General features: G+C 38.8%; 1 protein-coding gene across 1 annotated transcript; it reads right to left on the minus strand.

The window, feature by feature from the left end:
• Window positions 1-37,749: 37,749 nt before the first annotated feature.
• On the minus strand, window positions 37,750-41,784 carry LOC104214838 (protein PIN-LIKES 3-like). The gene is made up of 10 exons (XM_009764559.2): window positions 41,511-41,784; window positions 41,133-41,212; window positions 40,896-41,020; window positions 40,647-40,768; window positions 39,842-40,069; window positions 39,430-39,522; window positions 39,247-39,347; window positions 39,097-39,149; window positions 38,411-38,596; window positions 37,750-37,972 (listed from the first exon to the last, which is right to left on the minus strand). Exons 1-10 carry the CDS (start codon window positions 41,643-41,645, stop codon window positions 37,848-37,850), a joined length of 1,248 nt encoding a protein of 415 aa, XP_009762861.1. The 5' UTR covers window positions 41,646-41,784; the 3' UTR covers window positions 37,750-37,847.
• Between the last annotated feature and the right edge of the window lie 30,305 nt (window positions 41,785-72,089).

Here is a 72,089-nt window from a genome sequence, read left to right on the forward strand (position 1 = left end):
TATATACCCCCGGGTTTGCTTTTCTCTTGTGATGGATATTTTTCTCCTTCTCATCACGGGTTCCTGCGGGGCATCGAAGCCTCCCAAGATCAAGTGGATGACGTGTTGTGGCTCATGTACTTCATTTTTCTTGGCTGCCTCTCTTTCTCGGAACTGATTTTTGGCTCGGTCGCTAAGTAATTCCCGGAGGTGACCTTTGTTAATTCGTCTAGCTACCTCTTCTCGGAGTTGGTGGCAATCCTCGATCCTGTGGCCGTGCGTGTTCTGAAACTCACACACTAAGTTATGATTCCTTTGTGAAAGATCTGATTGTACAGGCCTGGGCCACCTGGCGTCTCTGATTTTACTGATGGCGAACACTATATACGATATATCGATGTTGAAGTTGTATTTTGATAAGTGAGGTGCCCGCATTGGCCATGTGTTCCTATCAAATCTGGCTCTATTGATGAGCCCCCAGGGATTCTATCCTCGATCTGTCCTTCGGTCAATACGAGGTGGGTTGCGCCTCGGGGCGTTCTTTATATCTTCGATGTATGGTTGATATCTTTCTTTGTTCGCCTTTGGCTCCTTCGCCAAGAGCCTGCTTGGGTATACCTAGCCCGAGAGGGCTTCCAACTGGTTATCTTCAACCCTGAATTTTCACTAGTATCGGTTGTGGACGTCCGACCAGGTCACAGCTAGATATTCAACTAGATTCTCTTTCAACTTTTTCGAAGCCATCGAGCTTCGTTCATTCAGACCTTGAGTAAAAGCCTGCACTGCCTAGTCTCCAGAGACCGGTGATAGTTCCATTCGTTCTGTCTGAAAAAAGGATACGAATTCTTGCAGCATCTCGTTCTCCCTTTGGTTGATCTTGAAGACGTCGGATTTCTTCATTACTACTTTGATGGCGCAGGCATGTGCTTTTATGAAGGAGTCTGCCAGCATGGCAAATGAATCAATGAAGTTAGGATCTAGGTTGTGATACCACATCATGGCCCCCTTCGAGAGTGTTTTCCCAAACTTTTTCAGCAAGACAAACTCGATCTTGTCGTCCTTTATGTCATTAATCTTTACTGCATAGGTGTAGGCGGTGATATGCTCGTTGGGATCTGAGGTCGCATTGTACTTTAGGAGTTCGGGCATTCTAAACTTCTTTGGAATAGATTTCGGGGCCGCTTCCTCTGGGAACGGACTTTGTATGAACTTCTTCGAATCCACGCCTTTCAAGATAGGGGGCGCCCGAAATTTGATAGACCTTGGAGTTGTAGGCCTTGACCTTCTTATCGTTGGCTTCTATCATTTTCTCGCCCAACTAAATCCTCCTAGTGAGGTCCTCGAGCATTTTTACGATGGCAGGGTCGGCTAATCGACACGTTATTGCTCAGTCTTTTCGGTACCTGTTCGGCTGGGGGAGCTGTCCCCGGTGCTACCGTGTTTGGAGTTTTCTGGTGACTTTGCAGCTGAGCGATAGCTAACTGTTGTGCCTGCAACAATAAAAAATAACATGAAGGATAACCTCGCGCTCTTCCTTAGTTGGGGTTTTTTGAGCTTCTTGTGGATCCCCTTAGCGCACGCTCCTGTCAGTTGTGAGCTTATATCGATGCGTTAGGCGTCGCGTGAGACCGCGTCCATAAGGATTGGTTCTGACACATTACCAGGGTTTTGTGGTAGCACACCAACACCCTTAACATCCACACCATTCTCTATGTGGTCCTCGAGATTGTTGTTTTCGCCTTCATTCACTGAGTTAGACATATTCACCTGAAATCGAAGATCTTGGACAAGAAAAAGTGTGAAAGATAACTTGTGTTATAGGACAAAACCAGCAAGAAAATAATCACTATTATTTTTAGCCCCTTCTGTTTACCATGAAAATGGCAATAACAATCAAATTTGTTGATGGGACTCTAAAAATACGTGATCTATTTTTATGCTAGTTTGTTAAGCAGTTGATACTATGTATATAAGACTTAGAGACGAAATAAGAGTAAAGGAAGAAGTGATAAGCAAACCGATGGGTCAATTATCGGGGCCTCGAGCCTTCCAATTCAGGGCCTCGGGGTCAATTCTGGAGCTCGACTGGGAGCTATCGAAGGTAATAGAGATATGGCTAATAGTTATATTAAAATCAATGAAGGCTCTTTATGGTCAATGATAAGTAATAAATGATTAACAAATACGATGATAATAAATGAAAGCAACAATATCGAGAGAATGTGTTAGAGAGCAAATAGAATGTTCTTGTATATTTCGTGTGGAGTAATTGTAGCAACAATTTTTACAAAGTGGCAAGAATCCCCTTTATATAGGAGGGGAATCCCAACATAGTACAACAAGCATTAATTACAAGGATACGAAGATATGACAACTAGATGACACCCTGATTCGGGTCTTAGAGTAGCTCTCTAGGCTCTGTTAGTCCTAGCCAAGTGCCTTGGGGAACTCCCCATTCTTACTGTGGCCGAGGCCAACGTTGTCCTGAGGTCGGGCCTCGACGAACCTCGAGGGAGGAGACTCGATCATAACCTTATAGCCTCGAGACTTTGAGATGGTCTTTTGAGGTGCCTCGATGTCGAGAAATCGGGCTCCCCGATTTCACCATATACAGTATTTTCTGAGAACCATGAACATACTATATAATAATAGGACATGTGGGGAATCAAGAACATAGGCACCCCTAGTACTTTTATGAATAGAGTCATTTATGAAAGTTGCTTGTTTGCTCGTTTCATTGAATCGTATGGATCATGCCAAAAGGAAATAAGAGATAGCCTTAATATACCTCAAGTCATTAGTGCAACTCAACAACAAGCTTACGACAACTATCGCGCCAACCCTATAATAAAGAAATACATGTACAACTTATATGGTGCTAGTATATCACGTATCTCAAATGATAACTCGATTCAAATATAAAACAGACAGCATTTCAGCTGATTTTACTGATCCCTCAAGCCTACTATAGGTGAGAGAACAACAGAATACAACCAGCAACTCAAAACAACCTAACTACAATTCGGGATCTTTAATACAACAAAAGCTAAAACATACCATAACATACCAATCAACAAGTTATTAATTAGATTAAAATTGCAACGACGAGTGATCATACCACTACCCTACCACATGTGGCATTTCTCCATGCCCTTTTAATCCTCCCAAACTCCATAAATCAGCATCACAATAGGCCAACACAAGTAGACTAACAAATAGTCCACTAAAAGTGAAATAAATCGAACTCACGTCTTTCGATCACCGTCGCGTAAGTTCTAATTATTAGGAAACTAATTTTTCAACCTTCTTACAAGGCCCCGGAAAGCTTCACTATGTAAATTAAGGTTTTGTGGTATTAAGGTAGGCTAATACGTTGTATTTTCGAAGTTTTGGGTTGAACAATGCATTAGGGAGTTGAAATGTTTCGTCGAGGCTAAGCCAGACTAGACTAGGCTAAAGCTAGGATGGACCTGGCTTTAAGCTGGCGAGGCCTGGATAAAACCAGGCAAGACCAGGCTTTAAGCTGGCGATGCCAGGCCTGTAGCCTGGTCCAGAATCTTGGACTATCCATTCTTCTATCCTTATAACACGGCCCAACTTCATTAAATACATGCAATGGGTCATATTTGAGCAAAAATATGATGTTATAGAGTGAGAGATGGAGCCCTAGAGTGAGAAAGTGATCTACATTAAATTATTCTTCAATTCTTACACAAATCTTTGAAGATTAACAAGGAAAACACATTGGATCTTCATCCTTGAGGTAAGATTCTACACCCTAACCCTTAGTTTTAAATTTTAGCTAAAGATGGATAATTATCAAGAATGTTTGTGGGTATTGGAGTTGTTATCTAGCTTGCATGTGTAATCAACGGGTGTAGGAACATTGTTGAGCTAAAAATATTTAAGGATGGGTTGAAGGTTGATGAAATTCTCTATAAAATAACCTTAAAGACTTAATGCACACCTAGTGTTTGATGGAATGCTCAAACGAGCAAAGACTATGAATATTTTCCTAATTTGTGTTCAATTTTGTTATATCTCGAAATAGATTGGGATTGTTAGGATTTCCGAAACGCTGTAGTAACTTAAGGGAAAGCTCAACCAGGTATGTGGGCTAAACTTTATCTCTCGGAATTGAATTCCATAATGTTTCTGTAGGTTTAAGTATGATTGATCCAACCCCCTAATTTCTACATTCTTGGTTATCCCCTATAAACTCATAAACTTGACTATGCCAAACGAGCCTTATATTGAACGATAGATGATTAAAGTATGGGTTGTTTATTAAGAATGGTATGGCTTTGAGTTGTATTTTAAATGAAAACTGGTATACAAACTAGGTGAGTAAAACTCAATATGCTTAATACTCCTAATTGCCCGTATGTGTACTAAATGTCTTGACTGATTGTGTCTAGTTGATGATAAACTATAAAAATGTTTGAAAATGAACTAAATGAACTGGGGAAATAGAGTGTGGATAACGTCTATAACTGTGCCTAGTGAGGCCTATGAAATGAGAAAATATATGAAACAGATTACAAAATGAGCCTCGACAAAACTACTTTAAGAATGACTTCAAAAGGTGGAATTTGCCTAAAAGTTATATTGAGGTATGTGTGGCTAAACCCCCCTTCTTCTTAGAATCAAACCCCTGGCATCTGTGAAATTGGTGTAAGTCCCTAAATTGATCTTGCTAGAATCATTTGTCCTATTGTGTTGTGTTGATAGATTCATGTTTAATGATTGCCTAATTGCTTATCACATCTGATCTTCCTATGTGAGTATTTTTGACAGTGTAGAATATGTGTGAGGAAGGTTAGGAACTCATGTCAAGAAATTGAATAATGGTTTTTGTGCCAATTTATATGTGAAGTCTCTGTATGTTTAGAATTACAGAGCTTTTCCCTTGCGTGTAAACATGCCTTACATGATAGGCCTTGTTGTTGCTATGAAAATGTTGTTGAACGTGTAAAAAGGTAACTTGAATTGTGAAATGCTGCCAAAGGTCAAGAACGATGTGATATATGAGGTTACACGTGCCATGTAATGAAAGATTGAAAGGAAATATGAATTAAGATGAACAATTGAAAGGATGATGTCTCAAGTGACATGGCCTAGCCGATCGGGCCGTGATCGGAGACCATTCCACACACTTGGTAGTAATTGTGTTGAATTGATTGATTAAAAATATGGAGATGGATGATGTCTCAAATGAGACAACCTAGCCAATCGGGTCGTGATCAGACTCCGTGTAAGAAAGCGGTGGTATTGTGGATGATATTGAAATGCGAATTGAGATTATAAAAAATGTCTCCAGTGAGATGACCTAGTCGATGGGGTCGTTATAGGACTCTGTGCCAAGAGTACGGTGGAATTATGAAATAGTGGTATTGTGGATAGTAGCATCATGAACTGCGGTATTATCGGTACTAAATATCTCCCAACTAAAAATATGTATTACTTTCGTATGTTGAAAATTGTTATGTTTCAATTGGGCATTTGGATATTATTGATTGTGACTTGTTGTTTCTATGGCTTTCCTTTTTTTGTATGGTTATTCTATTTTGAAAGATGATTTTTAGCTTTACATACGAGTACTGTTCGACAGTACTAATATCCCTTTTACCGGGGGCGCTGCATCTTTAATGGATGTAGATGGTTCCACAATAGGCGGCAGTGACCAGTGCTAGTGGTACGCTCCTTTAAGCTAACTTGGTGATACCCACTTCATTTCGGGCTCCTGTGTCATTTGGTTATTGTGTACTCTGCATTTTGAGGTATAGCTAGAGCCTTGTTACCGGCATTTCCATGTTACTCTTCAATTATACTTAGAGGCTCTGTAGGTAGGTTGTGAGTGGTTTTTGATATTGGAAATTAAATTAGAAATACTGGTATTAGGCAAATATGTTTTCGTCATATCTATAAAAATTGTCATATTTTGGATATTATGGTTGAAACGGCTAATGAAAACAAAATGGAAGTTGTTAATGAAATATTTACAAAGTATGATTAATGGAGTTCATCTCCTCTTTATTCATGAATTAGTTTGGGTAGAATGAAACCTTATAGGCTTTCTCAGTTGGGTTTACTCGGTTGAGCACCGGTCGCGCTCTTCAGTTTTTGGGGCATGATAAACTTGGTATTAGAGCCTAAGGGTTTAGAGTGTCCTAGGATGTATCAAAGTCGTGTCTAGTAGAGTCCTTCTTATCGATGTGTTGTAGACCACATCTTTAATTAGGAGGCTACTTGGACATTTAGGAATTTCACCCTTCTTTGATACTCCAGATCGTACGGTAGGGCTCAAGATAGGGAGCTAATTTCCTTGCTATGTCTTATTATTAAGATGAGTAATCTTGATACCATAATCCACGAGTCTGAAGCAGTAAGGAGGGATTGACTCCACCATTTAATCTGAGGGAGAGTGCCCAAGGGTTTATTCGGAGAATGTATCGAGCCATGGAGGGATTGGTAGAACTTGTTGCTAAGGGAAGTACCCTTGCTCTTATTAATGTCATTGCACCACCAGATCATGTGGTATGTCAGTAGGGTACCAATGTATGTTACAAATATGGAGTCAGAGGGCATCAGTTAAGGCACTGCCCTGCTAATCTAAAGTTACCAAGTAAGTGCCTCTTAGTACATCATTCTGAACACCACATACTTTTCCTTATTATATATATGTATACCTGTATTGGGAGCCTATATAGATATGGTCTTAACAAGAATCTGAATCACAAAACATTGCAAGTATTCACTTTCAGAACGATACACATTATTCATGAATCCACTCTATCACAAATCCTCTTATTTACAACCTCTTATGGGATTGAGCTCTATAATTATGTCCTTAAATTGAGTTATAACTCTAGGATTAATACTTCCCATATGCTTTCCTAAATTCTCAACAAGGGACTATACCTGATAAATTTCTTATAGAATCTTTTTGTTTTAATGGACAACCTGTGTTCACTTGTGCCTATGCATGAACCATAGTAATGTTTACCTATGTGGTATCAAGTTCCATGTAAAGCATCCCAATGTTTTGATGCTTCTCGAGTCAATCTTTCTCTCACTAGGTGTATAGGTCTTCTATGGTTTAAACAGTCATTCTACTCTCTTGTGAGTATCATCGTGAAACCTTCTCACTATCTAGTAACATAAGACCATATCTTAACACCTATCATGTGAGTGCATATCGATCGAAATGGTCACCGTGTGCATAAAGTCTCTCTGAAAATTGATATCATCACATCTTCATCATAGAAAGATCTTGTGCCGCCATCTTAGTATAACTTTCAAGTCCCCTCGGGACATCCCATAGTGAGTAGCTCACTTTTCTCCTAGTATTATGGTTGCCCATGACATGTTTTTGTATTGCAGTTTGGGAGTTAATATAGCAGAAGCATGTCCATCTCGTGTCAAATGTTTACATTCTCTTTATACCTCCACAACATGTGTTCATTGTGTTCCTTAATTAGTGAATTCATTGTGCTAGTTTCCCAACACTTGTTCGATAACCATGAGAGAATGTTAGTTTCTCTTCTAGCGTCACTATAACACTTCCTTTCTCATAAGGACCCTTTATAGGCTCTTCGTATAAACCTAATGCACCTTTAGGGGTTATCACGGCACAATGCCTACTTCTCATGTTCTCCTGTCTTTTAGTAGCATCTGGGTACTTCTCAAGTTTGAATCCATGGAGAACTCATTATGAACATCTGCAAACCTTCTGTGATTATCTTATACTGTCTCATTGGGTTCCGTTGTCTTTACACACTCGACTTCTAGAATCATGGACTATTTACTTGTCATGTGTGTGGAGTTTTGCTATCTTTGGCATTCCACCTCCATGTGTGGATAGGAGTTTTATTTGTCTTTCTCCTAGGAGCATCATTAGAACCACTCTAACCAATACATGATTTCATCCCAATATCAAGATGTCCTAGCTATGTGGTTTCACTCGTGAAAGGTTGAGATTAGATGCTTTCAGATTTTTGCACATATCATAAGCATAGTGATTTGGAAGACAATTTGTCATATCTTTAGTTCTCTCATATAGGATCAATTATCGAGAAGGGTTAAGTTATTTGAATTATGATAATCTCATTAGTGTTCAACTTCTGTTTCATCCTCATGGGCTTGTGACATAGATTCCTTGTGCCAGTTAATGTTAAGAGTGTAATTCAACTTCATGTATTTCTTTTGAAATATCTCTCACGTCCATGTTGCAAGAATCTTACCATTTGGAACTAAACTGACTTTCCTTACACTCAAGGGGCAACCGGTGTAATATACTTGACCACTTCTCCTTAGATCTTACTATTGTCGGGCAAGGCATATATGGAAAGGAACAATTGTTACTATCCCTTGCATAACTGCTCGCCTCCCAAGAATAACTGATGCTAGCGTCTTTATCCTCCCGATCATGCCTCTTATGTACCTCATGTAAAGAAAGACCCACTCTCTTTTGATCTCAAGGTCACATACACGGTTCCCATATTATCAATGCATTCTAGTTACCTCTATGCCTCATATTTCTAATAATTGATGTAGTCAGAATGATTAACCCTATCAGCATTATTAGTAGTAGTTTTCATGTCCCTCAGCATATAACCTTAGGAAGTACTCTGCTCGGCGCATTAATGAATTCCTGAATAATTTCAGCCCAATCTTGAACTCCATTATTCCTTATTGCATTAAATCTATTGGGTATTGAAGGTTCAAACATGTCAAAGAGGAAGCATCACCATGTGATCACATATATTCGATAGGTAATTTTATGGTCAGTTTATGATAGCATATCTTAGACTAATTGTTAAAGGTCATCAAAGGTTTAGTGTGGGTGTTTGCGTAGAGAATTAGAGTTTAGGGGGGGTAAACGGGTATTTTCAATATTTTCTCCCTGAATATGTTACGTGAATTGATAATGAAGGTGGAATAAGTGTAGTTCACCTTAGACCGTGTTATGAGTACTATGTTTCCCCATCGTTATTCTCTATGTAATCTGTGTTTTCATATGTCTATGTTTAAGAATGTAGTTGGGAATCCCTGGTGCATCATTTCGGTGGAAATTACTGAAGGTGAAGTTAATGGATAGTTGACCTATAAGGGGTATCTATTTGTCATCCTTGTTAGATAAGTCTAGGAGTTGTGATTGTTCTGTTAATGTGTTATGGAGAAGTCTGTAAGTAGAAGGGGCCACCTTGAGGTCGAGAGTGTTGTGTAAAGAAAATATTTTCGCGTGATCGTACAGCAATTGGTTTTGATTTTAAAGGTAACTTCTAGGTGATATGATTTAAAAATGTGTAGTTCATGTAAAATGTCCAGGTATCATTATGATAATGTAATGCTTGAAATGCTAAGATTAGTGTTATTGATATATACAGTGTGGTATTGTTAGGATGGTTTTGGTGATTATCTGGCAGGTGGATATTCACAATTACAAAGAAGATGCTGCCAAAATTTCTAAAAAATTGGGAGTTCGTCAAAATTTAGAGATTTGAGGTATGTGAGAAAAGGGATATATTATGTTAAGTGTTTGGGGCAGACTCTACTTCTCATACGAGGATGAATGATCCTAAGCGGGGGAGAATGTAAGGCACCGAAAAACTTCACTATGTAAATTAAGGTTTTGTGGTGTCAAGGTAGGCTAATACATTGTATTTTCGGAGTTTTAGGTTGAACAATGCATTAGGGAGTTCAAATTTTTCGTCGAGGCTAGACCAGGCTGGACCAAGCTTTAAGTTGGCGAGGCATAGATAAAGCCAGGCTAGACCAGGCTTTAAGCTGGCGACACCAGGCCTGTAGCCCGGTCCAGAATCTTGGACTATCCATTCTTCTATCCTTATAACCCGACCCAACTTTATTAAATACACGCAATGGGTCATTTTTTAGCAAAGATCTGATGTTATAGAGTGAGAGAGGTAGCCCTAGAGTGAGAAAGTGATCTCCATTAAATCATTCTTCAATTCTTACACAAATTTTTAAATATTAACAAGGAAAACACACTACATCTTCATCCTTGAGGTAAGATTCTACACCCTAACCCATAATTTCAAATTTTAGCTAAAGATGGGTAATTATCAAGAAAGTTTGTGGGTATTGGAGTTGTTATCTTGCTTGCATGTGTAATCAACGAGTGTAGGAACATTGTTTAGCTAAAAATGTTTAAGGATGGGTTGAAGGTTGATGAAATCCTCTATAAAAGGACTTTAAGGACTTAATGCACACCTAGTGTTTGATGGAAAGCTCAAACGAGCTAAGACTATGAATATCTTCCTTATTTGTGCTCAATTTTGTTATATTTCGAAATAGATTGGAATTGCTAGGATTTTCGGAATGTTTTAGTAACTTAAGGGAAAGCTCAACCAAGTATGTGGGCTAAACTTTATCTCTTGGAATTGAATTCTATAATGATTCCGTAAGTTTAAGTATGATCGGTTCAAACCCCTAACTTCTACATTTCGGGTTATCCCTTATAAATTCATAAACTTGACTATGCCGAACAAACCTTATATTGAACGATAAATGATTAAAGTATGGGTTGCTTATTAAGAATGGTATGGCTTTGAGTTGTATTTTAAATGAAAACTGGTTTACCAACTAGGTGAGTAAAACTCAATATGCTTAATACTCCTAATTGCTCATATGTGTACTAAATGTCTTGATTGATTGTGTCTAGTTGATGATAAACTATAAAGATGTTTGAAAATGAACTAAATGAACTGGGGAAATAGAGTGTGGATAACGTCTATAATTGTGCCTAGTGAGGCCTATAAAATGAGAAAATATATGAAACATATTACGAAACGAGCCTCGACTCAACTGCTTTACGAATGACTACAAAAAGTGGAATTTGCCTAAAAGCTATATTGAGGTATGTGCGGCTAAACCCCCTTCATCTTAGAATCGAACCCCTGGCATCCGTGAAATTGGTGTAAGACCCTAAATTGATCATGCTAGAATTGTTTGCCCTATTGTGTTGTGTCGATAGACTCATGTTCAATGATTGTCTAACTACATATCATGTCTGATCTTCCTATGTGAGTATGTTTGACAGTGTAGAATATGTGTGAGGAAGGTTAAGAACTCATGTCAAGAAATTGAATAATGGTTTTGTGCCAATTCATGTGTGAAGTCTATGTATGTTTAGAATTCCCGAGCTTTTCCCTTACGTGTGAACATGCCTTATATGATAGGCCTTATTGTTGATATGATAATGTTGTTGAACGTATAAAAAGGGAACTTGAATTGTGAAAGGCGGCCAAAGGCCAAGAACGGTGTGATATATGAGGTTTCACGTGCCATGTAATGAATGATTGAAAGGAAATATGAATTGAGATGAACGATTGAAAGGATGATGTCTCAAGTGAGATGGCCTAGCCGATCAGGCCGTGATCGGACGCCATGCCTCACAAATGGTGGTAATTGTGCTGAATTTATTGATTGAAGCTATGGAGATGGATGATGTATCAAATGAGACAACCTAGCCGATCGGGTTGTGATCGGACTCTGAGCAAGAAAGCAGTGGTATTGTGGATGATATTGAAACGATAATTGAGATTATAAAGAATGTCTCTAGTGAGATGGCCTAGCCGATTGGGTCGTGATCAAACTCCGTGCCAAGAGTACGGTGGCATTATGAATAGTGGCATTGTCGAACAATGGTATTGTGGATAATGGCATCGTGAACTATGGTATTATCGGTACTAAATATCTCCCAACTAAAAATATGTATTACTTTCATATGTTGAAAATTGTTATGTTTCAATTGGGCATTTGGATATTATTGATTGTGACTTATTGTTTCTATGGCTTTCCTTTTCTTGTATGGTTATTTTATTTTGAAAGATGATTTTTAGCTTTACATACTAGTACTATTCGACAGTACTAACGTCCCTTTTACCGAGGGAGATGCATCTTTAATGGATGCAGTTGGTTCCACAGTAGGAGGCAGTGATCAATGATAGTGGTACGCTCTTTTCAGCTAACTTGGTGATCCCCACTTCATTTCGGGCTCCTGTGTCATTTGGTTATTGTGTACTCTGCATTTTGAGGTATAGCCAGAGCCTTGTTGCCGGCATTTTCATGTTACTCTTCAATTGTACTTAGAGGCTCCGTAGGCAGGTTGTGGGTGGTATTTGATATTGGAAATTAAATTAAAAATATCGGTATTTTCCAAATATATTTTCATCATATCGATAAAAGTTGTCATATTTTGGATATTATGGTTGAAATGGCTAATGGAAACAAAATGGAAGTTGTTAATGAAATATTTACAAAGTATGATTAATAGAGTTCATCTTCTCTTTATTCATGAATTACTTTGGGTAGAATGAAATCTTACAGGTTTGCTCAGTCGGGTTTACTCGGTTGAGCGCCGGTCGCGCTCCTCGATTTTTGGGGTGTGACACTTCCTTGATATTTAAAATCTTAAATACAGAAAATAGGTGTTTTCTTAACCATAAAGTACCTTCCAAAAACTACAAAGAAAAAGAGAGGCGGTATAATGATATGAACGTCGTCGGGATCATTCTAATGTTATCGCCTCTTGATTTCGTGAAAGGGATGTTGATCTTGCTTGGAATTGTTTGGACCAGTTCTTGGAGAGCTTGACAGTGTTTTTGTGCAAGTATTCTCTGTATGTCACACCTCCTTTTCTACCTCCTGGAAAAGGGGCATATAAAGGAGTTTTTCCAATTAAAGGACAACCGAAACGGGATTTATTTTAAGAAATTCAGATTCGCCACTTGGGAGATTTATGGTATCCCAAGTCACCGGTTGAATCCCGAATCGAGGAAAATATGACTATGTTTAACAGTTCGCGAACCAGAAATCCGAGTAAGGAATTCTGTTAACCTAGGAGAAGGTGTTAGGCATTCCCGAGTTCCGTGGTTCTAGCACAGTCGCTCAACTGTTACAATTTGGCTTAATTATCTAATTTTAAAACACTTTTAGACCTATGTGCATTTTAGCTTTTGAAAACCGCTTTTACTTATTTAAAGAATTAATTCAAAGTTATTTAAAACATATTGCAAGCCTCGCTACATGAAATGCACCTGTGGTTCACGACACGCTCTATTTAACCTTGTTGGAAATTAGAACAGGGTCACATGAAATGCACCCCCGGATTTTAGCATGTTTACTTATTAATGTTCAAAATTATGGTAGGGTCACATAAATGCACACCCAAGCCCCTTTAATCTAATTTGACGTAGTTCAGTTGATGAATAACAACCCAATATCTATATTGTGACAACATCGTGTTCAGTTATAACCAATTCGAGTAAACATACGAGCAAATAACTAAGCGGGCAAATTAGAAATTACAACGAAACTGTGACTATCCAGCTAGAGGCAAAGAGCAATCTGTGTTGCTTGCTACAAAGAAAATCGAGAAGCAGAACAAGCCTTCACGCTTGCTAAACGAGTCTGCAATGAATAAAGGATTCCACCACATGGCCAAGGCCATTTCCAACAGGTTGCAAACAACTATTTGTGATGCCATGTAATAGAAAATTTTCAAACAAACATGTAACTAGACTCAAAAGAGTAGAGTTTCAAAATAATCCAAACGTCCAAATGATAATATGTGATAATTACTAACATCATAGTTACAAATACAATGCAACTTCAAAACAATAGTAATCAAGTTATGATAGCCAGGCCACAACTGAATGTTGTTCAAAACCATAAATAAGAATCTGGGCATAGCTCCCGTTTCATTCAAACATCAAATCCATATCATCTGAACACTAAATTAAGATTAATCAGGTTGACAGAAGAAATGAATTAAGAAATATGAACCTAAACTTTCGACGAAACACAGCTTCACACACAAGCACTGTTTCGACGCTCGAATAACAGACACGGACTCGAACCAAATGTAGCAGCACCGGAACCTCGCCGGAAATTCAAAACAGATGGAATCTCGGACAGTGTATCAACTAACACCTCGACGGAACTGAACAGATTCACTCAACATGGATTTGGGTAGCATCTTCGAGCTGACTTTCGCACTGATTTGAGTTAATTTCAGGGAGTTTTGGAGCTAGGTTTACTGCTGGGTTTGAACCCGGTTCGCCAGATTCTATGGCAAGTCGTTTGTGACGTGAAGCTTCACCAGAAATGGCAGCTTCACGATGAACGGAGGTCCAGCGACGATGGTGAGCTGGGTGAGGTTGCTTGGTTTTGTTTGTCGCGTCTGGAACTCGTTGATTCAACGAGCAGGTCGTTGGTGTTTTCTCTGGCGTGCATGGGTCGTGTATGGCTGCTCAAGGTGCTGGTCGTTGGACAGAACAGCATCGCCGGCAGCGTAGGGTCGTTTGTATAGGAACAGCGACACGCAGGAGGGGTCGAGGGGTCGTGAAGAAGAAGACACAGGGGGGTGGATCTCGTGGGTGTCAGTGGAGTTGATCCCTAGTGTCTCTAGGTTTTTGCTTTTTTCAGCCTTTTTTCCTTCTTTTTTTTGGGCAATCCGCTAGGCAAGTGCCTAGGGCTAGTTTTTTATTAATAAAAAAGAAAAAAAAATACAACAATTAGGAAAAATACAAATAAGGGGGACAATAGCACTGGTATTATTTCCCATATGTCTTGGCTATATAATCACTCCTCTGCGCCTCCCACTTCCTTATGATGACAGCCTCATGTAGAGGATTCATGGTGTAGCTGTCGGAACGTCTCACGAGGGCATATAATCTCATAGCAGTGTGGACATTTTTTCCAAAGGCATAGGTCTAAGGCAACACAAACCGGGCTAAACCTTACCTTACTAATCCTATTGAGGCAAAGAAAAGGCCTCACCTACTAGCAAGCATGTAAAAAGAAAGAACTGGAAAGGACCAAATATTCAATGATCATCACATAGTTTATAACATACTCTGTGATGATATTACAAATGAGAATACTAACATAATGGTAGAATAAAATGATGAAGGAATTAAAATGTTGTCCCTTCTTGTCCGAACTTGTAATTTCTTCAATTTGTAACTCTTTTTTATCACAATCCCAATTCTTCAAGATGTATTCAAAATTCATGATTTCTTTTTTGAAAGATTGGACTTTGTAGATGTAGTTGGGGCGGCCTTCTTTTGTTTGGAAACTCTCATTGGAAGTCGCCTAACATTTAAAAATCACCAACCTTGTCGTCCCAACTATTTTTCCTTGTATGAGTCTTCTTGCCTTTGCCGCTATGCATAGGTGATAAATCTCCTTTTCTTGTGGCCTCTGCTTTGCATTGTTGTATCATTGCATCTTCCTCTCCTTCTTCAAAAATTTCTCTCCCCACATTCACAGATTGTGGAGCATTTTGGACGATGTCTATTGTCACCAATGCAGATTGTCCCTTTGTATTTGTCACCATTGCCTTGCTTTGATGTTGTTCAGTTTTTTGCAGCTTATTCCTGCTCTTACTCACATGACCAGTGCTATAGGCAGTTGGATTTATAGGAGTTAACGAAGTAGAACTCACCATTGCATCCAAAAGCTTTCTCTCCTCCTCTGAAATAACTGGGACAGTTGTAACGATTTGATTCTGTCCAGATTGCACTACTGTGACTTCTCGATCACCTTTAGTACTAGCTGCTGGACTAACCTTCGTTGTAGGAGTTGTTGCATGTGTACTGGTTATCACACCTTGGAGCTGCTCAGTTTTTGGTGGTACTATTGTATTTCGATCACCTGTAGGATTATTATTTGAGGAGTTGGGATCAATTTGCTACTGCTGCACAGTAACTGTAGGTGCTCCTGTTGCTGCATTTTGCATACCAGAATTTGAGTAACTTCTGGGAGCAAAAGTAGGAGCATTGAGGTTCAGATTACTCTTGGCACTTGCTGCTCGTACTTGTCCAAGTTTTTTCATAGCCATTATATCAATCTCTTCCCCTACACTATCCCGATCAACCTCCTTATCAGCCTCTTCTGAAGAATAACCAGCGAAACCATCGCCCCAATCCTCTTCATCGTCATCCTCATGTTGCTCTTGCCAAAGCTTGGATTTGATAGCCATCAACCTCAGATTTGACTGTATCACCTCGTTATTATTCCCCATTGACAACATGAGATGCCCAGATTCACCTTCAAACTCCCCAGAAGATTCCACTGATTGCGAGGGGATTTCAAAAACTGAGGTGTTTAGAGTGACAAATGGTTGTTTAACAATATTGGGGTTCATCATCATTGCATTTTGTGTATCTTTGATGATTTGTTCGACTTGAGGATTGGATAAAAATAGTGTGGGTGCATTAGAACTGTTTGCCTCAGCCTTTTGTGCATCAGCAGGAATAATGTCTTTCGACACACTTAGTTGACCACCTGTGTTATTGTGAAATTGTTGTTGATTGCTACTTCCTGAAGCTTGTGGTTGGCCATTTTTTGGAGTTCTGTTCATCATTGTTGATTTAGCAGCATCAGGTACTTGACTAGCCTTATCCACAAGTCGAGCAACTATGTTATTTGCCTTTGTCAGCGGATTTACATTCCATGTAGAGCTTGTTTTTCCATCTACTGATTGTGTCTCATCATCCCTCTGTTGGTCCTTATTTATAGTCTTATTCATATCATGTTCACCCTCATTGACCAAAGCATCAAAAGAGTTTGATACTCCAATTACTTGTGATGGTACAATCTAATTTTGAAAAGCAGCTTGCTTCTTGCTAGGTGATGTATTAACCATTGTCCAGTTGTTTCTCTTAGTAGCTACTTTGCTTGGAGTTGTATCAGATTTCCTTGGTTCACCAGGTGCCTCAGTAGGTTGTTTCTCCTTTATATCTGTTATCTTCTCCTTCTCAACTACACATTGATGTACATTACCTTCTCCAATTCTTTCCTTTTGCACACCTTGAAATTTACATATTTGTGCAGAAGAGACTTCAAGTTGCCCTGCTCTTTTACCATTTGGATCAATAGTCGCTCGATCAGCTGTATGAGTCAAACTAGAAGCCTTTTTCCATTCCCCAGTATTGGGTAGCAAAACTCCAGCTGAATTGTCCATTTTGTCAAACGTTGCTACTGTACCATTTGCCCACTCCAAACTATCACCAATTACAACAGGAGCTTTGAAACCTCCTGCATTATTTTCTATCCTCCCATGAGAGGTACTGGGCACTCCTCTATCAGATAAATTAGCAGAGTTCTGGACAACTGCTGCTTGTGTAACCTGTAGGGCATTACCAGTAGAACCTCGAACAGCAGCATGCTTTTTATCCTTCCCAAGTTGCAACGCTGCACCATCTCGATCCTCATTAGCCTATTTATGTTCCATAGCTGAACTTTCAGGTCGATCAATGAGAGTTGCAACAGTAGAAACATGTATCTCATCATAGGCCTGCCCCACAAGATTAATCGCTAAAGCTGGACCCTTATCATTCACTGCTCGATCAATGTTCAAGTTACCAGTTCGATTTTCCATTGTTGTTCGCACCTTTTGCTGCTCGACCACAGTCGTCTTTGCTATATTATCTACCATTTTTCCAGCCCTTTTTGCATTAAGATAGTCTCTAACATCCCCTTCTAATTTGTCAAGATTACACGGCCCTTCAACTTCAACAATTGGTGAAGCTTCTTCATTACTTTTCCGATCTTCCAATGGCATGATTTTACATCATGTCCTTGGTGTTTACAACATGTACAAAATTTAGGGAGATTATCATATGCTATCTGCTAGTAATGTTCAACTAACCTTCGAGAAATTGTATCCACAATATTTATCCTAACTCGCTTAGGATGTTTGTCCAGCAGCTCAAGTAGCACCTTCACTCTTGACGTACTTGGTCGCGTTCTATCTTGAGTCGCTTTGTCCACTGCTAATGGCTTTCCCACTGCTGAGGCTATGAATAATAAGGACTATTTTGCGAAGAAATTTGCAGGCAAATCTGGTAACGAAATCCATACCACTGCTCTTGACGTTTCTTCGCGAGGATTAAATCCTATCGTCTATGGGAAAGTTCTATAAAAGAAATCTTCACCTTTTGATGTAATATAACCAGTAGTTCTCGACAAAACCTGGACAAAATCATCAAAAAGATCAAACCTTACCAAGATATGCCAATATTCTAGTTGCCCAACATTACAATATCCTTTCACGTTAAATTGCTTTGGAATAGCTTGTCGCAACTCATGAAGATCTGGTTTCCCATACGAGAATTTTAGAATTACTGCTTGATGCAGTCCTTCTTCTATGGTGAATGATTTAACCTCTTCAATGGTGAATTCAACAGTTGGTTCTCCATGAATAACAGTAACTGGACATAACTCAATTTTCTATTTCGACGCGTCAGATTTGTGACCAGCAATTCTTTCAGCATATGTTTTTTTTGGATTGTGTTTAACAATTGTTTCCTTTGGATTTTGACTGGAATCTCCCACAGCATGGAGCTGGGGAGAGACGAAGGCAGCCATGGCTGCTCAAAACACAGAACCTGCATGCTACAGTAGCCTCTACATTAAATCGTAGATCTGGAACAATTGATTGCGAGTTTGGAGATGAAATCGATTGGGGATTGTGTGCAAAGATTAGGATCTTCTTTAGACACCAATTTTGAAAATTTTCCATGGTGGACGCTGGAGTTATGGCCAGTGAACTGTTGCTGCGTCGCTACTGTTCATCGCAGCTAGAGAGAGAAAGAAGAGAGTTCGGCCAGCCTTTTTTCCGTAGGTCTTTAGTCTTAGGCTTTTTCTTTTTTTATATTGTAGGTTTTTTGGTAGGGTTTTAGGTTAAGGGGTATGGGCCTAGGAATTATGGGCTTGACAATTGTGGGCTAGGTCCAAAATTAGGCCTTAAAATGGGTTGATCGAGCTCAAGTTCTATTCTTTCGCTGCGAATGAGATTAAAAATACTGGCCCATTTATTAATTATTACTACTATTCAAATAATTAAACAAATCTATTTTTGGTATTTTTGAATATCATATTAAAATAAAAATATGATACTATTGTTGTATATTTTTTTTAAGATTTTTTTTTAGATTAAAAATGGCTACAAAACATTAATGAACCTATTTTTGTGATTTTTTGTTTTCTTGTAATAAAATAAAGTAAAAGAGTCAAAATTACTTTAAATATCTATATTATGCCTAAATTAAATATTTACGTGCTAAAATATGAAAAATCTTGGGGAGGGTCAAAAATCACATGTCTACAGCTGCCCCTCTTTGATTGGAAACGTACAGAGTTTTTAGACAAAGACTGACTAGACAAGTTTTTGACCGGACTCCTATTTGGAGAGACTAAAGCTAAGAGAGAAGGGAGTGTGACTGAGCCCTAGTATCTGGGCTGCCTACATATCCTTGGCTATAAAGGAATCAGGCCACGTGTAGTTCAGAGATGAGTGAGGTGATGGAGTATACCGAGGTGGAGAGCCAGTCGAGGTGCCGTTCCGTCGAGGTTCCGGTCTGCAGTCCTGCTATTACATCAAAATCAAAACATAAAAAAGACTAGCTAAGCCTATCAACTACGAGTTACAAGATTCCTATCTATAAGTCTTCTGAAGCTTGATCTTGAGTCTTGAATGGTTCTTCATGCAGACTTTAGATTTGAACCTTGGCACTTGTTAGCTGCAGGTGATAGCTCGTTCTTCTACAGCTTTTGGGTCAGGACCGGACATGTAGTGCTTGTGACTTCCACCACGTCTTAAGCAGTTCACATCTTTCATCAACTTCTGCATTTGGATTCACTTCTTGTCTTTCTCTATTTTCTTTATTGTGACTAACTTCTGTTGATCACCTCGGACTGTTGACTAGCATTCTTGCCACGAGATTCTTTGGTTGCTGACTTGAATTGCAATCTGGGATGTTTTTCCTTTTCTTCAGGTGGACGCCTGACCGTTGAACTCGAACCGTCTTCTCTTGTTACTTGACACTGTTTTCCTTTGCACCTTGAACCATTTTCCCCTGAAACTTGAATTGTCTTCCTTCGAAATTGTTTTCCCTTGAAACTCGAGTTGTCTTCCTTCGACACTGCTTTCCCTAGAAACTTGAGTTGTTTCCCCTTGTTCTCCAGGTGGGCGCCTGATTACAACAAAACAGACAAAACAAAGAAATTTTTCTGCCCCAGTTTGCACTAGGAAGATTTGTGGGTTGTTAGCAAAATTGTAAACCACTTGTACTATTGATGCAATGATGAAAGTAAACTAAAGAATAGACTAGGAAAACTATAAACTAAGCTTGACTAAAGTAAAAACTAACCCTATTCTCCAGGAGGGGCTCCCTGACTGCTAACTTGAAATGTGTTCCCTGCTCTCCAGGCGGGCTCCTGACTTCAACAAAATAGACAAAACAAAGAAAGTTTTCTGCCCCGGTTTGGTGGCTGGGCACAGATGTAAGTGTAAAATGGATCACATTACCAAATATCAATAAAACTTGAAAGCTAAAACTTGAATTATACTCCCTTGTTCTCCAAGCGGGCTCCTGATTGCTGACTTGAAAGTATTCCCTGCTTTCCAGGCGAGCTCCTGACTTCAACTTGAAAGTGCTCCCTGCTCTCCAGGCGGGCTTCTGACTTCAAGATAGAAAACACAATGAATTTTAAAGCTAAAATTTAAATTGTACTCCCTTGTTCTCCAGGCGGGCTCCTGACTGCTGCTCTTGAAAGTATTCCCTGCTCTCCAGGCAGTCTACTGACTGCTGACTTGAAATGTATTCCCTGCTCTCCAGGTGGGCTCCTGACTTCAAAACAAAGAAAAGAATTTGAAAACTAAAACTTTAAATTGTACTCCCTTGTTCTCCAGGCAGGCTCCTGACTTCAACTTGAAAGTATTCCCTGCTCTCCAGGCGGGCTCCTGACTTCAACTTGAAATGTATTCCCTGCTCTCCAGGCGGGCTCCTAACTTCAACTTGAAATGTATTCCCTGCTCTCTAGGAGGGCTCCTGACTTCAAAATAAACAAACAGAAACAAAGAAAATTTTCTGCCCCAGTTTGGCGGCTGGGGACAGATGTGATTGTAAAACTAAATCATATTAACAAGTGTTACTAAGGATTTGAAAGCTAGGTCCCATTATTCAGGGGGGGTCCTGACAATTCTTAACTAAACAACAATTTAAAATCTAAGTTATGTCTTCTACAGGTGTGACTTCCGCTAAATCTTGCTATCTAAAAGGATCTTTAAACTACTCCCCATTATCCAGGAGGGTCCTGAAAATCGAAGGTCAAATTTTATCTTAAGGGTGACAACTTTCATGTCTGAATTATACTACCCTACAACAGAGTTTACGCTAAATGTTGTTATCTAATCGAAATCTTAAAGTTAAGTCCCATTTTTCAGGGGGGTCCTGGAAACTCCTAATTGAATCCTCTCTCGAACATGCAAACTTCTAAGCTAACATATATTATTTTGGGATACATTTATGCTAGATTATGTTATTTCTGAACTTTAAACTACGTCCAATTTTCCAGGAGGGTCCTGAAAATCAAAAATAAAACCTGTTTGGTGACTGTCTTTCTCCACGGAGGGTTTCTCCGAAACAACCGAAATCTCCTGCCCCTGTTTTAATCAAAGAGAAATTTTGTCAGTTTAAAATATGGTGGTTGGTTTGCGGCCTTGACTTTGAGGGCGATTGCTCCTTCACTTCTCGTGATAACTGATTTCCCCTTGAGGACCTTGCTTGCTTATGGACTAGCCACTTTCTCTGCCATCCTTGTCATAAAAAATACCCCTTCTCCGTTCAGACCCAATTCCCTTTATCTATTGCATTGCTCATGACTAACATTTACCAACCTTTGTGTTTCACCGAAAATACCTTTGATCTGTCCACCTAACACCCTCCACCTATTGCATCGTGCTCTTGTGTTGACGTGTACTGCACCTTTGTGTTTATCATGAATTCCAAAGCACGTTAATTTCCATCCACTTAGTGCGCATGCTGTTCTTTACTGATTTAAATCACTGTCCTTGGTCTTGAAGTCTATTGTTTCCTCACTTGTCACGATAACTTTGATTTCTACTTGGAAGACCTCGCTTGTCACTGGTTAAACACTTTCTTTGTTGATCTCATCATAGAGAATACCTTTGACCCATTCACCCAACATCCTCTATCTGTTGCACTGTTCATGAATTGAAACATACCAAACTTTTGTATTTCTCATGGACCCCAAAGCATGTTGATTGCTACCAACTCAGTGCGCTTGTTGATCTTTCCTAACTTATGCCACTTTGATGTGCTGGCCAGATCCCGTTTTGTGCAATTGGAAAGCTGGCGGCAAATTTTGAAGTCATTTCTCACTTGTTCTGACCAAACCAACTCAGAAAGAGGAAGTAAACAAGACAAAAGGAACAATGTAAAGGACAAAGGAAAGAAATGGTTCCTAACAAGAAAACTACAAAGTAGAAACCTATCAGATGTGGATACCAACTCTAATGACCATGACATGCACCTGTGGCCTATTCTGTTGGGCAAGTCTGATGTTCAACTCCTGTTACACCCCTAAACCGTGAAACTGGGCTTCAATGCTCTGATTATCCAATCTGATTCACAATCCTTATTCGATTTGTAGTGCCCGAAGGGTTTTCACCATCAAGCCTCTCTCATTTTGTTCTTTCTCTCAACTTATCATCGCCTTACAGTGCCCACGAGGGTTTTCACCAATAAGACTCTCTCATTTTCATTATTTTTCTGCTTGGACCAGAGTGTTGCCCCTGATATGAATTACTCTCCTTGCTTGACTTGGCATCTCTCGAAGACTGATCGGAAGGTCTTTCTTTGGACCATAATGTGGGCATTTGGATGGGATTAGAAAGACAGGATATCAAAGGCTCAAAACAATTCACATGGGTTCAAAATTACACCTTTCAGAATCAGGTTTCTTGCAACAACTACAACTTCTGCCCCAGTTTCTTGCTTGGGGACTTTTGGATTTTTGTTTGATGAGACCGAACTGTGAGGCTGCCTATGTATCCTTAAAAGGAATCAGGTCGAACGTAGTTCATGACATAGGAATTGCTCTGTTGTTGTGATTTTTCTTTTCTTTTTATTCTTTTCTTTTCTTTTCTTTCTTCCTTTTCCTCTTTTTGTTGTTTTGTTGTTTTTTCTTTCTTCTTTTCCTCTTTTTTTTTCTTTTTCTTCTTTTTTCTTGCTTTTCTCTTTTTCTTTTTCTTTTCTCTTTCCTTTTTTTTTCTTTTTTTTTTCTTTCTTTCTCTTTCCTTTTCTTTCTCTCTTTCTTTCTTCCTTTTCTTATCTTTCATGATTGTGTTTCTGATATTCGCTACTGATTTCGAAAGAGGGGTATGAAAGAAAATAAATAAGGCTCAAAAGGAGTGACGAGGGATAAAGTGTTTAGATAGCGGAACAAAATGCCTTCGTCATTCCAACCTTCAAAACCTGTCAAGTACAAACAACACAATAAACAAATCAAGGAAAACATTCGTAACAACTTTTGGTTGTGCCAGACTTGATGACCGTACCCACACATTCTCCTTCTACATTTGTTATATACAAAGCACCATTGGAAAACACTCTCACTCTCATTTCCGCGAATGGCCCCCCTACAAATTTGGGGCAAACTTGCTTTTATCTTCAAATTAATGCAGCAGGATGCATTTCAATAGGGTTCTTTATGTTCTATCTACCCCAGTTTCACACAATTCGGGCTTGAAGTGATCTCAAAATGCCTTTACTTATTTCCCTCAAATGTCCTTACATCTTCAACATTGTTTCATTGCTTCATGATTAAAATGTCTTTTAAAACCCGGCTGAGAATTATGCATGCATGTCACGTCACTAGAGTCAACAGGAAAAGGACTATAAAAGGAAAAGAGAACTAAACAAAAATGACTGAAATAACAGAAAACAGAAACTTGCATTAGACAGATGGTGAAAGGGTTTGGACAACAAAACAGATAAACTAGACTGGGGTTACAAACCTAGAACAAACCTAGAAAACACTAAGAAGGCTACTAGACTAAACAAACTAGGCAAAATAAGAGGACAAAAGGGTTTGAGTCACAAGACAATATCTGGATTACAACCCTGAAATAACCCGAACAACAAAAATGACAACAAAATAAACCACCAAAACTCCCCCTGGCTAACCAAGATAGGAGCGTCTTTCCAATTGCCAAGCTCGACATCTTAGCCACTGAATTCTGCATCAACATTACTAGGACCTTCACAAACTTCCATCACATTGTTCTTAACAAATTGCTTTTGGGTTCCTTTTGCTGGCTCGTTCTTAAGATCAGCCTCTGATAGAACTAAAAACTTTGCAGAGCGTGGACCTTCGAGGATCTCAGAAGAATTTTCATATTCCTTTTCAAAACAAATCATACTCACCATATGCGTCTCATTGCGAGCAGGCGATGGACTTTGGCTAGTGTCTGCTGCATCTGGATTTTGCACGACAATGTCACCTGCATCAATAAGCTTCTGAATTGCTTTCTTCAGATTCCAACACTTCTCTATGTCATGCCCCGGGGCATCTGAGCAATATGCGCACCTTTGAGAAAAATCAAACTCCTTTGACAGAGGGTTTGGCATTTTTATATGAATCGGCTTCAACATGTCCAATTGCTTCAACTTTTGGAACAAACTGGCATATGACACTCCCAATGGGGTGAAAGACTTTTCTTTTTTCAGCAACCTCTCATTCTTAAATGCTTGATTGGGCCGGAAACCTGATACACAGGGTTTTCGATAGGCTTGTGGGGGTGGATAGGCATTTTGTGGAGCTGGGTACTGAGAGAGTAATGTACGATTTTGGGAGTTCCGTGGAGAGAAGTGGCATTGGAGAGGATCATCTGGTGCATTAGGATATCCCCGGGGACGATGTCGAGGCTGAAAGTGTTGATCGGGAAAGCCCATCGGATCATCTTTTCTGATTCTCTTTCTTCCACCCAAGCTTACTGGGATGTTCTGAATGTCTTTCAAACAGATCATGATTTTACCTGATTTGATTCCCTCTTCTGCCATTCCCCCATTTTTAACACATCATTGAAAGGATTTCCCAAGGCCGGGATCAAATGACTGAAGTAGGTGGGCCCCTAGGCTTGTAAGAAAAGCTCAACTGTTTCTTCTTCACCAATCGGGGTATTGACTCGAGCAGCTTTCTCCCTCCATCTGAGCCAAAACTCCCTAAAGCTTTCCTCCGGCTTCTTTTCCATTTTAGATAGGGAGGAGCGGTCTAAGGTAACACCTGATCTGTATTGAAAGTATCGAACAAAATCTTGAGCCATGTCACCCAGTGTAGTCCACTTACCAACATCTTGATGATTATGCCATTCCAAAGCTGTCCCGGTCAGGCTCTCACTAAAGTACGCCATCAACAAATTATCTTTCTCGCCGACACTTCTCATTTCATTGCAATAATCCCTCAAATGGGCTACCGGATCCCTACACCCATCATACAGGTTAAACTTTGGCACCTTAAACCTCGCAGGCAGATGAACGTTGGGGGACATAGACAATTCTTTGTAAGACATGCTACCCTGGTCTCCCGTTCCTTGCTTGTTCATTAAAGAATGTTCTATGCCTTTCAGCCTCCTGGGTATCCTATCTCGCCCTTTTCTTCCTGTGAACTCTTCATTTACAACATGAGACTCATCCCGCGGACCCTGCTTGTATGAGTTAGGAACCTTGTGGGCAACCTCTGAGGGGTAATATTGGGCATCATGAGCTTTGGATGAGTATTCATTGTCGGGGATAGTAGATGTGACAGGAGGGCGATTTTGGGGAGAGGTAATTGGATGATGAGTGATGGAGCTACTAAGACGGTTGGGAAAGTTGTGATAAGCGGATAGATCTGGAGAGTATGGAGGATCATCTGGCATTATGTTCGGAGCTTGGGTAAGGATGGCATCTAGGAGGCTAGGTGGTGGCGGGGGTGGTACTTTCCCAGTCATCCAAGCCTGATACATGTCAGCCATGTGTTGTTTTAACATCTTTACCTCTTCAATCAACCCATCGTTCTGTTCAACCAACTGCTTTCGAGCGCCGGTATCAACCAACTCAGTTCTGTTGTTGTTTGCCATTGCCTTTTGACTTTGTGTTGTAGAGAAGAGTTACCCCTTTAAAAATCACAAACCAATCACCCTTCTGCTATGAATATAACAAAATGAAGCCATCACATTAGCGTTAGGACATTTAACATAAGATAATCTTGCTTTATGTGCAATGTACCTAGCCACAGTTATCGGTTCTAAAATGACAACGAGGGTACGAAGGTCAGTTGGCATCATCCCAATTTGTTCATTTCAACCCTCTCTTTTCTTTTCTTTTCTAGCACTTGCTTGATCACTTTCCTTTCTTTTTTTTCTTATTTCACTCTTTCCTTTCCTCTCATTTCTCACATCCCACAATTTCATCTTTTTTTTTCTCTCTTTTTTCCTTTTTTCCTTTTTTCTCTTTTCTTTTAACAATTAAAAAAATGATTCGATCGAACCCCTATGTAGGTTGCCTACGTATAATGACCCTGCATGAATCAGATCTTTACGTAGTTCTGGATGATCGGGAATAAAGTAAACAAACTAACGTTTCCAGTTTTTGGTTCTTTTTTTGAAGGAAATCTAAGGAATAAACCACAGAAAGACATTTTGAATCCTCATTTGATATCCTGACGCAAGATTTCGAAGCAAGCAATGAAAAAATAAAACAGAATATTTTTGGATTTCAATTTTGATTGCCTAAAGGAAAAATTCCAATGACAAACAAAAAATAAAGTATTATTTTTTTTTATGTACAATATCCTAAAGTTCTAATGAAAATAAAAGATTTTTTTTTCATTTTTCACTAATTTCCCGATGAAACACCTCAAAACAAAAAAAATTGGATTTTGGAATTAGCACCTTAAAGAAATCTTTTAAAGAAGTACTAAAAGAAATTTTTTTTCCATTTCTAGAATTAGTATTCTAAAGAAAATTTATAACAAAATATAAAATGCAACATCTTTTTTTTTGGATTTTTACTTGTAACATATTTCCAAATGCAAAATAAGAAATACAGTAACAAAAGACTATACAAACTTAACTAGACAATAAAAACTTTAACATCACCTAAAAGACTAAATACTGCTATACAGGACTAGAAAAATAAAACAAAAACAATTGACTCAAAAACATAAAATGGCTCCTCGAGCAGCTCCTGAATGCAGTGATCCTGGGGTATCTGTCATGTTCGAACTTCGGTAAATAAATCCACACCTGTATGAGAAAACTTTAAATCAACACTATGTGAGACAATAACACTCCCTACAGGACACATGGAAGACATGGTTGAGGTTATTTTTGCAAACAGACTTATTTGGCCAAAAGGTGACTAGAAGTGCAAAATTTGGCTATGACCCCGCAAAGCCAAGAACCTAAGATTACTAGGAAGACCGGACCCTATGTGGGTTGCCTACGTATCACGCCCCGAAAGACGAGAATCAGGTATGCGTAGTTCGGGCAGATTGGATACGGGCAAGAATAATAAAAAACAACTGACATATAAAAAAACACATTTTTTCTTTTTCTTTTTTTTTCAAAAAATGATGAAACATGTAAAATCTCTTTGGATTTTCTTTTCTCTTTTTTCGAATTTTTTTTTTTTTTAATTTTTGAAAAATGATAAAGAGTGCAAAATCTTTTGAAGTTTCCATGCTCTTTTATCTTAATAAAATGTAACAAAAATATAATTAGGCCTTACTCGCTTAATCCTCACACTTCAGCCTCTCTTTTTTCTCTTTTTTCTTTTCCTTTTTCATTCGCCCTCAATTATCATTGGTCCACCAAATGACCCTTTTACCCTTGAAAAAATGCAACATGTAGCACATAGGATGCATCAAGATGGTCTGTTATTTCGGGCACACCTGTCCTAGACAGACCCAACCCCTGTGTTGAGTCCCCTAAGTCAAGTGCACATGATGCAAGCAAACGTTCCTACTAGGGATCCGGCATGAGGTCTTGTTATACTAGGTTCAAAACCTAGGTTTATTGTTCTAGACCTGGTTTACCCGAGCGGACAGCTCGGGCCGAGGGGCAGCGTACCGGGAATACAGAAGCTTCACCGGCTTTGCAACTTGTCCGAACCTCGTTCTAAATTTGGAATATGACTCTAACAGAAAAGAAGTCACACAAAGTGCACACTTCTTCATGATTTAGAAGACTCAAAGAGATGAGGGATTTCGCAACAGTTTATATATAGTTCACGGAATATCAAAGCGGTAAAAGCAATCAATTAGCACATTAGGCCCAAATCATGTAACAAAATCAGACAATGAATAAAGTCAACTATAACAATTATTCTAAGCTCGAATTCTTGAACCCTGAACCAGAGATTCTGGGTTCGATCCCCTGTAGAGTCACCAGAGCTGTCACACCTCCTTTTTCTACCTCCTGGAAAAAGGGGCATATAAAGGAGTTTTTCCAATTAAAGGACAACCGAAACGGGATTTATTTTTAAAAATTCAGAGTCGCCACTTGGGAGATTTATGGTGTCCCAAGTCACAGGTTGAATCCCGAATCGAGGAAATATGACTCTGTTTAATAGTCCGCAAACCAGAAATCCGAGTAAGGAATTCTGTTAACCCGGGAGAAGGTGTTAGGCATTCCCGAGTTCCGTAGTCCTAGCACGGTCGCTCAACTGTTACAATTTGGCTTAATTATCTGATTTTAAAACACTTTTAGACCTATGTGCATTTTAGCTTTTGAAAACCGCTTTTACTTATTTAAATAATTAAGTTCAAAGTTATTTAAAACATATGGCAAGCCTCGCTACATGAAATGCACCTGTGGTTCACGACACGCTCTATTTAACCTTGTTGGAAATTAGAATCGGGTCACATGAAATGCACCCCCGAATTTTAGCATGTTTACTTTTTAATGTTCAAAATTATGGTAGGGTCACATGAAATGCACACCCAAGCCCCTTTAATCTAATTTGACGTAGTTCAGTTGATGAATAACAACCCAATATTTATATTGTGACAACATCGTGTTCAGCTATAACCAATTCGAGTAAACATATGAGCAAATAACTAAGCGGGCAAATTCGAAATTATAACGAAACTATGACTATCCAGCTAGAGGCAAAGATCAATCTGTATTGCTTGCAACCAAGAAAACCAAGAAGCAGAACAAGCCTTCACGCTTGAAACGAGTCTGCAATGAATAAAGGATTCCACCACATGGCCAAGGCCGTTTCCAACAGGTTGCAAACAACTATTTGTGATGCCATGTAATAGAAAATTTTCAAACAAACATGTAACTAGACTCAAAAGAGTAGAGTTTCAAAATAATCCAAACGTCCAAATGATAATATGTGATAATTACTAACATCATAGTTGCAAATACAATGCAACTTCAAAACGATAGCAATCAAGTTATGACAGCCAGACCACAACCGAATGTTGTTCAAAACCATAAATAAGAATCTGGGCATAGCTCGCGTTTCATTAAAACATCAAATCCATATCATCTGAACACTAAATTAAGATTAATCAGGTTGACAGAAGAAACGAATTGAGAAATATGAACCTGAACTTTCGACGAAACACAGCTTCACACACGAGCATTGTTTCGACGCTCGAATAACAGACACGGACTCGAACCAAATGTAGCAGCACCGAAACCTCGCCGGAAATTCAAAACAGACGAAATCTCGGACAGCGTATCAACGAACACCTCGACGGAACTGAACAGATTCACTCGACATGGATTTGGGTAGCGTCTTCGAGCTGACTTTCACACGGATTTGAGTTTGTTTCAGGAAGTTTTGGAGCTAGGTTTACCGCTGGGTTCGAACCTGGTTCGCCAGATTCTATGGCAAGTCATTTGTGATGTGAAGCTTCACCTGAAATGGCAGCTTCGCGGTGAACGGAGGTCCAGCGACGATGGTGACCTGGGTGAGGTCACTTGGTTTTGTTTGTCGCGTCTGGAACTCGTTGATCCGACGAGCAGGTGGAGCTCGTTTTCCCGGCGAGTTTCAGGCAGAGACAAGGTCGTTGGTGTTTTCTCCTGCGTGCATGGGTCGTGTATGGCTGCTCAAGGTGTAGGCTGGTCATTTGGACAGAACAGTGTCGCCGGCAGCGTAGGGTCGTTTGAACAGGAGCAGCGTCGTCGACAGCGTAGGGTCGTTTGGACAGGAACAGCGACGCGCAGGGGAGGGTCGAAGGGTCATGAAGAAGACGACACAAGGGGTGGATCTCGTGGGTGTCAGCGGCGCTGATCCCTAGTGTCTCTAGGTTTTTGCTTTTTTCGGCCTTTTTTCCTTAGGTCTTTAGTCTTAGGCATTTTCTTTTTTTATATTGTAGGTTTTTTGGTAGGGTTTTTAGGTTAAGGGGTATGGGCCTAGGAATTATGGGCTTGGCAATTGTGGACTAGGTCCAAAATTAAGCCAAAAAATGGGTTTCTCGAGCCCAAGTTCTATTCTTTCGATGCGAACGAGATTAAAAATACGGGCCCATTTATTAATTATTACTACTATTCAAATAATTAAACAAATCTATTTTTGGTATTTTCGAATATTATATTAAAACAAAAATATGATACTATTGTTGTATATATTTATTTTTTAAGATTAAAAATGGCTACAAAACATTAATGAACCTATTTTTGTGATTTTTTGTTTTCTTGTAATAAAATAAAGTAAAAGAGTCAAAATTACTTAAAATATCTATATTATGCCTAAATTAAATATTTACGCGCTAAAATATGAAAAATCTTAGGTAGGGTCAAAAATCACATGTCTACACTGTATTTTGACGAGATATAAAGAGAAACGACAACTTATAAGCTCACCGACTCAATTCTCCAAGTAGGTGGGTAAGCTGCCTGCTTTGCCGCTTGAGCAGTGCAAATTTAGACACTCGTGTCTCTCTATTCTGATATTGTATTGACAAACTTTTTACAGCGTTAGAAACTAGATAGATGGGGCTTTAATTCCATATAAAGATCTCCATGTAAATCTCAATAGATTGGGAAAAAACCGCCTCGCAACATGGCCTATAAACCTGCTACTTTCTCCGAAGTGCGGCGACGTGACTTAGTGACCCTACTTTAAAAATTCATATTTCTCTACCCGGATATCGTATGAATAAAAGGTTTGGATAATTGGAAACTAAGATCTCAGACCTTCATTTTGGTATGATCTATGTCCCAAAGTTACATCACAAAGCTTATGAATTTAATTTCTCAAAACGGCTCGTTACAAGGCAATTCTTAACCCGATTTTTCCGTAAGTTAAATCCGATTTTTCCCAAACTTTATATTTTATATCAAAACATCATATATAGTCATATTATGACTTTACACTCATTTAAATCATGATTAATAAGTCCCATTCATCCTAACTTACTTAACACTTCGATAAATCTTCCTTGGCCTTGTAGAAGAATTTCATCCTTTTTCAGCTTACATTAGATAATCTTATAATAATAGTGACCTTTTAAGTACAAGGTGTAACATCCTTTTCCCCTTATAAACATTCATCCTCGAATGTTAACTCTTAAAGGCTTGCGAAAATAGGGTGTAACATCATTAAATCACTTTATATACTTTCTAAGAGGATCTCATTTTCGAGCTTACATCAATTGACTTATAGCATACTTTCACATACGAAAACATTGGTTGTAACACATACGATAAGTCAAAGTAGAAATAAGTTGGGTGCGTGGCATCAAATTAATGCTGAAATCGATATCCCGATCCAGCGGCATACCTGGTAGATCAACAGGAAATACATCGGAAAACTCTTGTACCATCAGCACTGAATCTAAAGCGAGAGTCTCTGCAGTAGTATCCTGAACAAAGGCAAAGTAGGATAAAAAACCCTTCTCAACCATATGTCAAGCCTTCAAAAATGAAATAAACCGCTGAAAATACCAATAGACGAACTCCTCCACTCTAATCTGGGCAGCTCAGGCATCGTCAAGGTAACAATCTTGGCATAGCAATCAAGAATGGCATGGTACGGGGACAACCAGTCCATGCCTAAGATAACCTCAAAATCAACCATATCGAGCAATATAAGATCTTCTCTGGTCTCATATCCACAGAAAGTCACCACACAGGACCGGTAGACCTGATCCACAACAACAGAATCATCCACTAGCGAGGACACATATACAGGAATGCTCAAGGACTCGCGAGACAAATCTAGATAAGGAGCAAATAGAGAAGAAACATAGGAGTAAGCAGCCCTGGATCAAATAATACTGAGGCATCCTTATGGTAGACAAAAATAGTACCTGTGATCACTACATCGGAGGCGATTACCTTTGTCCTAGTAGGAATAGCATAGATTCTATCCGGAGCGCCACTTGACTAGACTCACCTCTAGGATGAACCATACCCACCTGCACTCCACCTCTAGCTGGTCGGGCAGGCGATGTGGTAGTTGGTGCAGTAATCATGGGCTGATGGACCTGCTGCTCGACCTTGATCCGAAGTCTAAGACAAAACCTCTTATCATGGCCAAGATCCCCGCACTCGAAACAACCCTTCGGAGCAGTGGGCTGCTGACTTGAAGTCTGACCCTGATGGCCTGAATAACCACTGGAGGGACCTGAATAGCTAGCGGATGGTAAGTACTCTCTAGAATGGCACTAAAGTAGGGTCGTGCTGGATCACTCTGAGTAGGCGGTGGTGCTGACTGCATGGGACTACCAGACTGACCCCTCATGAACTGACCTCTGCACCTAGATAGGGCGTCACTGAATCCTCCAAACTGCTGGGGCTGCTTGTCCCTCGGCGCAAACTCCATTGCAGTTGCGAATACGCTCGATCCTCTCTACATCTATGGGAATTTTAATAGCTGCATGGTGAGACAAGTTAGTGAATCTCGCCTCATAGTTGGTCACAGACATATGACCCTGACGGAGTTGCTCAAACTGACCCCGAAGCTCCTCTCTCTCAGAAAGTGGTATGTACTTCTCTAGGAACAGATGCGTAAACGGATCCCAAGTCAAGAGAGGTGAACCTGCTGGCCTTCTAAGAAGGTAAGCCTACCACCATCTGCGAGCCTTGCCCTCAAGCTCAAAGGTGTGAAGTCCACCCTATTGGACTCTAATATCCCTATGTTCCGTAGATTATCCTTGAACTGGTTAATGAAATCCTGGGGATCCACTGATCGCTCACCCGTAAAGTCTAGTCTATCTGTCCAGGCACTTTTGCTGATCAACGGTCTCGACTAGTACAGCCTCTAGCACAGCAATTGTAACTGGTTGGGCTCCACCCATAGGTAGTGCAACTAGGTCTGATAAACGGTAGCGGTGTGCCCTGGAGCCTGAGCGGTAGGGATCTGTGCTCCCCCTCCAGCCTGAGATGTGGAAGGGTCCACTGGAAATAAACCATCATGCGTCATAGAGTCCATGAATCGTAGCATAGAACCCATGACCTCCTAGAATCCCGGTGCAGTCATGAAATCTGCTGAAGCTGGCTCAGCTGTAGGCACCTCATCCTGCTCCTCAATAACAAGATCCTCCACTAGATTCACTGGTGGTACAACGGGAGAAACTCTAGGACGCCCTCATCCTCTAACAAGATCTGGAGCCCCCCCCCCTCCCCCATCTCTCCTCTACCTCGGTCTATAGCAATGGGAGGAGCAGCTCCTCTACCGCCTGGTACATCCACCACGCGCGTTCTCAACATCTTAAGAGATCAATAGAAAAATATTTAGCACAATATCAACTGCATATAGGAGATGAAGAAAGAGAAGTTTCCTAACACCCTATAGCCTCTCGAAAATCAGTATGGACGTCTCCGCACCAATCCACAAGACTCTACTAGGCCTGCTCATAACTCGTGAGACCTATGTGAACCTAACACTCTAATACCAAGCTGTCACCACCCCAAACCCATAATAGGTCGCGATGGCACCTAATACCGCCGTTAGGCAAGCCACAAGTGAAACTACAATTTATTTACCCCTCTTTTAACATTTAAACAAAAGTTTCCCTTTTTGAATGAACAAAATAAGTAAGATCTCATGCAATTGTACATTCTCTTTTCTTGAAAAAATACCAGCATAATAAGTACATATGTTGTAGTGATAGAAATGATAAGTACATTGGTACATAAATGCTAAAAATCCCCAAAACCCTGCTCCACAATTACATGAGCAATATAAAGAATATACAAAACTAATACAACTTACTGCAAAAGTGATAGACAAAACTAATAAACAAGGTAGAGGGAGACTCTAGTACTGTAGATCATAGCAAGGCAAGTAGCTCACCACCAAGTCTCCGTAGATGATTGGCTATGCTCCACATGACCATTCGTAGTACCTGTCTCGGTAGCTGCACATTCACTGCAAAAGTGTAGCTTGAGTGCGAAAAGAATGTGTACCCAGTAAGTATCTAGTCTAACATCGAAGAAGTAGTAAAGAGGGGTCGACTTGAAACTTACTAGAGGTAAAATAATAATAAATATACTTAAAGTAGACATGGTGAGTGTACAACAAGTAGCAACGAAGCAAATATAAGTAACTATAGTAAATCCACACATGAGTCTATTCAAATCACTAAACACATCATAACTAACCGTGAAGGCGCTTACTCAATTATTACCAAACCAAATCCAGTTCAGATTATTAAGCATGAAGTTGCCGAAGTGAACGGTCTGATCCCATAGGAATAGTAGTACTCAATACTGCTGAGATGAATGGCCCGATTCCATAAGAATATTGTTACCAACCTACCGAGGCGAATGACCCGATCTCATAAGAGTAGAGTTACCATACTGCCGAGGTGAACGACCTGATCCCATAAAAGTAATTTATTTCACTTCTGAGGCGAACGACCCGATCCCATAACAATAGAGAAATTTACCTTGCTCGTGGAAACACATGTGAGACGAGAAGATACGGATCTATAATTTACCAAATCTTTCCCAACTTTACTAAAGTAAGAGACTAAGGCCTCATTTGCTTTTTTAAGATTAAGACGTTAAATCTGAATACACATCTGAATATCAAGATGTGTATTAAGATTCAAACATATGAATCTGAATACACATCTGAATATTAAGATGTGTATTAAGATCTGAATACTAAATGATTAAGACTGTTTGATTTTTAACAGCTAAAGTATAAAATTTATCTTTATTTGAAAATTAATAAACATAAAATTTAAATTAATTACTAATTAATCAAATATTATATCAATAAATATATAGTTGTTTAAAATATGATAGTTGTTGGTGGTGATGGCTAATGAGTGAATGGACTTGAGACGTTGGTTGGTGGTAGTTTTGGTTGATGGTGGTGGTTCAAGGTAGTAGCTAGTATTGATTAGTAGTGGTGGCGATTATGATTGAGAAAGGTGGTAGTTGATGGTGATAATTAATAATGGCAGGTGGTGGTGGTAATTGTAATTGAGGAAGGTGGTGGTGGGTGGTGGTAGGTTATAATTATGGATAGTGCCGGCTATTGTTGTTGATAGTGATGGAGTGGTTAGTTGTGGTAGTTGGGGTGGATAAGTGTTGATTGTGGTTGAGAATGATGGTGGTAGGAATAGTGGTCATGGTAGGTGGTGATAGTCGATAATGGTGGTGGCTATGATTGAGGATGGTGGTGGTGGTGGCGGCGTGGTGGTAGTTGATAATGGTAGGCGATGTTGGTAGTTAATAATGAATATGGATGATAGGATCTTAATGAAATTAAGTCGTTGTTATAGATCTTAATCATACAGACCTATTCAAACACATTAAGTGATTGTGTAGTAAAAAAACAAACACACTTAATAATTAAGATTCAGACTTTAAAAACAAACGCATTTAATGTCTGAGATCTAAATGATTAAGATTCAGACCACCATTAATTGCAAACAAATGAGGCCTAAGTCGATATCCTTAATAAAAATCCTCAACCTCAGTCCTAATCAAGATAATTAATACACAAGATAGGAATAAAGCAGCACAGTTAAAGGCATGATGTGAATCTAAGTCTACCTAGACATATCATGAATATAGCTACCCACGGACTCTCGTCACCTCGTGCATACGTAGCTCCCCACAACAAGTAGCACACAACAATTAATATACCTAAGGGGATAAGTTTCCTCTTACAAGGTCAGGCAAGAGACTTACCTCGATTCCAAATTCCCAATCTGGCTCTTCAACATCACTAGAACTCCTCAAACAACGTCGAGGACTCCGAAACTAACCATAGGTCGCATAAACTAAAAAATATTTGCTCAAAAGTTTATAATTTAGATATTAGAGTAATTACCCAACCCAATTTGGAAGATTCATAAAATTCGCCCGTAGGTCCACGTGCCCGAATTCTGAAAAGTTTCAAATATAAATATTACCCATGACTTCATGAACTCAAATATATAATTTATTGTCAATTACATAATTAATTTTGTGGTCAAATCCTTTTTTTTTACCAAACCCTAGGTTTTAACAAAATCTCACAATATTTTCCTTAATTTCATGTTAAATCAACTCATAATCCGTGTATTTAACTCAAGAATTGATAGGGTTCACTTACCTCTTGATGTTAATGAAAATCTCTCACAAGAATGCTTTCAAAATCGCCTAAGACCAAGTGAAAAATGAGAGAAAAGAGGCTAAGTCCTGTAATAAAGTCCTTGCACCAGTCGCAGATGTCGCATTTGCGACATCAGGTTCGCAAATGCGATATTGGCGTTGCAAAAGCGAAATCTTACTAGCTCTGCCTCAATCGCAAATGCGACATAAAAGATCGCAAATGTGAAACTGGCACCTCGCAAAAGCGAAAAATATATCACAAATGCGGAAAATGCTACGACCAGGCGACCTTGCAAATGCGATAAATTCCTTCGCAAATGCGAACCCAACAGTGTCACTCCAACCTCACAAATGCGCAGCCCTCCTCGCAAATGCGAGGTTCGCAAATGCAAACAAAACCTTGCATTTGCGAGACCTGAAGCACTAGATCAAAACCAGCAAAACTGAAGCTCTTCCAAACACGCCGAACCGCATTCGAAACTCACCTGATCCCCCGGGGCTCCACACCAAACGTCCACACAAGTCTAAAATATCATACGGACTCGCTTGCATGATCAAAATACCAAAATAACATCTAGAATCACGAATCAGACCCCAAAACGCATAAAGTCAACATGAAACTGAAGAACTTCTAAAAAAAACTACAATGCATCTGATTCCTATCAAATCAACTCCGAATGACACTAAATTTTGTGTACAAGTCATAAATCATCATACAGAACTATTTACTAGATCGGAATCCAAAATGGATCTCGATAGTACTAAACTCTACTCCAAACCAAATTTAAAAAATGGAAACCCTCAAATGAAACAACTTTCCACATTAAGCGCTGAAACGCTCCTGGATCACCCGAAATCCGATCCGAACACACGCAGAAGTCCAAAATTATCATACGAACCTATTAAAATCTTCGAATCCAGGTTTCGAGATTGTTTACTCAAAATAATAACTCAAGTCAAACTTGGCCACCTTAGGCCACTATACTAAGTGTTTGAATTTCAACCTGAACCCTTCCAAATCAAAACTAACTATCCCCGCAAGTCACAAAAAGTAAAAACACATACGGGGAATCTTAATTAGGAGAATGGAGATCTAGAAAGTAAAATGACCGGTCAGGTCGATACACATTTGTGACAACATCTTCATTTTTGCGAAGCCAGCAACTCCTCACCAATTATCGCATTTGGTAGTCGAACTTTGCAAAAGCGGGACTCGCAATTACGAACAGGTCTTGACAAATGCGAGACCTGCAGACCCTAGACACAAGCAAAATCATCGGCAATTCAAAACCTTTCGAATCAGATCCATGAAGCTCTCGGGCTCCAAAAATATGCACACAAGTGTACTAATATCATATAGACTCTGCTCGTTCAAATCATCAAAAATCAAGAATTAACCATTAAAACTCAAAAGACAAAACAACTGTGTAATTGTAAAGGCAAAACAAAAGACATGATATTTGGTAGAGACTGATCAAGATAAAATCCACATGTAATAAGTGGTCCATAGAGTAAGAGCAACTGATGCCAGTGCATAATTCCATAGCATAATCACTGAACATTCACTTTCACCAACTTCAAACAACTGTGTAATTGTACCTGCACATTTACCAACCAAAAATGAGCAAAACTCTAGGAAAACGGTTGCATTTAAAGTGAGAAATTATGAGAGGCGCCTTCAGACTTTAATGTTTATAGGTTCCGATAACGATTTCACATTATCAATTGAGTTCACAATCAAATATTTACAGATATTTAATGAATTTTTTAATACATACACAAGGACCGTGCAAAAGTTACTACTATGTTCCCGGGAACCCGTACGCTACCCTCTAGATCCGCCAGTGGAAATTATTGCACAGAATGTCTTACATCATCCCCCAAAAACGGTTTATAAACGGACAATATTTACACTATCAGGTAATCTAAACAATAACTACATATAACCATAATCAAATTGTTTAAACTATTAAGTATGTAGAAAAAACAAGGAGAGAGAGAGATATTAGTGCTGATTAATGAATGAGTATATAGTACCGATAGTCATTGCAGAAGGAAGTGCATATTGCAGGAGAAGTACAAACTGATATAAGGAATCTGATCCAACCAACCCAAAATGGCGTGCAGCTTTGACAACACAAATCCCTGATAATGGCATTGCCACATAACGTACTACCTGTATGCCTATCACAACCCACATCCCTACTGCGGACTTTTTCAGCCCTGCACTTAAAATAAATACACGACTAAGTTTACAGCGTATATAAATTTCCATATTAGAGCTTGTTTGGCAAAGCTGCAAAAATTAACTTATTTTGAGAAGTATTTTTTCTCAAAAGTACCTTTGGTGAGAAGCAGTTTGTGTGTAGCTAATTAATTTGAAAAGTACTTCTGAGTAGCAATTAATGTTTGGTCAAGCTTTTAAAAATTGCTTTTAAGTATATTTTTCTCAAAAATGCTTTTCAAAAAAGTGCTTTTTGGAGAGAAACTGTTTTTTTTCTGGTTTTCCAAAGTTGCTTCTACTTCTCTTTAAAAATACGTTTTTTCCTTCCAACAGCTTGGCCAAAACACTTCAATTGTTGGAAAAAAGACACTTTTGGCTTAAAAAAAAACACTTTTAACCCAAAAAAAAAAAAAAATTGGACAATCAAGCTATAAATCACATAAGAAAGAATTTTTGGGAACCATCAAAGTTTAATGTATCTTCTACTGTCAGGAATTACCTCTAAGAAGATTTGCTCCAACTATCAATGTCATGGCTGGTATTGCAGCCTCTCTGCAGCGCATAACAAGTAGCATTGAGTGAGTTGTCATATATACAAAAAAATTCAAAATTGAGCTTTGTTATAAGCTCATTTAATTAGGCTTCATACCCTAGCATAGAAGCAGAGCTATCAATCACATGCAACGGAGCCTCATTTCCAATCATCAGCTTTCTTAAGAGGGACGTTACACCAATGATGATCCCAACAATCTGTAGAGATTACAATTGCCAATTTATAGTGTCAAATTAAGGAGTGTTATACTGATAAATAGGAGTAATAATGGGGTCGTACCGTAGCAATTGTCGATGGTGCAAACAACATTTTGAAATTGATCCTTTGCGTCCATATTTTGATATGTTGCTTGATCTTCCTAACAAAATGTCCCTATACAATATTCCAAGCAATGTTTAGCCCAACCAAATATATATAAAGGAACAAAAGAGCTAATTTCCATGGTTTACTCATCATGATTTCTTTTGGTGAATTCTGGTTCATTATACTGAGCTAAGAAACAGAATGAGAAGGGAATAAAGAGTTCTGCTAACATGAAAGGTCATAAGGTTAATTATCTTACAATAGTTTTCTAATATAAATGGTTACTTTTAGTTCTGTTTTTGGTAACTTCACAGTGCAAAAGTTTTTCTACGCTGTCGATCAGTGCATAAAATTGAAACTCTATGTTAAATGATAAACAGAAAAGAACCTCATGTGTGGTTTCATATCCAATGAGAGGTACTGCAAGTTGAGCTTCATGGTCCATATGATCAGATTGTAGCCTATCCTGTGAAGATAACAATTTCGTACAGCTATCGGACAGTAACAGATCTGGGACTTCACCAGAATCCTCTATGTTGACAGTTGAGGTATTATGTTGGACTCCATATGCTCGAATTATGTTATAGATATAAGTCCATATATAGACTGCTCCTATCTACAGAATATGAAACCCAAATTAGAGGCTAACATTCAAACTTCTTTAATTAGGGTCAATTATAAATAGAATTTCATACGTATAAATTTATGAATCCACTTTTCAACTTAAAATAAATATTATTTAAATTTTAGATCCGCCACTGATCAAAAATTAACCCACATAAATAAGGACGCAAAAGGTAGCAGAAGTGGTGAAGGGGTGGTTGTTTTTTAAGGAGTCGTTTGGTATGAGGTATAAGAAGGTATAGGGATGGTATAAAAATTTAATACCACCTTAATACTCTGTTTGGTTAGCAAACCAGGTATAAGTTATCCCGGTGTTAATTTTAACATCGGGATAACTTATATCTTATAGAGGGTGGGGTAATTAGCACCGGTATAAGTTATACCTTCTTCTTAGAAATTATACAATTGTCATTCTTAATACAACATACCAAACAGTGAATAAACAACAACCCTAGCATAACTAATCTCAGCATAACTTATCCCAACATAACTTATAACGGCATAAAACCCTATACCAACCAAACGACCCCTGAGAGTAAGATTTATAATGAGAGAGTTGGGGGAGGTACCGCCATAGATAGTGATGCATAGGCCTTTCCATTGGTGGAGCATGTAACTGAATCTCCAAAGGGACTATTTTTCTCCACACAAACTGCAGGAATTATGATGAGAAGCAAGTTCCCCAGATTCCCTAGAAAAAAACAAACACTCATTGATCAATATATGCATGAATTTGAATTGTGAATGTGAGAGTACTAGTAATTCATTAGTAAAACGAAATTATAAATAGTATATATATATAAGTATATGTTGTTAACCTGCAGCACAGCAACTTATAACAAGGCCATGAAGTTCTATAGGAGTTCTTGTGATTTTCACAAGTAACCATCCAAGTGCTGAACCGATTATAAATGTGAGAAGGATGTTTACAGGCATGAACCATCTACACATAATAAAACCAAACATATAACAACGGAGTAATTAATGTGGCAGCAGATTCAGAGCATAAGTACATATTGCATAATTAAGAAATTAATTAAAATGAACCTACGTACAATGAAACAATGTTGCTCGATGTTACTGTTTCAGCCAAACTGCTAGCCACCAATGCGGGAGTGAAAATATAGAACACAAGCTGCTCCAAACGTTTTAGAAGAAAAAATGAAAGTTAAAAGGCCAGTTGGTTATCAAGTTATGGAAACTCTATATAATGCCATTGTCCTGGTTGAGCACTCTTTATTCTTTGTCCAATTTCTGACTTCTTACCAACACGCGAACAATTGTGAAGTTGAACCAGATACAATGAATGAATTTATGTATCTGTGCACAGAAATTGCGTGCTGACCGGGCAGATAGAACATAAATGCTAGTATTTTTTTATTTTTTTTTACTATAATTTAATTTTCAAGAATTAAGAACATGAGAAAACTTACATTGTTCAAATGGTGCCTTGCAGTAGAGCCAAGGAGATTGACACGTTCCAAAGCAAGGAACAAGCCAACAGCAGTAATTATGAGAGTTTTCAGAACAGGTACTAATGCCACGACGAACAAGTCCACAAATGCCATCTTAATGTATATAATGGAACACCTTCACGAAGTTTCTTCAATTTATACTTCCATTTTTAAAGGTGGAAACTGCTTTAATTGAAGTGAATTGAATCAGAGATTCAGAGTCCATAGTTTACCTCCCCCAGTCTACAACTACAACTCTCCAAATGGACAAGGCTATACATAAATATAGAGAATGACATATATAGCAAATTACTACTAAGAGTCTTGCGCTTACTTAAAGTGACTTTTATGCCAAAATAGATTTTAAGCCATAAGTTAGAAATTCTAACTTTTGACTTGTTTTTGTCATTTTAGCTTAAAAACAAGTGTTTAAAAGCATTTTTTTTACTTTATTCAAATACTATAAAATGACTTAAAAGTTATTTTGGCTTAAAAGCACTAAAAATAAGTCAATCCAAATGGGTCCTAAGACATAATTACAAGTTTTGAGACCGTGGTTTTTCAATTTGAAGTTTGTAAAGTAATCCCTCCTATCCGTTCCGATTTATGTGAACATGTTTGACTGGGTACGGAGTTTAAGAAAAAAATGAAGATTTTTGGAAGTTATGGTCCTAAACATATCAAAAAGGGGTCTGGATATTTATGTGGTTATAAAAGTTTCTCATTAAGGATAGAATTGAAAGTTTAAGCTAAATTATTTCAAAACTTTAAAAGATTTTTTTTTTTTTTTGGAACGAACCAAAAAAATAGTTTCAGACAAACGAAGGGAGTAAGATGTATTGCAAAATTGGTTAATAAAGCAAATGGCCGGGTCCCAATTGTACAACTTGACGCTGATAGCTGATAATAGAGGCAGTAAATTGCTCTTTTGTCTACATAGACACAAGGAATAGAAATAACGGAAAATGGCTAAATATATCCATGAGAAAAGATTCAAGTATATCCTTCCTTATACTTTGAATTTACATATATTCTTACCGTTATACTATTAGTACAAATATATTTATATTATGTTAAGATTCTTCAAGGTGCAAATCCAACCCAGGTAGCACTGATATTTGATGAAGTGGATGACACGTGGCATGCCACCTCAGTGCCCCTAACTCATTATACTCTTCTTCTTCTTCTTCTTTTCTACCATCAAAATGTTTTTCCCTTCCCCACCATTGCCACCATTACCGCCACCATAGATAATTCACTCCGTTTCAATTTAGGTGAGGCAGTTTTATTCGGTACGGAGTTTAAAAAGAAAAGAAAACTTTTGAAACGTGTAATCTTAAAAACTTAAGGGGTAAAGATTTATGGGGCTCATTATATTTGTGTGGTTATAAAAGCTTATCATTAAAAATAAAATGAAGAACTTAAAGTTTAATTATTTTCAATTGTAGAAATGAGTCATTCTTTAGAACAAATTAATAATAAAAATATATCAGAAACAGGGGAATATTATATTTCAAGTTTTTCTACAGGCACTGGGCTTTTGCTTTTGGTGTCCTTGGTAAATATAGCCTCTTTTCCTTTTTGCTTCTCATTAAACTTGCTTCTTCTTGCTGCCGACATACTGTTTTTCTTACTGCTGATCGTTTTCACACTTGTAATAATTTGTCATAGTACTTTTCAAGAAAAGAAAATTAGTGAATCCAGTGCGCATGTAATGTATAGTAATAATTAATCATAATATCAGTCCTTTCGTAAATATGAGCACATCAACACGTATAGTAATTTACATGCCGCACATGCGCCTTTCTCCTAAATCATTTCTTTAATTTCTAAAATATGGTCAGATACTTGTATTTTAAACTCATGGAATTTTTCTTTTTCCTTTTGAAACTTGCAAGTAATATTATTTTGTTCATTGTAGTCCTTTCTCCAATGTGAGTTTCCATTTTCTTTCTTTTTTATTTTAATATGGTAAAAAAATTAATTTTGGCTTTTAATCTAACACTATATACTTGCGCCATTCCCACATTTTATAAAACTAGTATTTGGATACGCACATTGTGCATGTACCCCATATGAATTATTGATTAAATTTTTTTTAAAAAAATCATATAAATATTATAGAAATTAATTACAAAAGTAAAAAAAAAAGTATAAGTTTCTGAAGAATAATTAGTGGTGTTCTTATTTAATAACTCAATAAAAGAAGAATATTTGAAGAGAAAATTTTACAAAATTTAAGAGAAAGTAATTAGCTCTTATTAAGGAGGATGAGGATATTATTTTGATCTGATACCTTAAAAAAATTTGATACCAAAAGATTGTATATGTATTTAGCAAAAAATTGTATATACTCATGATTATAATAAGCTAGTTAAAAGCTTTCAAGACACGTTTTACATGGAAATTTATTATTTTCAAAGAATAAATATTATTTAATTTTTTATGGACATTTTGATGATTTAACTTTTTACATTGGTCAGGCTTTTCATATTTATAATAGCAATAACATAAATAATAGATAGTAGTGAGGTTAAATACTCGGTAAAGGCAACAAGAAGGGGGACTTTGGAAAAAATTTACAAAAAGGGAAATAAGGGAAAGAAAGTCTTGCAGATGATAAAGATTAAAGCGTAAATTGCAACAGAATGTTTGACAAATCATACATATGCATAATTAACAAACCCTATTTGTATAATATAATGAACCTGCAATATCCATTTATCAATTATGACGAACAAATTAAGATGAGAGTTAGATAATGTGTTCAAATACATTCTTACAAGCAGTGGGGGCTCCAACTTAAAAACTAAGAACTTCTCTTTTTGAATAAACTATTAAAGAACTTGGATGAGATAAATTTTTAAATTTAAATGAAAGTTCTCTTTGTTATGATAAAAATTAAAATATGGTGGATGTCTCCTCTTCCTTCATGATCTTTCTCTCAAATGGTTAATGATATATTCAATGACATATTTTTTATGTTCAATGACCTATTCCATGACATATTTTCTTCACTTTTCATGCCTATATAAAGGCCTTGTAATAGATAGGAAAATACACACAATTGAAGAAGAAAATCTCTTCCTTTCTCTCTATCTCTATTTCTTGTTCATATTTTACTAAATTGTCTTTTTTTCTTATTCATGTTTTACTAAATTGCTTTTATTTCATAACACGTTATCAGCACGAGTCTCTAATCAATTGTATATATATCTACAAAAAATCTCCTACTTCCGAAAAGATTGCAATTAGAAGTCATACATATCATCTCATGGTTAGATGTAAAAAGAAACTACATATGGTAAGTAATGAAACGTACGAAGGTATAATTATCTTATACTTGTTATTTCTTTAATATCTCATATGCACACAACTTCGTACTACATCTGTATTGTATAAACACATATTAATATTACATTTTTTATATCACATGAATGGAATGAAATTTTTGAAGTTCTATAAGTGAAAATCATAGTACCAGTTAATTGTTAATATGATGCATGTCATGGTAACCAAGGATATGTTATATAAGTTATCTTATGTATATTTGTGTGTTAATTATCTTCAATATATCTTGTCGCTTTTAACATTTTCTTTTACTTTGATGGATATTTTTCTATTTTGGGTTTTTACACTTGCATATAGTTAAAAAAAAATAAAAAAAAAATGGGTCATACCGATTAGAAGCATAAATCATCTTGAAGAAAACAAAAAATACTTCACATCTTTATCTAAGTTGATTAATTACTTCTTTGAAATTTGGAAAACAAACCAACTATTGAGAAAATATACTTCATAATTTATGATCGTATCATTTGAAAGCAAACAACGATTAGTATGACTACTAGAAGAGGCATTTTCGAGTATCCATGATCTACTTGATGTTTGCTATTGGCTTACCATTTTCAAGTATTTTATATGAATGACGCATAAGCTACAACTGGTAAGTTGTTACCTATAATGGCACTTTTTTTCAGGTAATATAAATGCTAAATTTATGTATTAGTACTATATATGTGTTGTTACCTATATGTTGTACTTTTGATAAATTTATTCACTAATTGCTTGGTTGAATTGAGTGAAAGAAAGTCATGACATTAAATCAAGTCCAATTAGTAGGGTATACCCCGAAAACAACAATATTTTTTAGAGAAGCTCAATAAATATTATGACAATTATTTTATGATCCATTTAAACTCTAATACAATTTAGAAGAAATATTCTGATTACAAACGGTTGTATTTCATATAGATACTACAAATAATTGATAAAGATTTACGCTGATTTGAGATTTGTACACTTATTTAAGAAAACAAATTTGATTTGCTAAGTTACAAATTAGTTGTGTACAACTTTCTTGGCATGTGATTGAAATTAAGGCTTGAGAATGAATCTCAATATTGTTTAGCCTATTATGCTATTGATTAAGACATTGGGATCAAGTCCTGATGCTCCATAATGATAAGAATTGGGTTTGAGTCCCAATTTGTCATGGTCTAACATGCTTTTATTTTGTTAAGACATTGGATTTGAGTCTCACTGTACTATATTGATGATATAATGATTGTCACACCTCCTTTTTACCTACACCCCGCAAAGGGGCGTAAAGGGAGTTTTTCCAATTAAAGGACAATCGAAACAGGATTTATTATTTAATTCGGAGTCGCCACTTGGAAGATTTATGGTGTCCCAAGTCACCGGTTGAATCCCGAATCGAGGAAAGGATTAACCCGGGACAAGGAATTCTGTTAACCCGGGAGAAGGTGTTAGGCATTCCTGAGTTCCGTGGTTCTAGCACGGTCGCTCAACTGTCACATTCGGCTTATTTATCTGACTTTAACAATTATGAGCTTATACGCAAGTTTTAACTCTTTACCGCTTTTATTATTATCATTTTTTAACAGAGAATTGCAACGTTGTGAAGATGTATCTCGAACCACATCACATCAATGTACATGTGGTTGTCGACATATTTCAACTCCGTTGGGATTTGGATTTGGGTCACATAAATGTGCACCCGAATTTGAGAAGGTAATGTTATTTAAAGTACGCACCTAAAGAGATTAACGCGTGGTTATTTTGGGAAAAAGGCCATGAAGTTCGCTAAGCGCCCGATCCCGAGTTCTAAGTAATTAATACATACATTTGTGGGGGCCCCGCAATCTATGCGTTTTACTAGGCGAGGCTCATCTCGTTTATTTTAAAAGGACAATCCTAAAGTGACTACATTTTTCTATTAAGTTCGTCTCTAAAAATAAAAGAGAAGAAGTCCTAATTAGTTACATATTTATAAGCTCGTGCCTCTTATTAGTTATTAGATTAAGACAAATGCAAACGGAAAATTGCAACCGAGCTTGCTCAAAGGGAGATTGTATCGTTCCTTGTTCTATTAGTTAATAATACTAAAGTTGAGATTATGAATTGAACACGAGATTGACACACATTAATATCAAAACAAACTAACTATTCTTTGATTAATTTAAACTAACATTATTAGATGAATGGGTTATTAGAAGAACCAAATGTAATACCAAGCCATTTTTGAACTCTTTTTACAACTGTCGAAAATACCTCAGTATTTGAAAATTGACGTTAGGCTAACATTATTCAAGTAACCATTTCGTTAGCTTTGAACCTATATGATGATACCTTCAATTCATTTGAATCCAAAAAAAACTTGGAAAAACGGTAGCTCACATGGTCTAGATACAGTCCAGTTAGGTACATTTACACGAACCAGTCTTATTACAGAAAACTAAACATTATACATATGCAACCCTATGACTCATTAATCAGTCAACTACATATTTAGACAAAGAAAGGAAAACTCTATTCGAGCACAAATCTAAACAGGAGGAATTCAACAGGAACAAAGCCTGGTCAACACTTCATTTCGCTTCAAGCCAAGAGTGTACAAATGTGTACATGGAAGGAATACAATGGGGAAGAAGAAGAGAGGAAGGTCAGAAGCAGCAGTAGCAAACATCAGTTGCAACAGCAATGCAACAAAAGATAACCAGCAATGACTCAGGAAACCAGTTAAAATTCCCAACAATACCAACAGCAACACAAACACCCAGTAACTGACCCCAAAACAGCTTGATAGCAACCAAATATCAATCAAAACACAAGCAGAAACACCCCTAGAATTCAGTAATCAAGAAAAACTCAAAAATACAACTCCACAGTTAAAGCTGAAACTATTTTCAGTTTCAATGGGATAGCACTAGTTGAACTAGACTAACTCTTAAAACTCTCTTCCAGTTTTTCAGAATGTTCAACACCCTTAAGATTTCCAGAATGTCCTTTTTTCTTTTAACTGTGTCCAGCTCCTCTCCTTTATAGCCAAACTTTTTTAACCCTTTAGCTCTTAGGAGCACTCAGCTAATTAAGAGAGTGTTTCTGCCCATGATATTCCCTGACAGCCACTACTACATGTTTTTCTCTTTTTTAATCCAAGGTTATGGGTGACTTAACTTATTTAATCAACTTCTCATGCCATTAAGCCTTGTTCCCCACTATTACTAAACAATTCATTAGTTTATTGGTACTTTAGTACCCTACTGTCAGACCACTAAATTTAGGCCATTCTCAAACCTTTTAAATCCCAAAATACCCTCCTAGAGTCCCTGAAATTGCAGCTATAACCAATTCTCCTAAGTTCTGAATGAAACCTTATGACTCACTACTATTAGTTGACATTATCATACCAACACTGAATTCAAACCAATGTCAGATTCATTTTAGACCCTAAACAGTAGGATTCGATTCATCAATTGCTTAGGCTTGAATCAAATAGCAACAAAATAAAGGCCAAGGCTTTTAATGACTCAGAACACCCTTACAGGGCATGACACAGTAGGTTCAGGTGACAACCAAAACAACAGTTGTGACAAAGCAGTTCAACTGACCAAGCAATTCAAAACATTTCAAATGACCAAGCAATTCAAAACAATGTGACGAACGACTAAGCAATTCAAACATTGTGATGAACTAATCCTTAATTTTAGCGACCGGACAAACTTAATTTTAACGATTGTGAAAATCGGAAATGTTTAAAAACAAATCGACAAACTGACTAACTTCAACAGGTGACTGAAATTAACGAGTCAACACCAATTACCAAACCAAAACAAATTGACGAGAACTACTAAACTACACACATGAACGGATTAATCGACGAAACTATTTATACGTATGTTACTCAATCAGAAGAAAACTGGACCGAAAAAAAAAGGTCCGAAAGAGGAGAGAAATAAATTAAAAGGATGATGAAATACAACGAGGCCCAAACGGATAAACAACAAAAATGGAAAAGAAAAAGAAGACAAATACCTCAAAATTACAGGCTGAAACTCCAAACAGTTCCCCTTTCACTTCGCCTCGAATTTTTGAGGTCCAAACGAACCTCAATCGAGTGTTCTCGACTGAAACACTCGACTGAAGTCGATTAGGAACCTCAAATTTCCCCTTCACTCGGACCGGCTCCAGGTTTGATCCTCCTAGGGGTCTTCAATCGATTTAAAATCCGACCAGTTCTAGTAAGATTCGAGCCACGGTAGGGGTTGTTTGGGAACGAAAGAGGTCAAGTGGAGCTGGGGTGTGAACTTGGGGCTGGTTGGGTAGTTTTAGGGTTTTGCTCGAATCTTCGACTGAAGATTCGAAACGAACCGGGATGATTCGAGGTTAAAGGGGTAGGGATTTGTGTTGAGGGTGGTTAGAAGGTTCAGGGGTGTGAATTTGGTAGTCATCAGAGGAGGTGAGGTTTTAGGCTGATTCTTTGATTGAAGATTCGAGAAGCTCGGGGATGATTCGAAGCAAGCCGAGTGTGGATTTGTGGAGAGGAGGGTCAGGTGGTCAAGAGGTGTTATTTTCATGGCCATCAGAGCCGGCGCTGCCGGGTTTACGGCGAAGAGGCGAGGTGGCGGCTCTAGGGTTTCGAGGGGTCATCTTTGAGAGGTCTGAGAGAGACGTTGGGGCGAGGGGGGTTTGGCTTAGGGGGAGGGGTAGGATTTAGGAATATATACCATGTGGGGAATTTAATCCCGGCCGTTAGATCAATTAAGATCAACAGCTAGGATCAAGGAGATTAACCAATACGGCGTCGTATGGTTTAAGTAGGGGGTCGGTTTGAACCGGGTAACGGGTCGGGCCAAGGAATGGGTAAGGGAGACGGCTTTTGAGCCGTTGGATCATGCAGGATCAACGGCTGTGATTGATTGTCGTTGAAACGACGTCGTTCGAACGTCTATGAGATTTGGACCGGTCTGGGCATCTGTTTGGGCCTGATTTTTATTTTAAAAAGTCGGCCCAGTTCCGAATTTATTCGTTATTCTTCATTTCTTCCTTTTCTTTTATTTTCCTTTTTAATTCCTATTTTACAAACAAAATCCTAGATTAAATCAAAAACCAAAATTAGCTAAAAAAATTACTAATTGACTCTTAATAATAAGTAAAATTTTAAATCAAACACTAATTAAAACACAATCACATAATCGGACATTAAATGCTAAAAATGCAAAAAATACACATTTTTGTCATTTTCATTAATTCCTGATTATAAAATTAAATCCTAAATGCACATGCAACACCTATTTTTGTATCTTTCTTAATTAAAGTAGAAATAAACACGCACGGACAAGAATACAAATAAATCACAAACAACACAAAACTATTTTATTTTGAATTTTTGGTAGTAGTTCTCGTAGGGCAAAAATCACGTGCTCACAGCTGCCCCTCTTTGTCCGGAAACACGAAGAGTTTTCGTGCAAAGATAAAGTGAGCGTATACGAGCGATTTTTGCTCGTTCGGCTACTCCGTGTGAAACATTTTTGAAAGATTTGACCGAACCTCTGCTTCAAAGGTTTCCTACATATCCCTGGCTAAAGGGGAATCAGGTCAATGTAGTTTGGGAAGTTTCGGTAGTTGGGACTACCATGAAGCTATAATTTTGTTGTTACTACTGCTTTTCGACCTCCTTATTACACCGTGCTAAAAGAAGACAAGAAGCTAAACTAAACTAGGGATTACAACATCTTATCTATCTTCAAACTTGCTCTTGTAGCCTTCCTTCTGATTTCTGCAGCGGAATTTATGTTGGGGATATTTTGTTGTAACCCTCCGCTTTACTGACTCTTGACTTGAAATTGAGTGTAGTCCTCTATGCTACAGGCGGGCTCCTGACTTCAAACTTGAAATTTATTCCTCTGTTCTATAGGCGGGCTCCTGACTTCATTTTGAAATGTACTCCTCTGTTCTACAGGCGGACTCCTGACACCAACTTGACTTTAAAAGATAATACGGCCTCCATTCTCCAGGCGGGCTCCTGACTTCAACAGCAATTTAAAGATAATGCAGCCTCCATTCTCCAAGCGGGCTCCTGACTTCAACAGCAACTATTTCTCCAGAATATAACACTTTCATTCTCCGGGCGGGCTCCTGACCTCAACAATTTCTTAAAAACATAACACCTCCATTCTCCAGGCGGGCTCCTGACTTTAACAACTTCTTAAAAATATAACACCACCATTCTACAGGCAGTCTCCTGACTTCAACAACTTCCTAAAAATACAACACCTCTATTCTCCAGGCGGGCTCCTGACTTCGACTACAACTCAAAAAATATAATACCTCCATTTTTCAGGCGGGCTCCTAACTTCGACTACAACTCAAAAATATAACACCTTCATTCTTCAGGCGGGTTCCTGACCTCAACAATTTCTTATAAACATAACACCTATATTCTCCAGGTGGGCTCCTGACTTCAACAACTTCTTAAAAATATAACACCTCTATTCTCCAGGTGGGCTCCTGACTTCGATTACAACTTAAAAAATATAACACCTCCATTTTTCAGACGGGCTCCTGACTTCGACTACAACTTGAAATGACAACAACCTCCATTCTCCAGGCGGGTTCCTGACTTCAACTTCAACTTGAAATGACAACAACCTCCATTCTCCAGGCGGGCTCCTGACTTCAACTTCAATTTGAAATGACAACAACCTCCATTCTCCAGGCGAGCTCCTGACTTCAGCTACAACTCAAAATGTAATACCTCCATTCTCCAGGCGGGCTCCTGACTTCACTACCTCCCATAACATAATACCTCCATTCTCCAGGCGGGCTCCTGACTTCAACTACTTCTTAAAAATATAGCACCTCCATTCTCCAGGTGGGCTCCTGCCATCAATGACTTCTAAGAAATGCGTTTTATTGTTGTTGCTCCTTCCTGCCTCCTGAACCATTTTCCTTTTAACTTGAAATTATCTTCTTTCAGAACTGCTTCCCTCAAAAATGGTGTTTCATTCCTCTGAAAACTGTTGGGGATAACACCGGTGTTTTATTCAAAAATATGTTATTTTTCTCCTTCAAAGACTACTTCCCTTAAAGCTGGTGCTTTCCTTCCACTGGAACTACTTCCCTTAAGACTTGTGTTATCTTCCTTCCGAAATTGCTTCAATTAAAACTTGTTTGGACTTCTTCCGAAAACTGCTGGGGATACCATTTTTTCCCAAACTTGTGTTATCTTGCTTCTTCCTCAAGTGGGTACCGGACTTCCAGAATATTTTCAAAATGAAAGAAAATTTCCTGCCCCAGTTTGACAATCTTTCTTGTATCATGATGTCTTTTCATCATCTGTATCATTTCCTGTCCCTCCTTCAAATCAAAGAAATTTTTTTTTGTTAGTTTAAAACGTGGTGAATGGTCGTGCCACTCCTGCTGGGGATGGTTTTCTCTTTCTCCTTTCCCGGCTTTGTGTTCCATTACATTACCAAATCTTGCTGGGGATGAGATTATTTGTTGGGGATGATATTCCTGCTGGCGATCATATTACTGCCGGGGATGGTTTTCCCCCTCTTCTTTCCCTGCTCCGTGTTGTCCGACCCTCTTGGAACTTGGTCGATAATCTGCCAGGGATGCTCTTGTTTCTTGACAATTCTTTATTCACCAATTGTTGCTTCCCACTTTTCTCCATACTCTCCCCGAAATCCTAGACCAATCCATCATTTGGTCTTGCAACGAACGTCTGTCTCGTTCCATTGCATTATCTTTGGCCCGTCCTATCCACATTATGTTTTTGCACCATCTTGGCAACTGGTAATAAGCTCTGAAAATCCTTTTCAAAAACAAACTGATGGGGAGATAAAGTCTTTAAAAATAAAAAAATGATGAATTCAAGAAAATAAGAGAAGAATAGTTTTCTGAAAAATGTTGGGGAGAAAAAAAAAGAAAAAAAAAAGAAAAAAAAAGGAAAAGAACTTATCTGAATGGTACAACCGATCCCAATGATCATGTCGTGCATTTTGGATTAACCAACCCAGTCTATTTATATCAATCAATCTTTCTGATGGCCTTACTTTGTTGGGGATATGTAAGCGCCCAATTCTTTTGTCGACTCAACATCTTTGCACTGCTTGATGCCTCGACGGATCCTTTCCGTCAATTTTATCTTGTTTGCCTCTTTTGACCCCTTGTTGCCTCATAGTGCCCTTCAAGGGGTTTTCACTAATAAGACTCTCTCGTTTCCCTCAACTCCCGTTGCCTTATGGTGCCTGTGAAGGTTTTCACCGATAAGACTCTCTCGTTTTATTTCTTTTAACTTCCGTTGCCTTATGGTGCCTGTGGAGGTTTTCACCGATAAGACTCTCTCATTTTATTTTATTTTTTCAGCTGGGGATTGGAGTGTTACCGATATGACTCTCTCTGCTGGGGATTCTTTCGGCTATCAATTCATTTCCAGCTGATGATCCTCTTCTCTGCTGGGGATCAGAGTGTTATTCCCGATCTCCATTTGCATGACTTGGCACTTCTCGGATACTGATCGGGAGGTCTTTTTGGACATCAATATGGGTTTTTGTGTATGGCTAAAAGAAAAGGGGTATCAAAAGGTTCAAAATAATTTTGATGGGTAAAATATTACAACTCTTAGAATCAAACTTCCTTCCCAAAATTACAAACACAACTTCTGCCCCAGTTTCTTGCTTGGGGATTTTTATTTGTGTTACACTATGACCGAGCCGTGAGGTGCCTACGTATCCTTTTTGAGGAATCAGGTCAAACGTAGTTCCCAATTCCTTTGTTTTTCTTATGACTTTTCTTTTGTCTTTATTATCATTATTTTTCTCTTCTCTTTTTCTTTCATTTTCATTACTGATTCCAAAAGAGGGGTATGAAAGAATAAATAAGGCTCAAAAGGGAAGCAAAGGTTGAAGTGTTTGGATGGAAGAACAAATTGCCTCCGTCATTTCATTCTCCGATACCATGCCAAATGCAAACAAACAACAATTACAATTAAAAGAAATCATACATAATTTCTCTTAACTGCGTCAGAATTGATAGCCATGTCGACGCATTTTCCTTCGATATTCGTTAAACATAAAGCACCATTGGACAACACTCTAGTTACAATGAATGGCCCTTGCCAATTCGGGGCGAACTTGCCCTTTCCCTCAGCCTGATGTGGGAGGATGCGTTTCAGCACTTGCTGGCCCACTTCAAACATCCGGGGACGCACCTTTTGTTGTATGCTCTTGCCATTCTCTTTTGATATAACTGGCCATGACACACAGCTGCCAATCTCTTTTCATCAATCAAGTTCAACTACTCCAAACAGGTTTTGACCCACTCGTCATCATCAATCTCAGCCTCAGCGACAATCCGAAGGGATGGAATTTCAACTTCTGCCGGTATCACTACTTCAGTTCTGTATACCAACAAATAAGGAGTTGCACCTACTGAAGTACGAACAGTAGTGCGATAACCCAACAATACCAATGGTAACTTCTCATGCCATTGTCTGGACCCTTCTACCATCTTCCTTAGTATCTTCTTTATGTTCTTATTGGCCGCTTCGACCACTCCATTCGCCTTGGGATGATATGGTGTGGAATTACGGTGTGTAATCTTGAACTGTTGACATACTTCTTTCATCAAACCGTTGTTAAGATTAGCACCATTATCCGTGATGATCACTTTTGGGATCCCAAATCTACAGATGATATGGGAATGAACAAAATCTACCACTGCCTTCTTGGTTATCGACTTGAAAGTTTTAGCTTCAACCCACTTAGTGAAATAATCGATGGTCACCAGAATGAACCTATGACCGTTGGTAGCTGCCGGCTCAATAGGTCCAATGACATCCATGCCCCAGGCAACAAATAGCCATGGTGCTGACATTGTATGCAATTCTGTCGGCGAAGAATGAATCAGATCTCCGTGTATATGACACTGATGGCATTTCCGCACGAAACTAATACAGTCACGCTCCATAGTGAGCAATAGTACCCTGCTCGAAGAATCTTCTTCGCCAATACATATCCGCTCATATGTGGCCCACAAACTCCAGCATGTACCTCTGTCATAACTGTCGTGGCTTGACTAGCATCTATACATCTCAGCAATCCCAAATCTGGTGTTCTTTTGTACAACACTCCTCCACTGAGGAAAAATCCATTTGTCAGTCACCGAATGGCTCTCTTTTGATCTCCGGTGGCCTGCTCCGGGTATATCCCCATCCTGAGGTATTCCTTAACATCATAGAACCATGGTTCGCCATCAAGTTCTTCCTATAACATGTTGCAATAAGCAAGCTGATCACGAACCTGAATATGCAACGGGTCAACATGAATTTTGTCTGGGTAGTGCAACATTGATGCTAAGGTGGCCAAAGCATCGACAATCTCATTATGAACTCTTGGGATGTGTCTGAACTCCACTGATTGAAATCACTTGCTCAGATCGTGCAAACATTATCGATATGGTATGAGCTTCAAATCCCTTGTTTCCCATTCACCCTGAATCTGATGCACCAGGAGGTCCGAGTCTCCCAAGACCAAGACGTCCTGGACATCCATGTCTGCAACTAGCCGTAGACCCAAAATGCATGCCTCATACTCAGCCATGTTATTGGTATATAGAAATGCAGCTGAGCCGTAACAGGATAATGATGTCCTGTTTCAGAAAATAAGTAACGCTCATATTCCAACTCCCTTCGCATTTGCGGCTCCATCGAAAAAAAGCTTCCATCCTGGTTCCTTGGTCATTTCCAACTCATCTATATGCATCACTTCTTCATCAGGAAAATACGTCCTCAAGGGCTCGTATTCTTCATCAACAGGATTCTCAGCCAAGTGATCAGCCAATGCTTGGGCCTTCATGGCCGTCCTCATCACATAGACGATGTCGAATTCTGTGAGTAATATCTGCCATTTCGCCAATCTCCGTGTGAGCATAGGCTTCTGGAAAATATATTTCAGTGTATCCAAGCATGAAATGAGATAAGTAGTATATGATGACAGATAATGCTTCAATTTCTGGGCCACCCAAGTTAGGACGCAACATGTCTTCTCGAGTTGAGTGTACTTAACCTCATAGCCTGTAAACTTCTTGCTGAGATAATAAATGGCTTGCTCCTTCCTTCCTGTAATGTCGTGTTGCCCCAGTACGCAGCCAAACGAATTCTCCAGGACCGTTAGATAAAGAATTAACGGTCTTCCCGGCTCAGGTGGAACCAACACAGGTGGATTTGATAAATATCCTTTGATTTGGTCAAATGCTTCCTGACATTCTGTCGTCCATTCTACCGCAATATCTTTCTTTAGTAGCCGAAAAATTGGTTCACAAGTTGTTGTGAAGTGAGCAATAAACCTGCTGATATAATTCAACCTTCCCAACAGACTCATTACTTCTGTCTTGTTCTTCGGCGGTGGCAAATCTTGGATGGATTTGATCTTTGACGGGTCCAACTCAATGCCTCGACGACTGACAATGAATCCCAACAGCTTTTCAGATGGAACACCAAATGCACATATTGTCGGGTTGAGCTTAATATCGTACCTTCGAAGTCTTTTGAAAAACTTCCTTAGGTATGCTACGTGGTCTTCCTGATGCTTGGATTTTATGATCACATTGTCCATTTATACCTCAATCTCTTTGTGTATCATGTCATGAAACACAGTAGTCATTGCTCTCATGTACGTTGCCCCAACATTCTTTAAACCAAATGGCATTACCCGGTAGCAATAAGTCCCCCACGGCGTAATGAAAGCCATATTTTCCGCATCTTCTTCATCCATCAGAATCTGATGATACCCAGCATAGCAATCCACAAAAGACCCGATCTCACGTCCGGCACAATTATCGATCAAGATATGGATGTTGGGTAATGGAAAGTTATCCTTTGGGCTTGCCCTGTTCAGATTGCGGTAATCGACACACACCCTGATCTTCCCATCTTTCTTCGGCACTGGCACCACATTAGCCAACCAATCAGGATATCGAGTGACCCGAATAACCTTTGCTTGCAGCTGCTTGGTTACTTCCTCTTTAATCTTCACACTCATGTCTGTTTTGAACTTCCTCAATTTCTGCTTGACGGGAGGGCATGCCGGGTTAATGGGCAATTTGTGAACCACTAAATCCGTGCTTAACCCCGGCATGTCATCATACGACCATGCAAAAACGTCTTTGAACTCAATAAGTGCTTTGATTAGTTCTTCCCTGATATTCGGTGCAATGTGGATGCTTATTTTAGTTTCCCTGATATCATCTGCATCCCCTAAATTGATGGCTTCTGTGTCATTTAAGTTGGGCTTGGATTTCTCTTCAAACTGGCTTAACTCTCTGTTTATCTCTTCGAAGGCTTCATCCTCATCGTATTCCGATTCATCATCATAATCGACCTCTTGTACAATTAGTTCGGAATCAGATTGATTTTTTAGACTAGGTTGAAGATCCGTTGTGCATACCATGTCATTAGAACCAATATAAAGAGAACTGTTCAGAAATAGAAAAGAAGAAAACAAAATTAAAACAAAATAAGAAGTGAAAAGCTTTCACTTTATTAAAATACGGGATAACAGAGTTTCACACTTTGTCGAATACAAAACAAAACTGGATTACAACCCTGGAATAATCCAAAAAAAACAAGAAAGAAAAATCAGAGCCCACTACCAAGACTCCTTCCAGGTAGGAAGGGGAGTAGCCATCCAATTGTTGATATTTGCCCTAGGCCCCACAAACTGTACATCTAACCTACTGGACCCTTCTCCAGCTTCTATCATGTTGACATCGGCGAACAGCCTTTCAAAGCCCTTCATTCAAATCTCCATCTGGCCCAATCAGTGGTCCGAGAACTTTCGGGACCGACAACTTTCTGATACCTGCTCTGACAAATGATCTGGATAGGCGCGGGATTGGCTTGGGAAGGACCCAGACTCTTTTCTTCAACTTGCGGGCCCGTCTCACATCAGCCGTTGTAGGCTTGAATCGCAACCCAAAGGTATCCAGATTTTTGGGCAAAGAAACTGGTTGAACAATACCCTGAAGATCAGCCCCTAAACCTTTGCCTGGCACAAACCCGTTCTTCAACATCTCCGAGGCTACCATGACAGTTGCAGCTGCTATTTTGGGAAGTGGGATACTTTCACCTTCGGGAACTTTGTCCACTAAAACCGTATCGAAAACCTGGTAAACCCACGGTCCCTTATCATCATCAGTCTCTATGAAGGGTACGATGGCATCACTTACGGCGCTTGCATTGTCTTCCCCATGTACTACGATCTCTTGCCTATCCCACTCAAATTTGACCATCTGATGTAATGTAGAAGGCACTGCTTTGGCGGCGTGGATCCAGGGTCGCCCCAACAGAAGATTATATGACACTGCCACGTCTAACACTTGAAACTCCATGGTGAACTCGACTGGACCAATTGTTAATTCAAGTATGATGTCACCCACTGTGTCTGTACCACCACCATCAAACCCTCGAACATAGATGTTGTTCTTGTGAATCCTGTCACCATCGACCTTCAGTTTGTTCAATGTGGTCAAAGGACAGATATTGGCACTGGACCCATTATCAATCAGTACTCGAGTGACTACTGAGTCTTCGCACTTCACGGTCAAATAAAGGGCTTTATTATGTTCTGTACCGTCCACGGGCAACTCGTCGTCAGAAAAAGTGACCCTGTTGACCTCGAAAATCTTGTTTGCTATTTTCTCCAGATGGTTCACAGATATCTTATCCGGAACATGGGCTTCGTTCAGAATTTTCATCAATACCCAGCGGTGCTCGTCTGAATAGATCAACAACAATAACAATGAGATCTGTGTCGGGGTCTTCCTCAACAGCTCCACAATGGAGTAATTTTGTGCCTTCATTTTCTTTAAAAATTCTTCCGCCTCTTCCTCGATAACTGGATTCTTTGTCGCTACTGGATTGTCCCTTCTTAACTCTGCGGGAGCAAAACACCTTCCCGAACGAGTTAACCCCTGTGCCTCCCATATTTCCTCCACAACTTCCTTCCCCTTATGCATTACCATTACTTGACTGTAGCTCCATGGCATAACTTTCTCGCTGATTATCGGTAACTGCATTACTGGCCTGATAACAACTGGTCCTATGCATGCCCCCTTCACGGCTACTGGCTTGCTTGATATCCCTTGCACTGTTACTTTGATCGGCTCTGGATTCTTAGCAACATCAGATGAACTCTTCCCCATCACCACCACTGGCTTGCCTTCTACCCTTTCCGACTATACTACCGCTTTTCCACTGATCGACTTTTCTTTCGGACTAGCACGGATCATCATTACCGTTCGTGAGGGCTTCTTGAGCTTCCCTCCTTCGTGCATTAGTTCAATCATGTGGGCTTCATGGTGTGCCGCCAACGGGTTCTGATTGATGTTAGGTGCCTCTGGCTCCTGGACCTCGATCCTATTTGTGTCAATAAGATCTTGTACAGTAGTCTTCAACTTCCAACACTTCTCAGTATCATGCCCGGGAGCCCCCGAACAATATTCACAACTTACTGAGTGGTCCAGATTTTTGGGAAGGGGATTTGGCAATTTGGGCTCCACGGGTCTCAATAGGCCTAACTGCCTCAATTTGTGGAACAGAGTAGTATAGGTTTCTCCTAGCGGAGTGAATGTTCTCTGCCTCTACACCCTTTCATTCCTGAAAGTCTGATTCCCACGGAAACCTGGTCCCGAAGGATTCCTGTAGGCCCTTGGTGGTGGATATGTGTTTTGTGGAGGTGGATATGTATTTTGTGGAGGTGGATATGTATTCTGGGGAGCCAGCGCATGCCATTACGGGCGAGCCAGAGGCTGGGTGTAAGTTTGGGCTTGATGGACAGAGAAATGTGGCTTTTGTGGTGGGTAGTAGGGCTGTAGAGGGCCGTATCGAATGTGTGGGTAATTTGAGTGATGGGGTCTAGGTTGGTAGTAAGGGGGGACCTCTGGATCTGGACCAAGTACCTGCCTTGACTGTTGCGACATCTTCCCTTTTCTTCTTTCCGAGCACACCTCCCGTGCCGCTCTGGATGGCCTGAGTGGTTGCTTTAATTGCCGAATAGCTCAGGATTTTGTTGGACTTAAGTCCCTCGTCAATCATACCGCCCATTTTTACTACTTCGTTGAAATATTTGCCAACTGACGTCACCAGGTGACCGAAGTAAGTTGGCTCCAGAGTCTGCAGAAAGTAGTCCACCATTTCCCCCTCTCTCTTTGGAGGATCAACTCTTGCCGCCAGCTCTCTCCAGCGGAACCCAAATTCTCGGAAGCTTTCCCCGGGCTTCTTCTCAAGTTTCAGCAATGTGAGACGGTCAGAGACGATCTCAAGGTTGTACTAGAAGTGGCCTGCAAAGGCTTGTACCAGATCGTCCCAGGTGTGCCACCTGCTAGGATCCCTTCTTGTGTACCATTCCAGTATAGACCCACTTAGACTTTGACCAAAATGAGCTATCAACAGCTCGTCTTTTCCCCCGACCCCTCTCATCTTACTGCAAAACCCTCGCAGATGTGCCATTGGATCACCGTGCCCCTCGTATTGATCAAACTTTGGCATCTTGAACCCTGCTAGCAATTGAATGTCGGGGAATGGGCACAGATCTTTGTAGGCCATACTGACTTGGTTGCCTAACCCATGGATATTCCTGAAGGACTGCTCCAGGCTTTTAAACTTTCGAAGCACTTTGTCTTGCTCGGGGCTCTTAGCCGGCTTTTCAGTCTCTACCGGGATCTCGAAGTGAGTATTATAAGTATGAGGCTCGGGTGCTTTGAAGGTTGGTTCAGAGGGGTAATATTGGTTATCGTGAGCTTGAAACAACGGCTCGCTGGATGATCTTTGCAGCATGGCTGGTGGGGGTGCCACGAAAACAGGAACATTTGGTGGAGGAGGGTTCTGATTGGGTTGTGAAGCTTGGGGATCATAGGCATTTCTTCCCTGATAGTATTGGTGACTGGGGAAGCTTGTCAAAGGGCCGGGGGGAGGGTATTCCGGCATGTGTCCTGGTGGGAGAGTGGGAGTAACGGGAGGGTCAGGCACTTTTGTACCCTAGCTAAGGCCAGCTGCATTTCTTTCATCTCCTGTCTCATCTTATCCATTTCCTCCTTCAGCATTTGATTCTCCGTCCTTTCATCCTCGACACTTTGGTCTGAACTAGTCATGCTTTTTAGTATGGGCCCTTTGGATCTTGTTTGGTAATGGTAATATGCCAGAACGTTCTAACAAACTAACTGGTTCAAAATCTCTGGAGAAACAACAAACTTGGTAGCGTTAGAGTTTAACACATATTGCAATTTCACGTTGGGGGATGCAATGTTCCTAGGCAGTTTAACCATTTCTAACATGTCTTTGCTTCGACCGCATGCGTCATTCCGGCTTACTTTGTTTGTGCCTCATTTAAGTGTTTCTGAAACTTTCTTTATCTCTCTTTTTATTTCTTTCTTTTCCTTTCTTTTATTCACTTTGCCTTTTCTCTTTTTCTTTTTAGTGGTGGTCGAATCTTATGTGGATTGTCATGTCCCCATAAGACCATGAATCATGTCCCCGCATGAATCAGACCGCACGTAGTTCTACCACAAGTGCGGAAAATAAAGACACTATTTTTGGATTTTTCAACCTTTACTAGCAAAACGTTTTATTACAAGGCAAAACATTTTTGAAAGGAAATTGACAGAGTTGATACAGACTACAGACTTTATGCCAAAAAGGGAAATACAAACTCTGACGGACAACAGACTCTGAATACAAGGAAAATACAGACTCAAACTATGAATGTTTCAGAGTTTTGAATTTTGGCACCCACAGGGCGTCGTTCGGCCTCGCCGCGGGCGTTGGTGCAAGGCCCCTTTGCAGATCTTTCAAATCTTCCATGATCTGGTGGACATAAATCATTTTTGAAGCAAAGAAGGTGGTACGGGACATATCCTCACAAGCTAGGCACTTTATGGTGATGTAGTGCCCAATATCGTCGATTCTTCCCTTGATTCTGTCTCTTTCCATAAGCAATCGCTCTATTTGTTGATTCCGCATCCCCAGCATCTGAGCGTTGTAAAAGAGTTGATCCTAAAACTCATTCATCTATTTATCCATTCGGGCCATTAGATCAAAGTAGCACTTCCTATCTGCCCTGGCTCTCGGGCTTGTCTAAAGATCCGCTCTTTGAGAGTGGATATTGTTTCTCTCAATATAGCGATGTTCCTTTCGTAGTCCATCTTCATTTGTTGCATAGACCGTTCTTTATCTTCTGCCTTCTTTATCCATTTCACCTGGATTCTCGCTAGACCAACTTTAGATTTTTCCAGGTCTTCTTGATACTTGAGGACTTTCTTCTTTAGACCGTTTATGAGCCTTTCATCAGCCCGGCTTCTCTTCGGGTTTCTGGTAGCTATTTTCATTTCCTGGATTTGAGCTTTGAGGACTTCGTTTTCCTAAGCTAGTTTTCTCTTTTCTCCCTCATCTGCAGCGATATGCAAATCTTTCTCAAATTTCAAATCTATAACTTGCTTCTCCAACTTGCCTATTGTAACCCTGTACTCGTGCTCTTTAGCCAACCAATCCCACTGTTCTTGTGACGCCTTGACGAATTCCTGGAGATGGGGTCTTTTAGCCGGCCTTTCGTGCTCAAGTTCTCTCATATACCAAGCAAGGTATCCTGGCACCACTTCGCCTTTGGCCTAATCCTGCACGCAAGTTTCTGCTTTTAAATATTGGCATTCGCTCCAGATCTGACGGACTCTTGCTTCAGGGAACTATCCGTCAGGGCTAATCTCAATTACTTGAGCACTAAGATCTTCCTCCTGTGGCACTGTTTGGCATCTCCCGAGTTGTCTCAAAACCCGATATGGCGCGTAAGGCTGAATGCTCTTTAGCCCCATCAATAGAAAGTGGGTCCTAGCTGCCGGCATATGGATGACCTCGTCAACGGGCAACCATCCTAGTGTCCACTATATTTGGCTGGCGGTGAGGGTCCGAAAGAATGATGTCCACGCCGTAACTCCCTCGGGTAGACTGACTCCCTTGATTCTTGTGTAGAACTCTTCTATGCAAGTTTTCTTCGAGGAACCATAACTCAAGAGCTGGGAACGGTGGAATAGATGCTTAGTCATCCATATTTGTAGCAACAAGTTACACCCCTCGAAAAAGTTCCCTCTGGCTTTGCAGTCTGTAAGAGCTCGGAAGATATCAGATACTATCATAGGCGCAAGAGTACTTTCATCTTGAGTGAGTAAGGTACTAACGACCCCGACTATTTTCAGATCAATGTATCCGTCTTTCCTTGGAAATACCAAAAGGCCCAAAAACGTTATCATAAAAGTCACTCGTCTATGCTCATTCCATTTCTGACGGTTACTTTTGTTGCATAACTTGTTACCCTGGTTGTTTAATCCTACATGATCGTATTTGTCGTATATGAAGCGCGGATTACAAAAACCTGCGGCCAAATCTGGGTTATGGACCGTCCTGGGTATCTTTAACGAATCTAAAAACCGATGCACAGTGACAGCTCTTGGAGCAACCAGGTATTTTTGCCTCAACGGAACTTCAGCATTTCCGATGTACCCGGCTATTTCCTCCAAAGTCGGGGTGAGTTCAAAATCGGAGAAGTGAAAGACATTGTGTGTCGGGTCCCAGCAGGTGACCAAAGCTCTTATGATATCCCCCGAGGCTGGATTTCCAATAAACCCGTAAGACCTTTTAGATATTTCTTGACCTCATCTTGCTCTTCACCACCTAAATCATCCCACTATAGCCGCAACTTGAAAGGGATTTTAGTCATTATTGAAAAAGGTTCATTTTGCATCGTGCTCATCCTGCACATTTATTAAGGTGATTAAGCAAAAAATAAAATTTATTTGACTAACCAATTGGCTATTTTTAATTTTTCACAGATTAAAAGAAAGATCTGGTTCCGAACACGGCCTTTCAGCACTTCGGGAACGAAGATTTTGAGGCTGGGTTAGTCAACCGGTCAAAAATCCAAAAAATGACTACAAGTGGCCGTTTTATGCAAAGTCAGCCTTCCGGCGTCCCTTTTGGGAACATTCGGCTATTTTGACAAAAACGGCATCACCCGACTTATTTATGACGAAAATTAAAAATTTTATATTTTTTTAAAGGGGAGGTTGGACCCGATGAGGGTTGCCTACGTATCCCGCACCCTCTGAGAATAAAACCGGCGTATTTCGAGTAGATAAAACAAACTTCTTTTGAAAACAAGACTCTTTTCAATGGCAAATAAAACCATTTTTCATAAACAAAACCCTTTTTTTCATTTTCTCAAAAATTCGACAGAGTTTCGACGCTATTTGGACATTGATTTTTTTTCAAAACAGGCGATTAACTACCTCTATCTCTCTTTCCTCAAAGTATTCAAAAGTCGGTCAGCATGCAAGTCCGAAGCAAACAAATGCACAGGTAGCAAGTTGGATGCATCAGGATGGTCTTTTGTCGTTTTGGTACACCTGTCCTAGACAGACCCAACCCCTGTGTTGAGCCTCCAAAGTCAAATGCACATGATGCAAACAAACGTTCCTACTAGGGATCCGGCATGAAGCTGAGTTATTCTAGGTTCGTAACCTGGGTATTTGTTCTAGACTGTGTACCCGAGCGGACAACTCGAGTCGAGGAGGGGGCTACGTACCGGGGACCCGCGAGATCGTCCGACTTTGTAACTTGTCCGACCTCTTTCTTATTTCAGGGTATGACACTAACAGAATAGGGAGTCTCAACCAGTAAGAACATCCCCGGAGGTGAGAAGAGAAGGGTTTCGTAGCCGTTTAAATACAGTTTAGATAATATCAAAGCGATAGAAGCAACATTTTGCACATTTAGGCCAAAACATGTAATAAGATCAAATAATAAATGAAGCCAAATAATAACATTTATTCCAGGCTCGAATTCTTGAACACTGAACCAGAGATTCTGGGTTCCATCCCCAGCAGAGTCGCCAGAGCTGTCACATCTCCTTTTTACCTACACCCCGCAAAGGGGCGTAAAAGAAGTTTTTCCAATTAAAGGACAATCGAAACGGGATTTATTATTTAATTCAGAGTCATCACTTGGGAGATTTATGGTGTCCCAAGTCACCGGTTGAATCCCGAATCGAGGAAAAGATTAACTCTGTATTAAAGTCCGCGAACTAGAAATCCGGACAAGGAATTCTGTTAACCCGGGAGAAGGTGTTAGGCATTCCCAAGTTCCGTGGTTCTAGCACGGTCGCTCAACTGTCACATTCGGCTTATTTATCCGACTTTAACAATTATGAGCTTATATGCAAGTTTTAACTCTTTACCGCTTTTATTATTATCATTATTATTTTAACAGAGAATTGCAACGTTGTGAAGACGTATCTCGAACCACGTCACATCAATGTACCCGTGGTTGTCGACACATTTCGACTCCGTTGGGATTTGGATTTGGGTCACATAAATGTGCACCCAAATTTGAGAAGGTAATGTTATTTAAAGTACGCGCCTAAAGAGATTAACGCGTGGTTATTTTGGAAAAAAGGCCGTGAAGTTCGCTAAGCGGCCGATCCCGAGTTCTAAGTAATTAATACATACATTTTTTAGGGCCCCGCAATCTATGCGTTTTACTAGGCGAAGCTCATCTCGTTTATTTTAAAAGGACAATCCTAAAGTGACTACATTTTTCTATTAAGTTCGTCTCTAAAATAAAAGAGAAGAAGTCCTAATTAGTTACATGTTTATAAGCTCGTGCCTCTTATTAGTTATTAGATTAAGACAAATGCAAACGGAAAATTGCAACCGAGCTTGCTCAAAGGGAGATTGTATCGTTCCTTGTTCTATTAGTTAATAATACTAAAGTTGAGATTATGAATTGAACACGAGATTGACACACAGTAATATCAAAACAAACTAACTATTCTTTGATTAATTTAAACTAACATTATTAGATGAATGGGTTATTAGAAGAACCAAATGTAATACCAAGCCATTTTTGAACTCTTTTTACAACTGTCGAAAATACCTCAGTATTTGAAAATTGACGTTAGGCTAACATTATTCAAGTAACCATTTCGTTAGCTTTGAACCTATATGATGATACCTTCAATTCATTTGAATCCAAAAAAACTTGGAAAAACGGTAGCTCACATGGTCTAGATACAGTCCAGTTAGGTACATTTACACGAACCAGTCGTATTACAGAAAACTAAACATTATATTAAAGAAGAATATTTGAAGAGAAAATTTTACAAAATTTAAGAGAGAAAGTAATTAGCTCTTATTAAGGAGGATGAGGATATTATTTTGATCTGATACCTCAAAAAAAATTTGATACCAAAAGATTGTATATGTATTTAGCAAAAAATTGTATATACTCATGATTATAATAAGCTAGTTAAAAGCTTTCAACACACGTTTTACATGGAAATTTATTATTTTCAAAGAATAAATATTATTTAATTTTTTATGGACATTTTGATGATTTAACTTTTTACATTGGTCAGGCTTTTCATATTTATAATAGCAATAACATAAATAATAGATAGTAGTGAGGTTAAATACTCGGTAAAGGCAACAAAAAGGGGGACTTTGGAAAAAAATTACAAAAAGGGAAATAAGGGAAAGAAAGTCTTGCAGATGATAAAGATTAAAGCGTAAATTGCAACAGAATGTTTGACAAATCATACATCTGCATAATTAACAAACCCTCTTTGTATAATATAATGAACCTGCAATATCCATTTATCAATTATGACGAACAAATTAAGATGAGAGTTAGATAATGTGTTCAAATACATTCTTACAAGCAGTGGGGGCTCCAACTTAAAAACTAAGAACTTCTCTTTTTGAATAAACTATTAAAGAACTTGGATGAGATAAATTTTTAAATTTAAATGAAAGTTCTCTTTGTTATGATAAAAATTAAAATATGGTGGATGTCTCCTCTTCCTTCATGATCTTTCTCTCAAATGGTTAATGATATATTCAATGACATATTTTTTATGTTCAATGACATATTCCATGACATATTTTCTTCATTTTTCATGCCTATATAAAGGCCTTGTAATAGATAGGAAAATAAACACAATTGAAGAAGAAAATCTCTTCCTTTCTCCCTATCTCTATTTCTTGTTCATATTTTACTAAATTGTCTTTTTTTCTTATTCATGTTTTACTAAATTGCTTTTATTTCATAACACGTTATCAGCACGAGTCTCTAATCAATTATATATATATCTACAAAAAATCTCCTACTTCCGAAAAGATTGCAATTAGAAGTCATACATATCATCTCATGGTTAGATGTAAAAAGAAACTACATATGGTAAGTAATGAAACGTACGAAGGTATAATTATCTTATACTTGTTATTTCTTTAATATCTCATATGCACACAACTTCGTACTACATCTGTATTGTATAAACACATATTAATATTACATTTTTTATATCACATGAATGGAATGAAATTTTTGAAGTTCTATAAGTGAAAATCATAGTACCAGTTAATTGTTAATATGATGCATGTCATGGTAACCAAGGATATGTTATATAAGTTGTCTTATGTATATTTGTGTGTTAATTATCTTCAATATATCTTGTCGCTTTTAACATTTTCTTTTACTTTGATGGATATTTTTCAATTTTGGGTTTTTACACTTGCATATAGTTAAAAAAAAAAAATGGGTCATACCGATTAGAAGCATAAATCATCTTGAAGAAAACAAAAAATACTTCACATCTTTATCTAGGTTGATTAATTACTTCTTTGAAATTTGGAAAACAAACCAGCTATTGAGAAAGTATACTTCATAATTTATGATCGTATCATTTGAAAGCAAACAACGATTAGTATGACTACTAGAAGAGGCATTTTCGAGTATCCATGATCTACTTGATGTTTGCTATTGGCTTACCATTTTCAAGTATTTTATATGAATGACGCATAAGCTACAACTGGTAAGTTGTTACCTATAATGGCACTTTTTTTCAGGTAATATAAATGCTAAATTTATGTATTAGTACTATATATGTGTTGTTACCTATATGTTGTACTTTTGATAAATTTATTCACTAATTGCTTGGTTGAATTGAGTGAAGGAAAGTCATGACATTAAATCAAGTCCAATTAGTAAGGTATACCCCGAAAACAACAATATTTTTTAGAGAAGCTCAATAAATATTATGACAATTATTTTATAATCCATTTAAACTCTAATACAATTTAGAAGAAATATTCTGATTACAAACGGTTGTATTTCATATAGATACTACAAATAATTGATAAAGATTTACGTTGATTTGAGATTTGTACACTTATTTAAGAAAACAAATTTGATTTGCTAAGTTACAAATTAGTTGTGTACAACTTTCTTGGCATGTGATTGAAATTAAGGCTTGAGAATGAATCTCAATATTGTTTAGCCTATTATACTATTGATTAAGACATTGGGATCAAGTCCTGATACTCCATAATGATAAGAATTGGGTTTGAGTCCCAATTTGTCATGGTCTAACATGCTTTTATTTTGGTAAGACATTGGATTTGAGTCTCACTGTACCATATTGATGATATAATGATTGTCACACCTCCTTTTTACCTACACCCCGCAAAGGGGTGTAAAGGGAGTTTTTCCAATTAAAGGACAATCGAAACATGATTTATTATTTAATTCAGAGTCGCCACTTGGAAGATTTATGGTGTCCCAAGTCACCGGTTGAATCCCGAATCGAGAAAAGGATTAACCCGGGAGAAGGTGTTAGGCATTCCCGAGTTCCGTGGTTCTAGCACGGTCGCTCAACTGTCACATTCGGCTTATTTATCTGACTTTAACAATTATGAGCTTATACGCAAGTTTTAACTCTTTACCGCTTTTATTATTATCATTTTTTAACAGAGAATTACAATGTTGTGAAGATGTATCTCGAACCACATCACATCAATGTACCCGTGGTTGTCGACACATTTCAACTCCGTTGGGATTTGGATTTGGGTCACATAAATGTGCACCCGAATTTGAGAAGGTAATGTTATTTAAAGTACGCACCTAAAGAGATTAACGCGTGGTTATTTTGGGAAAAAGGCCATGAAGTTCGCTAAGCGGCCGATCCCGAGTTCTAAGTAATTAATACATACATTTGTGGGGGCCCCGCAATCTATGCATTTTACTAGGCGAGGCTCATCTCGTTTATTTTAAAAGGACAATCCTAAAGTGACTACATTTTTCTATTAAGTTCGTCTCTAAAAATAAAAGAGAAGAAGTCCTAATTAGTTACATATTTATAAGCTCGTGCCTCTTATTAGTTATTAGATTAAGACAAATGCAAACGGAAAATTGCAACCGAGCTTGCTCAAAGGGAGATTGTATCGTTCCTTGTTCTATTATTTAATAATACTAAAGTTGAGATTATGAATTGAACACGAGATTGACACACATTAATATCAAAACAAACTAACTATTCTTTGATTAATTTAAACTAACATTATTAGATGAATGGGTTATTAGAATAACCAAATGTAATACCAAGCCATTTTTGAACTCTTTTTACAACTGTCGAAAATACCTCAGTATTTGAAAATTGACGTTAGGCTAACATTATTCAAGTAACCATTTCGTTAGCTTTGAACCTATATGATGATACCTTCAATTCATTTGAATCCAAAAAAACTTGGAAAAACGGTAGCTCACATGGTCTAGATACAGTCCAGTTAGGTACATTTACACGAACCAGTCTTATTACAGAAAACTAAACATTATACATATGCAACCTTATGACTCATTAATCAGTCAACTACATATTTAGACAAAGAAAGGAAAACTCTATTCTAGCACAAATCTAAACAGGAGGAATTCAACAGGAACAAAGCCTGGTCAACACTTCATTTCGCTTCAAGCCAAGAGTGTACAAATGTGTACCTGGAAGGAATACAATGGGGAAGAAGAAGAGAGGAAGGTCAGCAGCAGCAGTAGCAAACATCAGTTGCAACAGCAATGCAACAAAAGATAACCAGCAATGACTCAGGAAACCAGTTAAAATTCCCAACAATACCAACAGCAACACAAACACCCAGTAACTGACCCCAAAACAGTTTGATAGAAACCAAATATCAATCAAAACACAAGAAGAAACACCCCTAGAATTCAGTAATCAAGAAAAACTCAAAAATACAACTCCACAGTTAAAGCTGAAACTATTTTCAGTTTCAATGAGATAGCACTAGTTGAACTAGACTAACTCTTAAAACTCTCTTCCAGTTTTTCAGAATGTTCAACACCCTTAAGATTTCCAGAATGTCTTTTTTTCTTTTAACTGTGTCCAGCTCCTCTCCTTTGTAGCCAAACTTTTTTAACCCTTTAGCTTTTAGGAGCATTCAGCTAATTAAGAGAGTGTTTCTGCCCATGATATTTCCTGACAGCCACTACTACATGTTTTTCTCTTTTTTAATCCAAGGTTATGGGTGACTTAACTTATTTAATCAACTTCCCATGCCATTAAGCCTTGTTCCCCACTATTACTAAACAATTCATTAGTTTATTGGTACTTTAGTACCCTACTGTCAGACCACTAAATTTAGGCCATTCTCAAACCTTTTAAATCCCAAAATACCCTCCTAGAGTCCCTGAAATTGCAGCTATAACCAATTCTCCTAAGTTTTGAATGCAATCTTATGACTCACTACTATCTAGTTGACATTATCATAACAACACTGAATTCAAACCAATGTCAGATTCATTTTAGACCCTAAACAGTAGGATTCGATTCATCAATTACTTAAGCTTGAATCAAATAGCAACAAAATAAAGGCCAAGGCTTTTAATGACTCAGAACACCCTTACAGGGCATGACAAAATAGGTTCAGGTGACAACCAAAACAACAGTTTTGACGAAGCAGTTCAACTGACCAAGCAATTCAAAACATTTCAAATGACCAAGCAATTCAAAACAATGTGACGAACGACTAAGCGATTCAAACATTGTGATGAACTAATCCTTAATTTTAGCGACCGGACAAACTTAATTTTAACGATTGCGAAAATCGGAAATGTTTAAAAACAAATCGACAAACTGACTAACTTCAATAAGTGACTGAAATTAACGAGTCAACACCAATTACCAAACCAAAACAAATTGACGAGAACTACTAAACTACAAACATGAACGGATTAATAGACGAAACTATTTATACGTATGTTAATCAATCAGAAGAAAACTGGACTGAAAAAAAAAGGTCCGAAAGAGGAGAGAAATAAATTAAAAGGATGATGAAATACAACGAGGCCCAAACGGATAAACAACAAAAATGGAAAAGAAAAAGAAGACAAATACCTCAAAATTACAGGATGAAACTCCAAACAGTTCCCCTTTCACTTCGACTCGAATTTTTGAGGTCCAAACGAACCTCAATCGAGTGTTCTTGATTGAAAACACTCGACTGAAGTCGATTAGGAACCTCAAATTTCCCTTTCACTCGGACCGGCTCCAGGTTTGATCCTCCTAGGGGTCTTTAATCGATTTAAAATTCGACCAGTTCTAGTAAGATTCGAGCCACGGTAGGGGTTGTTTGGGAACGAAAGAGGTCAGGTGGAGCTGGGGTGTGAACTTGGGGCTGGTTGGGTAGTTTTAGGGTTTTGCTCGAATCTTCGACTGAAGATTAGAAACGAACCGGGATGATTCGAGGTTAAAGGGGTAGGGATTTGTGTTGAGGGTGGTTAGAAGGTTCAGGGGTGTGAATTTGGTAGTCATCAGAGGAGGTGAGGTTTTAGGCTGATTCTTCGATTGAAGATTCGAGAAGCTCGGGGATGATTCGAAGCAAGCCGAGTGTGGATTTGTGGAGGGGAGGGTCAGGTGGTCAAGAGGTGTTATTTTCATGGCCATCGGAGCCGGCGCCGCCGGGTTTACGGCGAAGGGGCGAGGTGGCGGCTCTAGGGTTTCGAGGGGTCATCTCTGAGAGGTCTGAGAGAGACGTTGGGGCGAGGGGGGTTTGGCTTAGGGGGCGGGGTAGGATTTAGGAATATATACCATGTGGGGAATTTAATCCCGGCCGTTAGATCAATTAAGATCAACAGCTAGGATCAAGGACATTAACCAATACGGCGTCGTTTGGTTTAAGTAGGGGGTCGGTTTGAACTAGGTAACGGGTCGGGCCAGGGAATGGGTAAGGGAGATGGATTTGGAGCCGTTGGATCATGCAGGATCAACGGCTGTGATTGATTGCCGTTGAAACGACGTCGTTCGAACGTCTGTGAGATTTGGACCGGTCTGGGCATCTGTTTGGGCCTGATTTTGATTTTAA

The sequence above is a fragment of the Nicotiana sylvestris genome, chromosome 2, assembly GCF_000393655.2.
Source record: "Nicotiana sylvestris chromosome 2, ASM39365v2, whole genome shotgun sequence".
NCBI lineage: Eukaryota > Viridiplantae > Streptophyta > Magnoliopsida > Solanales > Solanaceae > Nicotiana > Nicotiana sylvestris.

Coding starts and splice junctions, on each gene's coding strand:
- LOC104214838 (XM_009764559.2), bottom strand. CDS start 41,645: ATGGCATTTGTGGACTTGTTCGTCGTGGCATTAGTACCTGTTCTGAAA. Junction 39,523..39,841: donor GATATGAAACCACACATGAG/GTTCTTTTCTGT, acceptor AATATTGTATAG/GGACATTTTGTTAGGAAGAT. Junction 37,973..38,410: donor TCCTTCTGCAATGACTATCG/GTACTATATACT, acceptor GTAAATGTGCAG/GTACAATTACACAGTTGTTT.